Source organism: Scyliorhinus canicula, unplaced genomic scaffold (genome assembly GCF_902713615.1).
Source record: "Scyliorhinus canicula unplaced genomic scaffold, sScyCan1.1, whole genome shotgun sequence".
In the NCBI taxonomy this organism is placed as follows: domain Eukaryota; kingdom Metazoa; phylum Chordata; class Chondrichthyes; order Carcharhiniformes; family Scyliorhinidae; genus Scyliorhinus; species Scyliorhinus canicula.
In genome coordinates, this window is record NW_024055454.1 from 15,019 (window position 1) to 87,107 (window position 72,089).

Below are 72,089 nucleotides of genomic sequence, written 5' to 3' on the forward strand. Positions count from 1 at the left end.
AAGGATGACATTTAGAGACAGTTTGGTCCGGTGGGCTCGTGGAAGGGAGGGAAGCAGCAGAGGCAGCTGATCGGATTGACTCAATCTCAGTCACAAAGAAGCTCCACAAGCTCCTCACACTTCTTGTTGGAGGCGAGGATGGAAGAGACGGGGCGAGCGAGTACTTCAAAAGGAACTAACTTGTGTCAGAGATATTAGAAAGTTTCAACACACGGTATATTTAACACAAATCTAATTTATTTGACTATTACCCAGAATATTAGCCTCTGTAAATGGGCTGGAATTGTTATCAGCCGAAAGAGACCCAAATGAACATGGTTCAGTCCGGAATGTGAGGAACAGCAAAATCCAATCACTGTGGTTACTTGTGGCCTCGCTGGTGTCTCAGCAGGTGGGATGACTGAGTGAATTCCTTTGCACACTTGGTGCAGGCGAATAGCCTCTCCCCAGTGTGAATTTGCTGGTGCATTTTCAGGCTTAATGACCGAGTGAATCCCTTCCCACACTTGGGGCAGGTGAATGGCCTCTCCCCAGTGTGAATTCGCTGGTGTGTCAGCAGGTTGGATGACACAGTGAATCCCTTCCCACACTCGGAGCAGGTGAATGGCCTCTCTCCGGTGTGACCTCGCTGGTGCTTCTGCAGGTCAGATAACTGAGTGCATCGTTTCCCGCACTTGGTGCAGGCAAATGGCTTCTCCCCAGTGTGATCCCGTTGGTGTGTCAGCAGGTTGGAAGACTGAGTGAATCCCTTCCCACACTTGGGGCAGGTGAATGGTCTCTCCCCAGTGTGAACTCGCTGATGTACAGTGAGGTTAGATGATTGCCTGAACCCAGTCCCGCAGTGAAAGCACCTGAATGGTCTCTCGTCAGTGTGAACACATTGATGGCGCATCAGCTCCCCAGAACTTTTATAGCAATTCCCGCAATCTGAACATTGAAACGGTCTCTCATCAGTGTGAACTCGCTGATGTGTTTGCAGGGCAGATGAAGTGGTGAATTCCTTCCCACACCCTGAGCAGGTGAATGGTCTCTCCCCAGTGTGACTACGTCGATGAGTTTCCAGCTGGGATGGGAACGTGAATCCTTTCCCACAGTCCGCACATTTGCCCGGTTTCTCCTCAGTGTGACTGCATTTGTGGCTTGTGAGGCCTGATGATCGAGTGAATCCTCGTCCACACACACAACACGTGTCCGGTTTCTCCCCACTGTGAACAATGCTTTTTCCTTCCATGATCGATGATATTCAGTATATGATAAATTGAGGGCTCTTGTCAGATCCTAATGTGATGCTTGGTTTGAGTTTCCGGACTTTGAATCCTCCCCTTCGAACACCCTGTGAAACTGATTTAAAACAGAAAATAGGGAGTGAGAGAGAACCCACAAAAATACAAAGGCAGGTTATGAAATTGAGCTGAATGAATCTGGTCATTTCTGGGACCGGCACTAGGAAAAAGTGACCATGAAAGTTGCTAATTGTCACTAAAACGGGCAACACGGTAGCATAGTGATTAGCACAATTGCTTCACAGCTGCCGGGTCCCAGGTTCGATTCCAGCTTGGTTCACTCTCTGTGCAGAGTCTGCACGTTCTCCCCGTGTGTGCGTAGGTTTCCTCCGGGTGCTCCGGTTTCCTCCCAGAGTCCAAAGATATGCGGGTTTGGGGGATTGGCCGCGCTAAATTGCCCTTAGTGTTCAAAATTGCCCTTAGTGTTGGTGGGTTACTGGGTTATGGGGGTAGGGTGGAGGTGTGGGCTTGGGTAGGGTGCTCTTTCAAAGAGTTGGTGCAGACTTGATGGGCTGAATGGCCTCCTTCTGCACTGTAAATTTTATTTTAAAAACCCAACTGGCCTATTCGGGAGAAGAGAGAAAGGGGCGAAGAGGGATTTTGTGTATCTACAAGTCAGATTAAAGAGAGTAGTTGGCAAAGCAAATTCGATCTTCAGCTTCATAAACAGTAATATTGACACAGAAACTATGCTTTCGGTGGCAATGATTAGCACTGCTACCTCACAGCGCCAGGGACCTGGGTTCAATTCCGGCCTTGGTGACTGTGTGGAGTTTTCACTTTCTCCCCGTGTCTGCGTGGGTTTCCACCCGGTGCTCAGGTTTCCTCCAACAGTACAAAGAAGGGACAGTTAGGTGGATTGGCCTTGATAAATTGTCACTTCGTGTCCAGGGATGTGCAGGTTAGGTGGGGCTATGGGGTTACAGGGACAGGGTAGGGGTGTGGGCCCAGACAGGGTGCCCTTTCAGAGAACCAGTGCAGACTCGATGGGCCGAATGGCCTTCTGCACTGTAGGAATTCTACGGTTCTAATTCTATTCTATGAATCTTTATGAAGCTCTGGTCACCACTCTTCAGGAAGAATGGGAAGGTTCTTGGAGAAGGTGCAGAGGAGATTTACCAGAATGATTCCAGCAAAGGAGGTTGAGGGGTGATTTGATTCAGGTCCACAAGGTTATAGAACAGAAAATAGAAAATTGCTTATTGTCACGAGTAGGCTTCAATGATGTTACCGTGAAAAGCCCGTAGTCGCCACATTCCGCGCATGTCCAGGGAGGCTGGTATGGGAATCGAACCGTGCTGCCGGCCTGCCTTGAAAGCCAGTGATTTAGCCCAGTGTGCTAAACCAGCCCCTATGCCAGATTTCCATCGGGTGGACAAACAAACTCTGTTTCCATTCACTGATCGTACAAGCAGTCAGGACACAGATTTAAAGTTTTGGGTAAAACCTGGATTGAACGATACAAGATACTGAGGGGTCTTGACAGGGTGGATGTGGAGAGGATGTTTCCTCTTGTGGGAGAATCTGGAACAAGGGGGTCACTGTTGCAAAATAAGGAGTCGCCCATTTCAGATGGAGATGAGGGTTTTTTATTCTCTTGCGGGTTGTAAGATTCTGCTTCCACTGCCTTTTAAGGATGCGAGTTCCAGAGTTCTTGAATACTTTAAGGCAGAGCTGGATAGATTCTTGATGGGCAAGGGGGTTATCAGGGGTAGGCAGGAATGTGGAGTTGAGGTTAAAATGAGATCAGCCGCAATCTTATTGAATGCTGAGCAAGCTCGAGGCGCCGAGTGGCCTGTTCCTAGTTTGTATGTAAAAGGTACAGGAGATATGAGGAGATAGGGGCTGTTTAGCACAGTGGGCTAAATCGCTGCCTTTGAAAGCAGGCCAGCAGCACGGTTCGATTCCCGTAACAGACTCTCTGAACAGGCACCGGAATGTGGCGGCTAGGGGCTTTTCACAGTAACTTCATTTGAAGCCTACTCGTGACAATAAGCAATTTTCATTTCATTTCATTTCATATGGGATATTTTTTTACACAGCGAGCAGCAATGACCTGAAACCTGCTGCCGATCAGGGAGTTTGAAAATAGACACAATGAATGATTTGATTTCAAAAGGAAATTGGATAGACATCTGAGGGAAATAAACCTTTGAGGATACAGGGAACAGGAGAATGGCACTGACTGGATTGCTCCAGAGAGCTAGCACGGATTCAATGGGCCGAACGCCATTCTCTGTGTCATCATGTCCCTGACTCCTTTGTGTAATCTAGTTTTGTAATAACCCCGGGGGGGGTTCAGATATCACTCAGGTAAATCTGTGCTACACTCCCTCCGAGGCCATTCTATCCTTCCTCAGGTTTGTTGCCCAGAACTGAACACAGTTCTCCAGGTTTGGCCCAACCAGGGTTTGTGAATCTCGGGGCTTTTCCAGTCACACTGAGACCTGAAATCTTCCCTCACAGACAGAACAGACAAACCTTTTACCTTCCACATCCAGATGCTGCTGATATTCAGGTTCTGATGAATCGAGTGACTCTGTCAGATTGCGATGTGACGTTTGGTTTGAGTTTCCCGTCTGTTAAACCTCCACTTCCAGTACCCTGTAAATTTACAAAAACCTCACTGTCAGTTTAGGATAGATATTCACAACATTCTCTCCTCGCCAACTTTGATTAAATGTATTCCTGGAGGTTTGATCACATGACCTGCCCCCATCCTCCAGCCATTAATCGGTCAACACATCCATCCTTGTGACACACTGCCTTCCTCGGCCAAATGGGAAGCAAAAGGACTCATTATCTTACAGGACAGTTACTGTCCTAACGATTTTCCAGACATCCAGGTATGAATCTCACCAACACAGGAAGTGGAGTTGGAGCTTCGGAACAGTAAATATAAATAATTAACCTGGGTATTCACGGCCTAGTCGGCAGGGAGCGGAGTTCGTGCGAATCCAGGGAGGAGCAGATTCGGAACAGTAAATATAAATAACTTAGCTCGGGGATTCACGGCCTAGTCAGCAGGGAGCGGAGTTCGTGCGAATCCGGGGAGGAGCAGCTTCGGAACAGTAAATATAAATAATTAACCTGGGTATTCACGGCCTAGTCGGCAGGGAGCGGAGTTCGTGCGAATCCAGGGAGGAGCAGATTCGGAACAGTAAATATAAATAACTTAGCTCGGGGATTCACGGCCTAGTCGGCATGGAGCGGAGTTCGTGCAAATCCGGGGAGGAGCAGCTTCGGAACAGTAAGTGTAAATAATTTACCTGTTGGGTATCTGGACTGGGGGAAAAAACTGAAACGTGACATCAGAGTAATTAACTGAGTCGGGGAGTAACTAGGAAATTAGTAACTCGGAGATTGCTGTTTGTATCTATGTCAACGATTTGGATGAGAATGTACAAGGCATGATCAGTAAGTTTGCAGATGACACTAAAATAGGTGGTATTGTCGACAGTGAGGAAGGTTAGCAAAATTGCAGCAGGATCTTGATCAGCTGGGAAGTGGGCCGAGAAATGGCAAATGGAGTTCAATACAGATAAGTGTGAGGTGTTGCATTTCGGAAAGTCAAATGAAGATAGGACTTTCACAGTGAATGGTAGGGCCTTAGGGAGTATCGTGGAAAGAGGGACCTTGGTGTTCAGGTGCACGGTTCTCTAAAGGTGGACTCACAGGCAGATTGGGCAGTGAAGAAGGCTTTTGGCGTGCTGGCCTTCATCAGTCAGGGCACTGAGTAGAGAAGTTGGGAAATTATGTTGCAGTTGTACAGGACGTTGGTGAGGTCGCACCTGGGGTATTGTGTTCAGTTTTGATGATAGGAAAGATGTTATTAAACTGGAGAGAGCGCAGAAGAGATTTACAAGGATGTTGCCAGGACTCAAGGGACTGAGTTATAGGGAGAGATTGGACAGGCCAGGGCCTTTTTCTTTGGAGCGTAGGGGTCTGAGGTGTACAAGATCATGAGAGGCATGGACAGGGTGTATTTTTCTCCGGGTTTGGGGAATCGAGAACCAAAGGGCACATGTTTAAGTTAAGAGGAGAAAGAATTAATGGGAACCTAAGGAGCAATGGTTTTACACAGAGGGTGGTACGGAATGAGCTGCCGGAGGAAGGAGTTGAGGCAGGGACATTGCCAACATTGAAAAGGCATTTGGACAGATACATGGATAGGAAAGGTTCAGAGGGATATGGGCCAAATACAGGCCAATGGGATTGGCGTAGATGGGCCTTTTGGTTGGCATGGACCAGTTTGGGCTGAAGGGCCTGTCTCCATGCTGTAGATTCTATGAACCCCAAGTCTCTTTGGACCACCCACTGTACTGAACCTGTTTCCATTTAGAAAGTACTCAGTTCTATCCTTTTTCGGTTCAAAACAAATAACCTCACACATGTTTACATTGCCACAGTGTTGCCCGTTCACCTCGTCTGTCAACATCTCCTTACAATTTTATCCTATCATCTAGGCTGTCTACGATGCCACCGAACTTTGTATCATCAGCAACACTGCAGAAGAGGCCCTTCGGTCCATCGAGTTTGCACCGACACATGATAAACCTGGCCCACCGACCTAATCCCGTTTGCCAGCACTTGGCTCATAGCCTTCAATGTTATGATGTTATGATCTTCATCCGGGTACTTTTTAAAGGATGTGACACAACCCGTCTCTCCCACCCTCCCAGGCAATGCATTCCAGACCACCACCACCCTCTGGGTAAAAATGTTTTTCCTCGAATCCCCACTAAACCTCCTGCCCCTCATCTTGAACTTGTGTCTCCTTGTGACTGATCTTTCAACCAAGAGGAACAGCTGCTCCCTATCCACCCTGTCCAGGCCCCTCATGTCCACCTCGATCAGGTCACCTCTCAGCCTTTTGCTTCAACAAAAACAACACACGCCTGTCCAACTTCTCTTCATAACTAAATGTTCCAACCCAGGCAACATCCTGGTGAATCGCCTCTGCACCCCCTCCAGAGCAATCGCATCCTTCCTATAATGTGGCGACCAGAACTGCACACAGTACTCCAGCTGTGCCCTCACCAAAGTTCAATACAGCTCCAACATGACCACCCTGCTTTTGTCATCTATGTGACTGGAGAAGTGTCTCGTATGCCTTTACGCCACACTATTAACCTGCCCTTCTGCCTTCAGAGATCTATGGACAAACACACCAAGATCCCTTTGTCAGACTTCCCAGTGTCAGGCCATTCATTCAATGCTTCCCTTTGCAGGCAGCACAGTAGCATTGTGGATAGCCCAATTGCTTCACAGCTCCAGGGTCCCTGGTTCGATTCCAGCTTGGGTCACTATCTGTGTGGAGTCTGCACATCCTCCCCGTGTGTGCGTGGGTTTCCTCCGGGTGCTCCGGTTTCCTCCCACAGTCCAGAGATGAGCAGGTTAGGTGGATTGGCCATGCTAAATTGCCCTTAGTGTCCAAAATTGCCCTTAGTGTTGGGTGGGGTTACTGGGTTATGGGGATCGGGTGGAGGTGTTGACCTTGGGTAGGGTGTTCTTTCCAGGAGCCGATGCAGACTCGATGGGCTGAATGGACTGCACTGTAAATTCTATGATAATTGTCAAATTACTCCTTCCAAAGCATATCACCTCACACTTCTCAGAGTTAAATTCCATTTGTGACTTTTCTGCCCATTTGACTATCCCGTCTGTATCTTCCTGTAACCCAAGACACTCAACCTCACTGTTAACCACCAGGCCAAGCTGTGTGTTATCCACAAAGCATTGATCCTACCCCCCACATGGTCATCTATGTTGTTTATATAAATGATGAATAATCGGGGACCCAGCACAGATCCCTGTGGTACAACACTGGTCACTGGCTTCCAGTCACTGAAACAGCCGTCTGTCATCACCCTCTGTCTCCTACAGCTATGCCAATTTTCAATTCAGCTTATCAAATTACCCCGTATCCCATGTGCATTTGCCTTGTTTTTCTGAGTCTGTCCTCGTTGGAGTTCAGAAGGATGAGGAGGGATCTTATTGAAACTCACAGAATACTGAGAGGCCTGGAGAGAGTGGACGCGGAGAGGATGGTTCCACTAGTGGGAAAAACTAGAACCCGAGGGAACAGCCTCAGACTGAAGGGAAGATCCTTTAAAACTGAGATGAGGAAGAATTTCTTCTGCCAAAGGGTGGTGAATCTGTGGAACTGATTGCCACAGAAGGCCGTGGAGACCAAATCAGAGTGTCTTTAAGACAGACATAGATAGCTTCTTGATTAATAAGAGGATCCTTATTAAGTAAGGATAAGGATCTTATTTTGTAAGGGGAGAGGGTAGGAGAATTAAGAAGAGAAACATATCAGCCATGATTGAATGGCAGAGCAGACTTGATGGGCCGAATGGTCTAATGGTTAAAAAAAAAAATTAGAGTACCGAATTCATTTTTTCCAATTAAGGGGTGATTTAGCATGTTCAATCCACCTACCTTGCGCATCTTTGGGTTGTGGGGACGAAACCCACGCAAACACAGGGAGAATGTGCAAACTCCACACGGACAGTAACCCAGGGCTGGGATCGAACCTCGGACATCGGCGCCGTGAGACTGCAGTGCTACCACTGCACCACTGTGCTGCCCAGCCTAACTCGGCTCCTATGTCTTATGGTCTTAAAAGTCTCCCATTGGGATCTTGTCAAAGGCTTGCTGAAGTCCCTGTAAACTGCATCAACTGCACTACCTTCATCTACACAGCTCGTCACGTGCTCAAAAATGCAACCAAATTTGGTCGGCATGACTTCCCTCTGACAAAGCCATGCTGGTTATTCCTGATCAAATCCTGTCTCTGCAAGTAGAGATAGAGCCTCTCCAATAGTTTCCCTACCACTGAAATGAGACTCGCTGGTCTGCAGTTCCCTGGCTTATCTCGAGTGCCTTTCTTAAACAGTGGGACCACATTAGCTGATCTCCAGTCCTCTGGCAATTCCCCCGTGGCCAGAGAGGAATACAAAATTTGTGTCAGAGCCCCTTCAATCTCCTCCCTCGCCTCCCATTGCAGTCTAGGGCACAACTCATCCGGACCTGCAGATTTGTCCACTTTTAAACCTGCCAACACCTCCAATCCCAGGTCACTCCCGATGTTAATTTGCTCAGGAACCTCAGTCTCTGCCCAAGTTCCATATCTGCCTCCTCATTCTCTTGGGTGAAGATAAATGTGGTGTTCGTTCAACAACCTACGTCAGACTGCTGTTCCTAGACTACAGCTCCACCGTCAGCTCCATTATCCCAACAAAACTAATAACCAAACTGTGCAACCTTGGACTTGACACCTCCCTGTGCAGCTGGATCCTTGACTCGCTCACCAACAGACTGCAATCTGTCAGGATAGGCAACAGCATCTCCCCCACAATAGTCCTCAACACCAGGGCCCCGCGAGGATGTGTGCTCAGTCCTCTACTGTACTCCCTACACACACACAAGACTGGGTGGCAAGCTTTAACTCCAATTCTATCTATAAGTTGCGAATGATACGAATGTGGTGGATCGTATCTCAAACAACGACGAGTCAGACTACAGAAGGGAGAAAGATCACTTGGTGTACCGAAAACAACCTCTCTCTAAATGCCAGCAAAACCAAGGAACTGATCATCGACTTCAGGAAGTGTAGTATGACACACACCCCCGTCTACATCAAGGCTCTGAAGTGGGGATGGTCGATAGCTTAAAGTTGCTGGGGGGGTCACCATTACCTACCATTTGCCCTCGTCCACTCACATTGATGCAACAGTGAAGAAAGCCCAACAGTGTCTCTACGTCCAACGGAAACTAAAGAAATTAGGCATGTCCGCATCGACTCTCACAAACTTCCACAGATGTGCGATAGAGAGCATCCTGTCCGGCTACATCACAGCCTGGTACGGCAACTGCTCGGCCCAAAATCGCAAGAAACTTGAATTAAAAAATCACAGCAGCCCAGGTGGTGTCTAACCAGGATTTTATATATCTCAGTGCTTCTCCAGTCACACAGATTCCAGAAATCTTTACCGACAAACAGAACAGAGCAGAAGAAATAGGAACAGGAGTCAGTCATTCAGCCCTTTGAGCTGCTCCAGCATTTAATCAGATCACGACTGATCTAACTCTCACTCAGTCCACTTTCCTACCTTCCCTCACTAACTCTTAATTCCCCAACCGATTAAAAATATCAATCTCAGCCTTGCAACTGATCAAGGACTCGGCCTCCACATTTCCTGTTGTAAATAATTCCAAGATTCACCAGTTTGGGAGAAGAAATTCTTTCCTCATTTGGCAGTCCCTCCAAACACAGCATCACACGAGTGAACCTCCTTTGTGCTACGTCCAATGATAATATATCTTTCCTTAAATAAGACTGTACACATTATTCTAAATGTAGCCTCACTGGTAGCTTGTACAGTTGCAGCAACACAACTTGTGTGTAGACTCCAGCCCCCTTGAAATAAAACATGGAGGACTAGGCTAAAACTATGGCCTCTCCTTCTAGGCTGTCTAACAAGGGGAAACATCCGCCCTATGTCTACCCCATCAATCCCCTTTAGCATCTTATATACCTCAATTAGATCTCCTCTCATTCTTCTAAACTCTACTGAGTATTGGCCTAAACTTCTCAAATCCCTCTTCACAAGACAATCAATCTAGTGAACCTTCTCTGAACTGCCTCTAATGCATTTATGTCATTGTCCAAGTAAGGTACCAAAACTGCAGCATTCCAGATGTGGTCTCACCAACACCCTGTACAGTTACAACAGCACTGCCCTACTTTATACTCTATTCCATTAGCAATGAAGCCAAAATTCCATTTGCCTTCCTTATTACCTGCTGCACCTGCAGACTGTCTGCGATCCATGCACAAGGGCACCAAGATACCTTTGTACAAAAGCATTTTGAACTTTCTCTCCATTTAGATAATAAGGTGCCTCTTTATTCCTCTCACCAAAATGGATAACCACCACTTATGCACGTTAAATTCCATCTGCCACATTTTTGCCCACTCACCTATTTCTCATTTCAGCTTGCTTTCCCACCCATTTCAGTGTTAGCTGCAAATTTGGCTATTGTAAGACCATAAGATATAGAAGCAGAATTAGGCCACTCGGCCCATCGGGTCTGCTCCGCCAATCAATCATGGCTGATATTTTCTCATCCCCATTCTCTTGCCTTCTCCCCATAATCCCTAATCCCCTTATTAATCAAGAACCTATTTATGTCTTAAAGACACTCAGTAATTTGGCCTCCACAGCCTTCTGCGGCAAAGAGCTCCGCAGATTCACCACCCTCAGGCTGAAGAAACTCCTCCTCATCTCTGTTTTAAAGGATCGGCCCTTTAGTCTGAGATGGTGTCCTCTGGTTCTAGATTTTCCTACAAGTGGAAACATCCTCTCCATGTCCACTCTATCCAGGCCTCGCAGTATCCTGTAAGTTTCAATAAGGTCCCCCCTAATCCTTCTAAACTCCAACAGACCCAGAGTCCTCAACCGTTCCTCATACGACAAGCTCATCATTCCAGGAATCATTCTTGGGGAAACTCCTCTGGACCCTTTCCAAGGCCAGCACATCCTTCCTTAAATATGGAGCCCCAAACCACTCACAATACTCCAAATGGGGTCTGTCCAGAGCCATATACAACCTCAGAAGCACATCCCTGGTCTTGTATTCAAGCCCTCTTGACGTGAATGCTAGCATTGCATTTGCCTTCTTAACTGCCGACTGAACCTGCACATTAATCTTCAGAGAATTGTGAACAAGGACTCCCAAGTCCCTTTGTGCTTCTGATTTCCTCATCATTTCCCCATTTAGAAAATAGCCGATGCCTAAATGTCTCCTTCCAAAGTGTATAACCTCACACTTTTCCACGTTGTATTTAATTTGCCACTTTATTGCCCACTCTCCAAGCTTGTCCAAGTCCTTCTGCAGCCCCCTTGCTTCCTCAATACTACCTGTCCCTCTACAGATCTTTGGATCATCTGCAAACTTAGCAACAGTGCCTTCAGTACCTTCTTCCAGATCATGAATCATACAGTCTATCTCTCCCATAATCATGAATATAGACTGTAAATAGTTGGGGGCCAAGGACCGAACCCTGTGCCACACCACTAGTTACAGCTTGCCAACCAGAAAAAGACAGAAGAGTATAATCATGGACCCCTCACAATTGTGGTATTTTCTCTTCCATCGGGCAGAAGATACTAAAGTCTGAGAACACACACCAAAAGATTCAAAAACTGTTTCTTCCATGCTGTTACCAGACTCCTGAATGACCCTCTTATGGATTGAACTGATCTCTCCACAGCATCTTCTCCACGGAGTAGTACTACACTCCTAATGCTTCATCCCATATCTATGAATTTACATTGTGTTTTTATTGTATGTCCGATGTTTTTCATGCATGGAACAATCTGCCTGGACTGTACCCAGAACAATAATTTTCACTGTACCTCGGTACATGTGTGAATAAATGTAATTCTAATCTAAATCTAATATAATCTAATCCCCACTCTCTGCTGTTGGTTAGCCAATCCTCTATCCAAGCTCATATATTACCTCTCGGCCCCATGGGATCTTATCTTGTTTATTACAAAGAAAAGTACAGCACAGGAACAGGCCCTTCAGCCCTCCAAGCCTGTGCTGACCATGCTGCCTGTCTAAACTAAAATCTTCTACACTTCCGGGGCCCGTATACCTCTATTTCCATCCGATCATGTATTTGTCAAGATGCCCCTTAACATCACTATCGTCCCTGCTTCCACCACCTTCTACGACGTTGCCAGTTCTATATCCATCTTGCCAGCTCATCTCTAATCCGGTGTGACTTCACCTTTTGTGCCAGTCTGCCTTCAGGGACCTTGTCAAATGGCTTACTGAAGTCCACATAGACCACATCCACTGTCCTACCTGCATCAATCATCTTTATGACCTCCTCAAAAAACTCTATCAAGTTAGTGAGACACGACCTCCCCTTCACAAAACCATGCTGCCTCTCACTAATACGTCCACTTGCTTCCAAATGGGAGTAGATCCTGTCTCGAAGAATTCTCTCCAGTAATTTCCCTACCACTGACGTAATGCTCACCGGCCTGTAGTTCCCTGGATTATCCTTGCAACCCTTCTTAAACAAAGGAACAACATTGGCTACTCTCCAGTCCTCCGGGACATCACCTGAAGAGAGTGAGGATTCAAAGATTTCTGTCAAGGCCTCAGCAATTTCCTCTCTGGCCTCCTTTAGTATTCTAGGATAGATCCCATCAGGCTCTGGGGACTTATCCACCTTCATATTTTTCAAGACGCCCAACATCTCGCCTTTTTGGATCTCAATGTGACCCAGGCTATCTACACACCCTTCTCCAGACTCCACATCCACCAATTCCTTTTCTTTGGTGAATACTTTAAAAAAAAATTTAGAGTACCCAATTAATATTTTCCAATTAAGGGCAATTTAGCATGGCCAATCCACCTACTCTGCACATCTTTGGGTTGTGGGGGTGAAACCCACGCAAACACGGGGAGAATGTGCAAACTCCACATGGACAGTGACCCATAGCCAGGATCGAACCTGGGACCTCAGCGCCTTGAGGCTGCAGGGCGAACCCACTGCGCCACCGTGCTGCTCGTTCTTTGGTGAATACTGATGCAAAGTATTCATTTCATACTTCGCCCATTTCCTCTGGCTCCACAAATAGATTCCCTCCCCTGTTCTTCAATGGGCCAACCCTTTCCCTGGCAACCCTCTTGCTTTTTATGTACATGTAAAAAGCTGTGGGATTTTCCTTAACCCTATTTGCCAATGACTTTTTGTGACCCTTTTGAGCCCTCCTGACTCCTTGCTTAAGTTCTTTCCTACTTTCCTTATGTTCCACACAGGCTTTGTCTGTTACCAGCCTTCTAGCCCTGACAAATGCCTCCTTCCTCTTGTGTGACGCCTTATCAAATGTATTCTGGGAGTCCAAATACGCCAACAGGATCCCATTATCCACTTAGCTTGCTACATCTTCCAAGAACCCCAACAAATGATTCAAAGATGATCTACCCTTCACAAAACCATGCTGACTCGGATGGATTGCAGTTTGACTTTCCAAATGTCCAGTTGCTACTTCCTCAACATGGATTCCAACAGTTTACCAACAACAGGTTTTAAAGTAACTAGTTACCTACTTTCTGCCTTTTTGAACAGAGGGGTTACATTACACTTTTCCACTAATGCAGTGACATTGTCACGGGGTCGGTCAGTGCCCCCCCGATGAGGTTGTTTGTGGAGAGAAGCCAAAAGTGACGGACAGTGAGAGTGTAGAATGTTCATTGTTTCACATTCGGCTCTGGGGTTTGTAACCCCCCCGCCCCCGCCGACCTCTCACCTGGCACCTCACAATGCGCGGAGTGATTGACGGCAGCACCGAGCCAATAGGCAAAGAGTGGGCGGGTCCGGGGAGTGGGCGGGTCCGGGGGACTGGTCGGGAGTGTCTGGTCCTCCAACCAATCAGCGTGAATGAGGAGGCGGGACTGGGCTGAGTGAAGTATGCGCAGTGTGATTAATGGCGATGGAGAAAATGTTCTTTCTCGGATTCACAATCCGTGAAGGTGGGAATGGCGGGACGGGGGGAGAGCTCGATCAGGCGGGTCATTAGAACGCATCGTGTTATATAAACCGAAAATCCGTAAAAATAACCAACCGGCACCTGGAGATCTGAGCGGGAGCTGCAGCTTTCTCACAGACATGATTAAGCAAACGCCATCTTTATTTGGCTCTGGCAGACGTGCGCATGCGCCGTCTCAATATTGGGTTACTCGCAGCAGTGGGCATGCGCCATCGTCATCCTTCTTTGGCTCACTGGCGGCAGTGCCAGCGCATCCACCATCTTTATTGGGGCGCGTACATCAGAGCGCATGCTCAGTCGCCATCATTGTTGGGGGCAACATTTTTGAAACGTTCGTTCATGACAGAATGTTCAGCAAACTGCTTCACTCTGAGTTACAAATTCCTATTTATGGGGCAGAATATATGTCCAGGGTAGTGACAATAATTCTAATTTATATTGTGAACAGAATAAAACGTTTTAGACTTTCAGAGAAACGTTACAAAGTGACAATTGACACTGAGCCACATGAGGAGATTAGATTTTAAGGACAATCTTAACGGAGGAAAGTGTGTCGGAGAGTTTTAAGGAGGAAATTGCGGCCTTGGCAACACAGTAATGGTGGAGAGATTAAAATTGGGAATGCTGAAGTGGCTCGAATTAAATAAGTGCAGATATCTCAAAGGTTTTGACTCATATTTATAAACGTTATAAGGGATAATATTCTGGATAAAAGTCAATTATTTAACACAATTGTGTTGAATCTTTTAACATTCCATCACAAGTTTGTTCCATTTGAAGATCTCTCCCTCTCCCCGTCTCCTCCATCCTCACCTCACATGTGTGGAGTTCATGAAGCTTCATTCTCATTAAAATTGAGACAATCTGATCAGCTGCCTCTGCTGCTTTCCTCTAATCCACTGGGCCAAACTGTCTCGATAATTCCACCTGGCCTGAGCTCTGAACTCATCTTTCTCCAGTTTCTCTCTGACCCTCTATCTTCCTCAGAGCTCATCTTGTCCATTAGACCTGCCTCCTGCCCCCGGGACCTGGGTTTGGTTCCGGCTTGGGTCAGTGTCTGTGCGGAGTCTGCACGTTCTCCCCGTGTCTGTGTGGGTTTCTTCTGGGTGCTCCGGTTTCCTCCCACAAACCGTGTTTATTGGGTGAATTGGACATTCTGAATTCTCCCTCTGTGTACCCGAACTGGCACTGGAATGTGGTGACTAGGGGGTTTTCACAGTAACTTCATTGCAGTGTTAATGTAAACCTACTTGTGACAATAATAAAGATTGTTTGATTATTATTATTTAACCAGATTCTCACAAACTGCTGACCATTCAACTTCTCCATGTTGTGTGATATTGTGAATAGCTCTGTCTCTCGGTCCTGTTGCTTGTCTTTAAATGCACCATCATCACCCATCCTAAAACAATATTTAACTCCACCATCATTGCAAACCACCGCATCAAAACCTCCCTTTCCTCTCCAAAGTCCATGTACTTGGTGTTCCCAAGGATCTATCCTCGGCCCCTCCTATTTCCCATCTACAAGCTGCCACTCGGTGACATCATTCCAAAGCACCGTGTTAGTTTTCACATGTACACTGACAACACCCAGCTCTACCTCACCCCAATCCCTCTCCATTTCTCCACTGTTACTAAATTATCAAACTGCTTATCCCACATCCGGTACTGGATGAGCAGAAATTTCCTCCAATTAAATATTGGGAAGACCAAAGCCATTGTCTTCAGTCACCATTCGAAATTCCCTTTCCTAACTCCCGAGTCCATCCCTCTCCCTGGGAACTGTCTGAGGCTGAACCACACTCTGCACAATCTCTGTGTCAGATCTGACCCCAAGATGAGTTTCTGACTATATATCCAAACCATCACTAATAACAGATACTTCAATCTCCATAATGTCGCCGGTCTCCACCCCACACCCCAGCTCATCTGCTGCTGAAACCCTCATCCATGTCCCTGTTACCTTTAGACTTGATTCCAATACATTCCTACCCTGCCTCTCACATTCACCCCACACGGAAACGTGAGATCATCCAAACCTCTGCTGGCCATGTATTTTCTCACACAAAGTCCTGTTCACCATCGCCCCTATCCTCACTGACCTACATTGGCTCAGATTAAACAATGTCTCCATTATAAAATTTGCATTCATGTTGTCAAATCTCTCCATGGCCATGAACATCATCAGTCTTTAAGCATGGAAGCAAAGAGCCCTGTTCAATGTGGGAGAAACAGTTCACGTGTTCTGAATGTGGATGATATTTTAGCCGATGGTCTGACCTTTCGAACGATATGTAGTCACGCTGGAAGAAACCTTGGAAATCTGGGGGCTGTGGAATAGATTTAATCAGACCGGGAGATTCATCGAACTGTTCACACTGAGGAGCGACCGTTAATGTTCTCCGTGTGTGGAGGAAGAGATTCACTCAGTTCACCAGCCTCACTTCATCATGGTCAATCTGTACTGGACTGGTACCAAGTCCAATGTATCTTTCCTGAAATTTGGTGGCCAGTACGGAACACAGTTCATGCAGGAAAAGACAGCAGGAATTTCTCTAATCTGTGATTTACAAGGACACATTCTTGGTTCCCAGCAGTTATGTTTCTGCAGTAATTTCCTCATTTTCCCTAAACTACCCTGCCTGTTAATTCTATTATTTCTGATAATTCCATTGCTGTAGCTATAAACATCACACGTTAGAATTTAATTTGTTCCATTATTCACTCTGGTTTAAGTTTATGTTGAGGTTAACAACAGGCAAACTCTGTCCTCTCCCCAATCCGATTACAGTTTCCAATGAGTCGATGCTGTGGAATGGAATGTCTGATCAGCGTTTCCACGGTGACCTGTTTGCAGAGAAAGAATGTCTTATCAGCGTTTCCACGGTGACCTGTCTGCAGTGCAGGAATGTCTGATCAGAGTTTCCATGGTGACCTGTCTGCAATGAAGCGCCTGTTTGATTTTCTAACTTCTCTCCCATAACACACATTATATCAGACATTGGATGTCAATATATTTCAGCCATGTTTTGTTAATGTTTCCAAAACCCTAAAAGGAGTTCAGATACACAAACTTTTCAATGTGGGAGGACAAGTTGATAAAGCGTTTAAAAAACACATGGGATCCAAGGTTTTATAATTCTGGGTGTGGAGTACAAAAGGACAGAGGTCATGTAAACCTGTACAGATCATTGGTTAGGCTGCAGTTGGAATATTAGATCAGGTTTTGGGGATCTTGCACCAGGAAGGATGTCAAGGCCTTGGAGAGGGTGTAGAAAAGATTCACTGAGATGATCCCAGGGAAGAGAGGCTTTAGTTACCAGGAGGGATTAGAGAAACTGGGGCTCTTTTCATTCGAACAACGGCTGACTGGAGATCAGAGGGAGGGGTTTTGATTCCGGCCTTGGGTGACTCTGTAGGGTTTGCACTTCCTCCCCGTGTCTGCGTGAGTTCCTTCCGGGTGCTCCAATTTCCTCCCTCAGTCCAAAGATTGTAGCGCTAACAAGATACACAGGTTAGGTGGATTGGCCATAATAAGAGATTTCCCCTGAGTGTCCAAAGGTTAGGTGGGGTTCTGGGAATAGGGTGGAGGAGTGGTCCTGAGTGAGGTGCCATATTGGAGGGTCAGTGCAGACCTGATGGGCTGAATGGCCTCCTTCTGCATTGTAGAGATTCTATGGAACAGAAAAAGACACATATGAAATATCAAGCAGACTGTACAACAATGTTCAGGACTCTCACTGTACCTTTGGGCCTGCGTGGTGGTGGGGGGGGGGGGGGGGGGGGGGGGGGGGGGGGGAGAGAGACAGTGGGGGGACCGGTGATGGTTTCTATTATGTCTGACTGAAATGTAATTTTTAAAGTGAAGGGTGTCTGTACTGGAAAATCTGAGTACCAAGTGCCAGCTTGAACCATTCTCCAATCAGTTACAGCACAGCTCCCTCTACGTTGCCCCATGAAACATTCCCAAGACTGATACAAAATGGTGTTAGATGCAGAGTAAATCTCCCTCGATGCTGTCCCCATCAAACACTTCCATGATCGGTATAGCACAAGGTTGGGTACAATGTAAATGGTCCTCTGCACTGTCCCCATCAAACAGTCAAAGGACAGGTACAGCATACCTTCTGGAAATCCAGATAAAGCACATCTACAGGTTCCCCTTTATTGACATCCCTTGTTACTTCCTCAGAGAACCTTGATAAATTAGTCAATCACGATGACTCCCTGAACCCATTTTGAAACACTGTCAAAAGAAAATTTAAATCTCCTCTACCCCTCTGGCTCCTTTGCCAATTACCTTAGAGGGACTCTGTATCTGTTAAAGAGCCTGTCAACCCCTCTCACCCACTTTCTCAAAAGTGAACAAATTTAATCTGGAACAGTCCAACAAATTCAAATATTTTCTTTTTAAAAGTTTATTGATGAAATGGAACATGGTTAAAAAAACTAACGGAAAATTACTTGAGGATCAAAGACAACCAGAGTAACAGGATGTTCATAACGTTCTGGTCCAAATGATTTCCCTTCAGCTCCTCTGTACCCTGTTCCCATGACTCCCCGCTTTGGACACTGTGGCACTGAACCCTGGGGGTCACATCACCATCTGCCTGGTCACCCCCCCTCGCCCCTGAACCCTGATTGGTTGGATGTCCAGTTCCCAGTCAGGCCTCCAGCACCTTCCTGTCTCTATTAGCGACGCCCATGGCAGTTTCCCAATTGGGGAACAGGCCCCGTTATTCTCAGCTAAATTCAGCCCTCAGCTCCATCACCTCGCTGTCAGTGACATGAGCAATAGAGACAGAAAGGTGCCCGAGGCTCAAATAGGAAATCAAAACTTGTGGATTTAGACTTCAATAAAGGTCAGCAACTTCTTCGAAAAAATCAAATTCCCAGTCAACAAATTATAGGATCACACGGCGGGACTTCAAGTTTTATGATTTTCATTCAACAAACAAACTAGAAGCTACTTTAACTCGGAAACCTACACATTAAACTATAAACTAGAACTTTGCCCTTTTGCACAATCTAAAATCACACTCCACGATTATAGTTACTCTGCCCTATAGGTCGAAACTTAATTGTCTCAGAACCTGTCAAAAGTGATGATTCATTCCTGAGGATTTATGTCCTTTCTTTGACCAAGACACCGAGAAACAAAGGGAGAATAGAATAGAATGTGAATGAGCAAAATACATAAAAATGGACTGCAAAAGTTTCTATGGCTACGTAAAAAGGAAACGCTTGGCTCAGACAAAGGTTTGTCCATTCCAGATAGAGTCAGGAGAATTTAGAATGAGGAATAGAGATCTCTACAGCCACCTCGTTCAACACTCTGGGATGTAGATCATCAGCTTTTGGGGATTTATTAACTTTCAAGCCCATTAATTTCTCCAGTACTACTTTTTCACCAATACTAATCTCTGCCAGTCCCTTGGTTCTCTGTTGTTTTGGGGACAATTTCTGTATCTTCCTCTGTGGAGTCAGACACACATTGTTTAGTTTCTCTGCCATTTCCTTACTCCCCATTATAAACTCTCCTGTCTCTGTCTGGAATGGACCTACATTGGTCTTTGCTAATCTTTTCCTTTTCACATTCCTGTAGAAGCTTTTCCAGTTGGTTTTTATGTTTCTCGCCAGTTTGCTCTCATCAGTTTCTTGGTCCTCTTTGCTGAATTCTAATGGATCTAATGGAATCTTTTAACTTTTCTTGTTAGCCACGGTTACATCACTTTTCCTGTTGGATTTTTGTTCCTTAAAGGAATCTATATTTGTTGTATGTGAAATAAAAGTCCAAAAATCCCAGAGGACCATAGATTGCTCTCCCCTTTGACAGAGAGAGAGCTGACTGGAGGTGATTTAACCCGAGGGTCAGCACACCTCAGGCAAGGTGCCTGGTTGAGAAGGTGCCTGAATAAACTCAGCCAGAATGGGAGTTGAAGCCCCACTGTTGGCCTTGAACCAGCCGTCCAGCCAACTGAGCTGACCGACCCCTGTTAAATATGTAATAATTCCTTAACCATTAGCTAGTCCCTGTACCAATCAGTTTCCCAGTTCATCTCAGACAACTTGCCCCTCATACCCGGATAGTTTTCTTCTGTGAGGGACATCCAGATAAATTAAACAAAGGAACCATGTAACCACGAGGGCCCATCTCCATGGCAATATGGTTTTTTTGGGGAGGGGGGGAGGGTTCCAAACAGAAATGGAAACGAAATATCTTCAAACTTCCAAACCCCCTTTCACTCTGTGATCCTTGTGCAATTTGAAGCCAGGTATCAGCAACAAGGCTCAAAGAGAATCAGCCCACTGGAGGCAAAGTGGTGAGACCGGCCAGTCCAGCAGAAAGAAACCCTCCGACCATCCCCACTGACCACCTGTCAGAATGAACTAAATGCAGTCCTGGCTGTAGAGCAGAAACAATAACAGCAGAATCCAACCCCTGTAATCAATTGTGAAATTGTTGGTGTCACAGCAGGTGCGATGAAACAGGCAATCCCGTCTCACATTGAGGGGTGGACGGCGTCTCCCCAGTGTGAACTCGTTGGTGTGTCTGCAGGTGAGATAACTGAGTGAATCCCTTCCCACACTGGGAACAGGTGAATGGCCTCTCCCCAGTGTGAACTCGCTGGTGTGTCTGCAGGTGAGATAACTGAGTGAATCCCTTCCCACACGGAGAGCAGGTGAAAGGCCTCTCCCCAGAGTGAACTCGCTGATGTCTCCGCAGGGTGGATAAACGAGTAAATCCTTTCCCACACTGGGAGCAGGTGAACGGTCTCTCCCCAGTGTGAACTCGCTGGTGTGTCTGCAGGTGAGATAACTGAGTGAATCCCTTCCCACACTGGGAACAGGTGAATGGCCTCTCCCCAGTGTGAACTCGCTGGTGTGTCTGCAGGTGAGATAACTGAGTGAATCCCTTCCCACACGGAGAGCAGGTGAAAGGCCTCTCCCCAGAGTGAACTCGCTGATGTCTCCGCAGGGTGGATAACTGAGTGAATCCCTTCCCACACTGAGAGCAGGTGAATGGCCTCTCCCCAGTGTGAACTCGTTGGTGTATCTGCAGGTTGAATAAATGACTGAATCCCTTCCCACACTGAGAGCAGGTGAACGGTCTCTCCCCAGTGTGAACTTGCTGGTGTGACTGCAGGTTGGATAACTGAGTGAATCCCTTCCCACACTGAGAGCAGGTGAATGGCTTCTTCCCAGCGTGAACTCGCTGATGCTTCCACAGGCCGGATGAATCACCGAATCTCTTCCCACACTGAGAGCAAGTGAACGGCCTCTCCCCAGTGTGAACTCGCTGGTGTGTCTGCAGGTTGAATAAATTACTGAATCCCTTCCCACACTGAGAGCAGGTGAACGGTCTCTCCCCAGTGTGAACTCGCTGGTGTGACTGCAGGTTGGATAACTGACTGAATCCCTTCCCACACTGGGAGCAGGTGAATGCCCTCTCCCCAGTGTGAACTCGCTGATGTTTCCACAGGCCGGATGAATCACTGAATCCCTTCCCACACTGAGAGCAGGTGAACGGCCTCTCCCCAGTGTGAACTCGCTGGTGTGTCTGCAGGCTAGATAACTGAGTGAATCCCTTCCCACACCGAGAGCAGGTGAACGGCCTCTCCCCAGTGTGACTGCGTATATGGATCTCCACCTGAGATGGGGCTTGGAATCCCTTCCCACAGTCCTCACATTTCCACGGTTTCTTCATGTTTTGGGTCTCCTCGTGTCTCTCCAGGCCGGATGATCAGTTGAAGCCTCATCCACACACACAACACAGGTACGGTCTCTCCCCGCTGTGAATGGTGTGATGTTTTTTCAGGCTGTGTAACTGGTTAAAGCTCTTTCCACAGTCAGTTCACTGGAACACTCTCACTCGGGTGTGTGTTGTGTGGGTCCTTTTCCAGTCACACTGATGTTTAAAATCTTTAGCTGACAGTTCCGGTAAACATTTCACCTTCTTGATTCAAATGCCAATGATATTCAGGTTCTAAGGAATCGAGTGACTATCAGATCGAGACGTGACTTTTGAGATTTCTGTCTGTAATTCCTCCTTGTCCAATATCCTGTAAAAACAATTTACAAAATTCATCACTGTCAGTACAGGGTAGAAACAGACAATTCTAGTTTCTATGTCACATATTTTCCTTTCTCTTATTCCCCGAAAGCTGCAAATTTTCATCCCACACAGTCTCCCTCCATTCTCACTCTGCTGTATCTAATATTCACCCTCCCAATTCTCCTGAAGGTGCTGATTAATGTTGATTGATAGATCCAAACTCACAGCTTCCTGCCCAGGAGATCATAACAAATATGAGCTGCAGTCAGCCATTCGGCCCATCAAGCCTGAACCATTCAATGAGATCATTGGCCGATCTACCTCAGCACCATTTCCCCACACTATCCCCATGTCCCTTGACCTCTTGAATATCTAGAAACCTATCAGTCTGCGTCTTGAAAATACTTGATGACTAAATCTCCAGAATCCTCGGAGGTAGAGAATTCCAAACCTTCACCACATCCTCAAACAAAGAAATCCCTTCTCATCTCAGCTTTCTCTCCATTTACCTGCCAGTTCCCCATAACCCTCAACACCCTCAATCAGAAATCTGCCTGTGGCTGTGGGTGGGGGGGGGGGGGGGGGGGGGGTCAGGCATGTGATATGGGTGGGGGAGTAGCTGCCTTACCACAGGTTCTGGTGCCACTCGCCTATAATCTGACAGTTATCCTGATTGCCTGGCACTCATCTCCCTAATCCTTGAATTAATATTTGTTATCGTGTCCCTGGAAGACTCAGAGTCGGATTGGTAGGATTATGCCGGAAAAAGTGAAGAAATCATCGATAAACAGCGCAGGTGGATTCAGCGGGAATGGAGCCACCTTTTCAACATGGCGGCCTGACCCTCGGGAGGTCTCGACCCCCCGCTCTCCAGGGCTCTCTGGGAGGCGGCGAAAATGATAACTGCCAACATTATCCATGGTTTTGACCAGAGGCTGAGTGTGCTGACTCAATATCTGTGAGCTCATGTGGCCCAGTTGCAAAACCCCATGAAGAGGCTTGATGATCCGGAGGAGAAAATCCTGAACATTCAGCAAGATGCCTCAAATCTAATCCTTTGAAAACCAGCTGAGTGGCTGGCGGAGGTCCTGGAGGACCGAGGGTCAGAGAAAGAACATCTGAGCCGTTGGCCTGTCTGATGGTCATAACAGAATGTACAGCGCAGGAGGCCACTCGGCCCATTGAGTCTGAGCCTTGGAAACAGCACCCCACCCAAGCCCAAATCCCATCCCCGTAACACAGTAACCCCACCTAACCTTTTATTTGGGCACTAAGGGAAATTTATCATGGCCAATTCACCTAACCTGCACATCTTAGGACTCTGGGAGGAAACCTACGCAGACATGGGGAGAACGTGCAGATTCCAGACAGACAGTGACCCAAGCCAGGAATCAAACCTGGGACCTTGGAGCATTGGAGCAACTGTGCTAACCACTGTGCTACCGTGCTGCCCAAAAATGCTGTTATTTTTTGTCCATTTAGTGTGGAGGGTAAGACTCCCGTTAGGTTCTTCAAGGACCGACTGCCACGTTTTCTCAAGCTGGATGTAAAGCCTGGGCGTTTCAAATTAGAAACGGTGCATCGGTCTGTGAGTCCGAGGGATAGTTTTCATCCAGGCCAGTAATAATTCGCTTCCACAACTTGAAAGAAGGTCCTGGAGAGGGAACGACGAGGTAGCACCTGGCTCCAGGAAGGAGTGAGGATTTACGTGTTCCAGGACTTTTCGGCAGCAACACAAACGAATCGTCGAGGCTTCGATGAAGTTCAAAGGCAGCTCAAGGCTGTGGGGAGTGAATTACGACAGGCTTTATCCTGAGACCCGAAAAATGGTATCCAACAACTCTGTCAAGTCTTTCAATAATCCAACTATTGCCTTGGTCTTCATTAAATCCATGAAGGGCAACGATCTCGAGGGATGGTTTGCAGCTCGGGCTAACTCAGGTTCTAATCCAGACTCTTTCCCTGTCATGGTATTGTCTGAATTTCAGAATCACAGAAATACACACAGGGACAGGAGTAGACCATTCAGCCCTTCATAGAACATAGAACAGTACAGCACAGAACAGGCCCTTCGGCCCTCAATGTTGTGCCGAGCCATGATCACCCTACTCAAACCCACGTATCCACCCTATACCCGTAACCCAACAACCCCCCCCCCCCCCCGCTTAACCTTACTTTTATTAGGACACTACGGGAATTTAGCATGGCCAATCCACCTAACCCGCACATCTTTGGACTGTGGGAGGAAACCGGAGCACCCGGAGGAAACCCACGCACACAGGGGGAGGACGTGCAGACTCCACACAGACAGTGACCCAGCCGGGAATCGAACCTGGGATCCTGGAGCTGTGAAGCATTTATGCTAACCACCATGCTACCCTGCTGCCCCCTTCGAGTCTGTCCTGCCATTTAGTGGGATCAGACTGATCAGTGACCTAACCCCATATCCATTAATATCTTTGCTCAACAAAACTCAGATTTAAACTTAACAACTGTTCCAGCTTCACCTGCTGTTTGTGGGAAAGAGTTCCAAACCTCTCCCACCCCGTGTGTGAAGATGTTCTTCCTAACATCTCTCCTGAACGGTCCAGCCCTGATTTTTAGACAATGATCCCTAGTTTTAGCATCTCCAACCAGTGGAAATAGTTGATCTTTATCTACCCTGTCTTTCCCTGATAATATCTTAAATATTTCAATTAGATCACACCTTAAATGTCCAAATTCTAGCGAAAACAGGACTAATTTGTGGTTAAAACTTTGGGTCAGAGCCGCTGCGATCTCTCCCTCGCCTCCCACAGCATCCTGTGACACAATTCATCCAGAATTAGTAATCTAATAATCTTATGGGTGGTATGGTAGGTTAGCACCAGGGACCTGGATTTGATTCCGCAGTTGGTTCACTGTCTGTGGGGAGTCTGTATGTTCTCTCTGTGTTTGCATGGGGTTTTTCCGGGTGCTCCAGTTTCCTCCCACAAGATGAGCTTGTTAGGTGAATTGGACATTCTGAATTCTCACTCTGTGTACCCGAACAGGCTCCAGAGTGTGGCGACTGGGGGATTTTCAGTGTAACTTCATTGCTGTGTTAATGTAAACCTACTTGTGGCAATAATAAAGATTATTATGAATGGGCCAAAGGGCCTCTATCCGTGCTGTAAAGAGAGGGAATGAAAAGAGAGGGAATGAATGAGAAGGACTTTACAGAGAAACTGCCAAAGCCACAACATTCACCAGCTCTAAGGACACACCTTAGCTCCCTTTCCAATCTGAAAGCAGCCTGAGCTGGATTTACATTCCCCTTAATTCATCATTGCTGGGTGATAATCCTGTACTTCCTTACCTCACACCACTGTGACAGCACCTTCACTACACAGACTGCAGCAACTGACCAAACATCACCTTCCCAGTTATTCCTGAATAACCTGGGCCTTCCCAACCTGGCCCCTTGCCTGAGGTGTGGTGATCCTCAGGTCACATCACTGCCGGTCAGCTCTCTCTCCTGGGACCAGGCCCTGCTTCACAGCCGCCATCTTGGGGAACCAGAGCGCATGCGCTGGCATCTTGGTGACGCAACAGCTGGTGGGCGGGACCTGAAGGTTTCTGTTCCCAACCGGGTCCTAGTGCCCTGAGGTCGACAAAATTGCAACAGGTTTTTTAAATGTTTCACCCACTCCCAGGCTGAAGCTGATGTTTGCAGGCTGGAGGTGTCTCTGTATCGCGGATACATTCAGTGCGAGAGGCTACAGCCTCTATATAGCTACCTGAAGGGGGTTATACAACGGGTGATTACATTTCGTGGTCGCTTCCTGTCCATTATCAGGATGTTTGTGTGATTTTTCTGACCTCAGCGTGATATTTCTTTATTTAAAATACATTTCAGCAGCAAACTTACTGGTGATTTTTAAAGGAATAAAGGTTATTTATTTTCACAACCTTTCCCTGGATGTTTGCGCATCTAAGTATCACGGTACTTGCGCATAGGGTATCACGGTAGCATGGTGGTTAGCATAAATGCTTCACAGCTCCAGGGTCCCAGGTTCGATTCCCGGCTGGGTCACTGTCTGTGTGGAGTCTGCACGTCCTCCCCGTGTGTGCATGGGTTTCCTCCGGGTGCTCCGGTTTCCTCCCACAGTCCAAAGATGTGCGGGTTAGGTGGATTGGCCATGCTAAATTGCCCGTAGTGTCCTAATGTTAAGGGGGGGAGTTGTTGGGTTACGGGTATAGGGTGGGTTTGAGTAGGGTGATCATTGCTCAGCACAACATCGAGGGCCGAAGGGCCTGTTCTGTGCTGTACTGTTCTATGTTCTAAGTCTCTTGGCTCTTTCACTCACTGACATAAACAGAAATTAGGTACAGGTCAAGTTGAAGCTGTGATGATAAACATGGAATGTAGACTGCAATCTTTATATCGCTGCAGGTCTGTTATCCTCTTATTGAGGTGATCCTTTAGTTGGAGTGAAGGTTTTTAGACACAAATAATTCTCATGAGTCTCTGAAGCTTCTCATATGAAGACATAGGAGCAGAATTAGGCCATTTGGTCCATCGAGTCTGCTCCGCCATTCAATCATGGCTGATAAGCCTACTTGTGACAGTAAATATTATTATTATTATAGGCGGGGGGGGGGGGGGGGGGGGGGTTACTCTGGCAGCCGACTTCTGTTCCGTGGACTTGTCTATTCCCAGTGGCGCTGCAGAGGGAGCAGGTGATATCCAACGGAATGCTTGACACCTTCCACACCCAGTGGATTCCTCAGCGGACAGTGTTTCAGAGACACTGGGAACAATATTCTGGTTCAGTTAGGAAGGTTCCCTACACTTTTGTTGGGACTTCTAGCTGATTTTGGTCTTATATTTTGACTCGACCACATGCTTGGGGAAAGCAAGAGAGGAAAGAAGGTTCGATATAAACTAGAATGATATGTTGTGAATTTCTATCCCATTCTTAGTGAGCACAGTGATCATTTTGTAAACTTATTTTTCAGGCATTAGAACGGGAGGATTGGCAGCTGGGCAACTCGAACCAAATATAACATCAAGATCTGACAGTCACTCAATTCATTAGGATCTAAATATCACAAACTGTCAATGTGCTTGTCTGTTCGGACTGTGGGAAGAGATTTCAAACATCAGTGTGACTGGAAAAGCCCCGAGACTCACACACACCTGAGTGGGAGTGTTCCAGTGAACTGACTGTGGAAAGAGCTTTAACCATGTACACAGCCTGAAAAATCATCTTGTTTCGTCTTGTGGGACAGTCTGAGGGCATAATCTCAGAGTAAGGAGTCTCAAATTTAGGACAGAGACGAGGAAGCATTCTTCCATCGGAGGGCAGTGAATCTGTGGAATTCTTCAGCTGTGCAATCATTCTGTCTCTGGAATTTACCATAAAAAGGCAAAGGTGAAGGTGTCTTATCCCGGATGGGCCGCTTGGTGGCGCAGTCGCTCTTTCACTGAGGGGCCTTGAGTTCAGACACATCCCAGACAGGCCTGGTGAGAAATATCTGTCTGGGAAAGGGGAGAAAACTGTATAATCGGGGAAAAGGATCAGTGCCGATGGACCTGAGAGAAAGGAGTTCAGATTAGTCTTATTTTTTCATTTTTGATTCAATATTTATTAAAATTTCAGCGAAAATATTACACAAAAGTTTATTTTGATGTTTATAAAAGGGAACATAGCGATTGAGGGTCACAGTGAGAACAGAACACACGCCCTCTGAGCTGCCAAATGTATGTACAACTGTAACAGACACAAGAGAGAACAGGAGCTCAACATAAAGGGAAGAAAACTGTTGTGAATAAGGTACGATGTAAGTTACTTATTTAGACATGACATTGAGAGAAATTATTAGCTACAATTACATTACAGCCAAAATTATCTCGTACATTTTAAACTGAAAAGCAGAAATACTGTCCATGATTGTCTCAGTTACAGATGCAGAATAATAAACTGAGAGAATTTTACTGTTAGAGTCACCAAGAGGAGATATTGTATTTCTGTCACACACAGATCATAATAAACAGCTGAGGGAAATCTACAGCATCCGAACGTCAACCGATCACTTGATCTGTAAAAGAGAGAGAAAATGATGAAGCAGATGTTTATGATCTGGGACATTGATGTTAGAGTTTTTAATCAATCAAACATTTAGAGATGTTTTAAACGGCTTCTGTCAGTTTGAAGTGTGAGTGGATTGAATCTTCTCACCTTCACCAGAGTGACTGCAGCGCTGTAGGAAATGCTCAGGAAGAACAGGGTGATGAATGTGGAAGCGGTTGTCCAGATGTTGCCGTTATCATCCTCATTGTCTTCAGTCCAGGTGTGGTCTGTGGTATCTACGGGAATAGAGCCGAATAAATATAATCAGATTGTTTATTAATCCAGGATATGTTTTTAATATTCTCGTTTCATTTTCTCCCGCTGCTAATTCATTCTTTAATATATTTGTCATTGCATATCTACTGTTGAGTTCGTGACACTCAGAAATCGATCTCTGTAACTTAATTTTTCCAATTAAGGGGCAAGTTAGCATGGTCAATCCACCTAGCCTGCGCATCTTTGGGTTGTCGGGGTGAGACCCACGGGTCATGGAGAAACTCCACAGGGACACAGACCCAGGAGCAGGATCGTGAGGCAGCAGTGCTAACCATTGCGTCACCGTGCCGCCCTTGCCTGACGTTTGTGTTTGTTCTTTAGCTTTTGTGTCTGTGTAGATGCGAAATTCGTGTTTCTTTACTCTTCGTTTGTGTGTCCCGATGTCTTTATAAGTGTCATTGTACGGCAGCACGGTGACACAGTGGTTAGCAACGCTGCCTACGTCGCTGAGGACCTGGGATCGAATCCCGGCCCTGGGTCACTGTCCGCGTGGAGTTTGCACATTCTCCCCGTGTCTGCGTGCGTTTCACCCCCACAACCCAAAGACGTGCAGGTTAGGTGGATTGGCCATGCTAATTTGCCCCTTAATTGGAAAAAATAATTGGCTACCCTAAATTTTAAAAAAATAAGTGTCATTGTGTGTGTTCATGTGTCAATGAGTATTGATTTGTGTGTCAGCACCTGTGTGTAAATTTATCTTAAATCAATGTGTATTTATGAGTGTTTTATTGTGTGTTTGTGTGTTGAAGTCTATGTTTATATATTAATGCCTGTGTTAATATAAGTTTATACTTCCCTGCCCAGTAATAAAAGTGTTAATGTGTCTTTATACGTTCAACATGCATGTCATTGTCTTAATGTTTGTGTCTGGATAAGTACGTTTGTGTGTGTGTGTGTTTGTTGATGCGTATATTTCATCATAGAATCATCATCGGATAATCGCGACTGTGCCGAACGAGGCCATTCTGCAAGAGTCTGCACCGACCCTCGGAAAGAGCACCCTCCCTGGACTAATGCCCCTGCCCTTTCCGCAGAACCTGGTAACCCCACCTAACATTGTGGGCACTAAGGGGTAATACAGCATGGCCAATCCACCGAACCTGCACATCTTTGGACTGTGGGAGGAAACCGGAGCACCCGTAGGAAACAGGAACAGACACGGGAGAACGTGGGAACACCACACAGTCACCCAAGGCTGGAATTGAACCCGGGTTTATGGCGCTGTGAGGCAGTAGTGCTATTTATGCATTGATGGTTGTTTATAACCATCTATTGATGTGTATTGATGATTCTATGTGTATTCATATGTGTTCGTGTCAGCATGTGTACAAGTCTGTTAATATGTGTCGGCGTGAGCCCATTAGTGTGTTAATGTGGATTATTGTCTCTGAATGGAAATATTTCTGTCATCGTGAAATTCTGCTAATGTATATGTTATTGGTTACATTTGTGTTTAATATTCTTCTGTCAGCCTGCTTGTCTGGTTTTATATGTTTGTGTATCTGTGTGGACATGTGGCTGTATGTGGCTGTTTGTGTACATTTGTGTAGCCACTTGTGTGTGTGGATTTGTGTGTCTATGTGTGGATGTGCACGTGTGCCTGTATCTGTATAAATGTGTGCTTGTTTGTGTTTATGTGCATGTTTGTGATTTTTTTGCGCACATTTGCGTGTGTTTTGTGTCAAAATATGTGTGGTTCGTTGTGCCTGGGTGTATGTTTATGCATGTGTTTCTATGTGTGTGTCCATGTGTGTGTTTGTGTCTACGTGTGAGCGTGTGTGTGTTTGTGGGTCTGTGTGCATGTGTGTGTAGTGTCTGTGTCTGTTTATCTGTCTGTGTATTTGTATCAGCTGCCTGTAGCTTTGCCAGTTGTGGGTATTATTGGTACCGATGTAGAATATGTTGAACTTTCTGCTTATAAACGTGTTTTGTGTGAGCTGCAAGCTGACATCAGGTGACCGAATGCAAAAATACAAGGAGGTGCCTCAGGAGAGAACAGTGAAAATCCAGCGAGAATTCAATCACCAGTCTGGATTTGGATTATGGGGAGTCGGTCTCAGCATACGGATAAGAGGGACAAGGGTGCTAAAAAATTCTGTTGCATAAATAGATACTTTAAGAACATCTTTATCATGATGGTCTTTTAAACCCTTCAGCCAGTAAGCTACATGCCGTCTTGACATTTCAGTAACTGATTTCGTCGTCTAGTGAACGGTTTACTTCCAAACTCCCTGCTTGGGGACTGTGAAGATATTGAGTTAATAATCTCCCTCTCTTTGGTCAGCTCAGCAAATTCCCTTTGGGTTCTCCCTGCTGGAGGTGGAGATACAGAGAGTTCACTCGTCACCTTCCTCCTCTTTATGTCGGGTAAGTGGAGGTAAAATGGGTCAGCATTGCCCCTTTGCTCTCTTTGTTGGGGATGTGTGGGTACAATGGATTAAATAATGCCGCTCCACTCATTGTTGGAAGCAGGGGTTATAGTGGTATTTACTCAGGCCCCACCGTCTCTTTGTTGGGGAAGGAGGGTACAGTGTGTTAACTAATGCCCTCCCTCTCTTTGCGGGGAAATTGAGGTACAGTGTGTTAACTAATGCCCCCCCCCCCCCTCGCTTTGCTGGGGAAGTTGAGGTACAGTGTGTTAACTAATGCCCCTCGCCTCTCTTTGCTGTTGAAGTGGAGGTAGTGTGTTAACTAATGCCCCTACCCATCTCTTTGCTGTGGAAGGTGGAGGTACAATGTGTAAACTAATGCCCCTCCCCCTCTCTTTGCTGGGAAAATGAGGTTACAGTGTGTTAACTAATGCCCTACCCCTCTCTTTGCCGGGAAGTGCCGGTACAATTGAATTAAGTTTAATGCTCCTCTCCTCTCTTTGCTGTGGAATAGGGTTACAGTGGATTAACTAATGCCCCTCCCACCTCTCTCTTTTTGGGGAAGTGGGGGTACAGTGGATTAACTAATGCCCCTCCCCATCCTCTGTTGAGGAAGTGGGGGTACAGTGGATTAATTAATGCCCCTCCCCCTCCCTCTGTTGAGGTGGGGGTACAGTGCATTAACTAATGCCCCTCCCCTCTCTCTATTGGGGAAGTGGGGGTACAGCGGATTAACTAATGCCCCTCCCCCTCCCTCGGTTGAGGAAGTGGGGGTACAGTGGAATAACTAATGCCCCTCCCCCTCTTTGTTGGTGAAGTGGGGGTACAGTGGAATAACTAATGCCCCTCCCCCTCTTTGTTGGGAAGTGGGGGTACAGTGGATAACTAATACCCCTCCCCATCTTGTTGGGGAAAGCGGGGGTAAAGTGGATTAACTAATGCCCCTCCCCTTCTTCTTGTTGGTGAAGTGCGGGTACAGTGGATTAACAATTTTCAACTTTGCCCTCTCATGACAGGGGATTGTCGGTCCTGTTTCTGTGTGGCCCTCAATTCAGATTGCAGTGCGTGTGATACAGCAACTTAAAGCTGACATCAATTTAAAGGGATGGACAATGAGAGCAGCAGGAACACCGAGATTTAAATGTGATGGGTTTGTTTGTCTGAAATGGGAAAGTGCCCGACTTCTCCTCAGCGGGAGGAAAGTCAATGAAGATATTTTGCTGAATCCTGGAATGAATGAGTTTTACTCTGTCTCTAACCCAGGGTGTATCTGAGCTGGGAGCTCTGGTTGTATCAGACTTGGAGACCTGTAGAAATCCGGGTCTCATTGAACAGATCTAATATCAGCAAAGTGGAAGCACCATTAATTAAACGGCTGTACATTTAAATCACAATTGGAGGAAAAAAACTTTATTATTTTTATTTTAGTTCGAAATATAACCAATCGATTCTCATTGACATGAATTAACGGTGTCCATCAGAGCGAGGGAAATGTTCACAAAACTGGGTTTACCGCTGGATTTATCAACCGTTCTGTTGATGATCTTCAAGGGGATGGCTTCATGTCCCACCACACAGGAGTAAGAAGCGCCGCTGGCCCACTCCTCCGCTGCAATGGATAATAGGCTGTACATGAAGAAGGAGCTATTGCCGTTCTCCGCCATCACCTCGGTGTTCTTGTAGTTGCCGGGATTCACCGGCTTGTCATTGACGGTCCACTTGACGAAGATCTCTCGGGGGGAGAAACCTCTCACTAAGCAGCTGAGGGAGACGAATCTCTGAGCGGAGACATCTTCAGCCGAGGGCAGGAGGACAGAGACGGACGGTTCCCGCGGATTGGGATCTGCAGAAAATGTACAATAAATGTCAATAAAATGGGGAATTCCGGAGACAATGGAACCGCGGGTTAGATGTGGGAGAAATGTGTTTTGTGTTGGATTTAAAGGTTTCCATTTCCCACTTTGGGATCTGTACGGTTTCCCAGCTCGGAGCAGAGGTGGGCACAATCCTTTTCCCTGAGAATTTACGGATATTGGATTCGAAAGTTTCAGAAAGTGTACAGCAGGGGAACAGGCCATTCGGCCCAACTATTCTGTGCTGGTGTAAACTCCCACCAGGCTCCTCCCACCTTACTCCCAGAGGATTGGGAAACTGCCAATGTCACACCCTTATTCAAAAGGGAGGGAGACAAAAACAGATAACTACAGTATAGGCCAGTGACCTTAACATTGTCAGTGGGAAACGGTTTGAGTCCATTATAAACGGATCCAATAGCTGAGCATTTAGAAATACACAATATAATCAAACAGAGTCAGCCGGCTTCGTGAAGGTGAAATCATGCCTGACAAATTTATTGCCCTTATTTGAGGTGATAAGGAGAAAGCTAGAAAAGGGGGGCAGTAGATGTAATATACATAAATTTCAAAACTGTGTTAATAAATGAATGTACTATTCCCACGGCTGCAGATGACAAAAATATAAAGGCAAGTGGTGAGGTTACAGAAAATCTAGAGAGGGACAGAGACAGCTTAAGTTACTGAGTAAAAACTTGGCAGATGGAACATAATGTTGAGAAATGTGAGGTGAGACACTTTGGTAGGAGGAGGAACATAACGGAATGTTATTTAGATGGAGAAACACTTAGAAAGCTGAAGTAACGGGGGAATTGGGGGTCCTCGCGCAGAAACCACAAAACGCAAGTTCTGCAGGTAATATGGAGACAATTGAATGTTGACATTTATTTCAAAGGGAATAGAATATAAACATGGGAAGTCTGGCTAAAACTATACAAGGCATTAGTTAGACTACACCTGATATACTTTGAATAGTTTTGGTGCCCTTATCTAAGGAAGACAGATTGGTTTTGAGGGCAGTCCAGAGATGGATCACGATGTTGATCCCGAGTATGGAGGGATTTTCTTATGGGGAGAGGTTAAGTAGGCTGGGCCTGGACTGATTGGAGTTTAGAAGAATGAAGGCGGCTAATTGAGACATGAAAGATTCTCAGGGAGCTTCGGAGTGTAGCTGTGAGATTGTTTTCCCTTGTGGGAGCATCTCGGACCAGAGTGCAGGATCACATAGTCAATGTTCGCCCATTTCAGACAGAGATGAGAAGGAATTTCCTCTCTCAGAGCGTCCGGGAGCTGTAGAATTATTTAACCCAGGGGGCTGTAGATTCTGGGTTGTTCAGTATGTTCAAGGTTGAGAGAGACATATTTTAAACCAATGAGAGATATGGGATTGGATTTTGTTTATTGTCACGTGTACCGAGGTACAGTGAAAAGTATTTTTCTGCAAGCAGCTCAACAGATCATTAAGTACATGAAAAGAAAGGGAAATAAAATAAAATACATAACAGGGCAACATAAGGTACACAATGTAACTACTTAACACCGGCATCGGGTGAAGCATACAGAGGTGTAGTGTTAATGAGGTCAGTCCGTAAGAGGGTCGTTTAGGTGTCTGGTAACAGCGGGAGAAGGCGGGAAAGAGGAGTTGAAGATCATCACATCAGATCAGTTATGATCTCATTGAAGGCTGGATCAGTGTTGTTGGGCTGAATGGCCTACGTCTGCTCCTAAGTCTTGTGGTCTATGGTCTCGCTTCATCTTAACCCACTATCACTGGGTTTAATTCATTGTTTCATTCATCTACATATCAATTTCCCACCCTGAAACTCTAAACGCCCAGAGTATTTAGTTAGTGGAATTACCAATTAGAATGGACCATAAATACACTGAATGCTAAATACTGACCGCTGCACTGACACTGGAAATAGACACAATCATTCACTTATTGCTTCAGTCTCACCACTCACCTATTTTTTTGTGAATTGAAATTCTTAAAGGAGTTGGCAGGTCCTGATGGCTCGCCACACAGTCAAACACAGCCCCACTCAGCCAGGCTTGTGTCGAGATGTTAATTTGCTGACCCGCTCTCAGTATCTGCCCCAGGCTCGTCGGCAATCTCTGATTTCAGCGGCTTCTTCGCTTCACTCCCGGACACGTTGACTCCCTAAGGAGCATTCGAAATGACGCAGGTTAAGGTTACAGTCGCCTCCAGTAAGACCTGTTCTATTGGTGGTGGCAGTATTGTTACTGAGGCGGTAATACAATCAGAAGGATCTGTGAATGAAAACATGAAAATCAACACAAGTTTCATCTTCAGAATCAGGACAGAAGGATTCAGCCTTCACTCACTCAATGGGAATAAATCAACTTCGAAACTTCTAATGATCGCCATTAATCTTCTGTACACAATGGAAAACCAGTTTGGTCATCTTAAACGATTCTCATTGTGAAATACAGTCAGCACCAATGGCATTCTAATGAACGAGTATTGCAGCATTCCCAATACAAATATTCCAATCCTGATCTCGGAAACCTAATACGGAAGGCTGATTTTAATAGGTTGAATGAACTTTCCAACAATTTTCCTTGGAGCTGTTATCAATAAAGGGGTTCAGACACCCACTGCCTCTCAAATATAATCAGCTGTCTCAGGATAAGGCTGATATCAAATCCACCTCACTCACTAAATGACTTCAAATTAGAGGGAAACATTTATTTCTCTGCTGATCAAATCCTGAATGGTGAGCAATCCAAATGCAGCTCTTACATCAGAATGAAACACAAACTACATGGCAGTAAATTAGAAGTTATTCTGTGCTTTGTCCTGATTTTAATAAATTCCTGATTTGGATTAACATCAGAGTGCAGGATGATTTATTGTTTCCTCTGTTTGTGTCTCTTACCAGACGGGTGATGTTGTGACTTTGGGTGACCTCTTGATGAGTGACCTGGCAGGTATAGACCGCTTTGCTGAACCATTCCCCCGGAGACTGTCAGCCGACTGCTCGCCGAGAAGTTCCCGTTCACTTCACAGGCGGGAGAGGTGACAATTCCTGAAGCCATGGGTTGTCCATTCTTCAGCCACTTTACCGTGATTGAATTTGTCTGGAAATCGTTAATTGAACAGACGATGGTTGCAAATTTCTGTCTTGTGATTTCTTCACTGGAACTCACGGTGAGGATAACATTGGAGGGACACCAGGGGGCCTTCAAGAAACACAATTTAGACATTTCTTGCAGAAGATGGTGTGACAAATAAAATGATTTATATTTTAACTGTTTTCTGCGGCCAATATTTTCCTCAGGAATCAGAACGGCACACTTTATCATAAATATGTTATAGCCAAAGGTGTAAATAAAGTAATCACAGCGGTTCTGCTTCGCACAGTTTCCATAACACTTACATGTCATTCCAATGCTCTTGTCTGAGCCGCTGTGTCGAACCTCACAGCTGATTTTGCTGCATCCCCCTCTGACTCGGTGATGGTTAACTGGCTGCTCAGGGTGTAGGTTCCCTTCTTGTTTCTCTGACGGGTATTCCTTAACTCCAGTGCTGATCAGCTGCCCATCTTTCTTCCAGGTAAGGCTGGTGATTTCTGGGGAGTAGTCCATCGCCAAACAGCCGTAGGTGACGGAGCCGTCGGTGTTGTGTTGCTGACAGGAGACCAGGCTGTAGAGAGTGGCGGAGACGGTGTCGCTGGGAGAGAATGGCCAATTGAACAAGTTAGACTCTGGGATTTGTCATTAAGTATCATACAACTTAGAATTTGGATAAAGTTACAAATTTATCATAAACCGTTCGCATTAAAACTGCATCCATACTTGAGCTTCTGTTACTTCTAACTTTTGAGAATCACCATTTGTTTATTCCCTCTTTAGAAACTCACATCTCTTTCTCCATTTCTAACACCTTGCAGAAATTAGCATTATGGTGCCATCTGAAAATGTACCATTCATTCCTTTCAATGAGCAGAGCGGAGGGTTTCCCCATTATTTATGACACCAATGTTTTTTCCACCAACAGCACTTGTGATAAAGAAGTTGTCTCTTCATTTCGGTCATTGCTGTTTGGAAATTGCCTGTGTTCAAACTGACTGATGTCCCCCATCTCTCCACCTCACTACCCCCACTCCCCAAAACAGGGAGTCGTGACTTTGCTTCAGAAAAATCATTCAGGTATTTAAATAATGACTATAAAATTCTACGTTTGAGCACATGTGCAAGTAACTCCAAATTCTCCAATTACAGGACCCTGGACATTAAAAGCGGGATGCGGCCATTCGTCCCTCAGGTCTCCTGCACCATTCAATATGATTATGGCGGAGCAGATTGTGGGATGGACTCCGCATTCCATGTATCCGTATAACCAGCTTCCTGTCCTTTTCCCAGCTCTCTGCGCTTTTCCCAGCTCTCTGATCTTTCCTCCACTTCTGTAATTTGCCCAGCTGCATCTTTCCAGGTTGTTTGCTCTTTGCCTCAGCTTCTGGAACTTTCCACTTGCTCTTTGTGCTTTTCCCCAGAACATGGCACTTTGCCCCCTGATTATTGGCTTTGGCCCAGCAATTACCACTTTTCCCCGTGTTCCTGCAGATTCTCTCCCCTGTCTGCGCTCAGCTCTCTGCCATCTCACCTGCTCACTACTCAGCTCTCGTATTTCCCAGGCTCCCTATACTTTACCCAGCTTTATACATTTCCCAGGCTCCGTGTCCCCACCCCCCCCCCCCCCCCCCCCCCCCCGCCCCCCGCCCCACCCTCCGGCCCGCTCGCTACCCATTCCGAGGCTCCCTGTGCTTTTCCCAGCTCTCTGCATTTTCCAGGCTCCCTGTGCTTTTCCCCAGCTCTCTGCCTTTTCTCAGGCTCCCTGTGCTTTTCCCCAGCTCTCTGCCTTTTCCCAGGCTCCCTGTACTTTAACCCAGCTTATACCATTTCCCAGGCTCCATGTGTTCCCCCCCCCCCCATCCCAGCTCGCTGCCGTACCGAGGCTCCCTGTGCTTTCCCCAGCACTCTGCCTTTCCCAGTCTCCCTGCGCTTTTCCCCAGCTCCATCTTTTCCCAGGCTCCCTGCGCTTTCCCCCCAGCTCTCACCCTTTCCCAGGCTCCCTGTGCTTTTCCCCATCTCTCTACCTTTTACCAATCTCCCTGCGCTTTTCCCCAGCTCCTTCTTTTCCCAGGCTCCCTGCACTTTTCCCCAGCTCTATCTTTTCCCAGTCTCCCTGCGCTTTTCCCAGATCTTCTTTTCCCAGGCTCCCTGCACTTTTCCCCAGCTCTATACCTTTTCCCAGTCTCTCTGCGCTTTTCCCAGCTCTATCTTTTTCCCAGGTTCCCTGTGCTTGCCCCATCTCCATATCGTCTCCCAGGCTTCCTGGCTTTTTCCCAGCTCTCTACCATTTCGCAGTCTCCCTGTGCTTTTCCCCAGCTCTCAGCCTTTTCCCAGTCTCCCTGCGCTTTCCCCAGCTCTCAGCCTTTTCCCAGGCTCCCTGTGCTTTCCCCCAGCTCTCAGCCTTTTCCCAGGGCTCCCTATGCTTTTCCCCAGCTCTCAGCCTTTCCCAGGCTCCTGTGCTTTCCCAGCTCTCTACCTTTTCCCAGGCTCCCTGTGCTTTCCCCCAACTCTCTGCCCTTTCCCAGACCCCTGCGCTTTCCCCCAACTCTCTCCTTTCCCAGACTCCCTGTGCTTTTCCCCAACTCTCGCCTTTTCCCAGCCTCCCTGTGCTTTTCCCCAGCTCCATCCTTTCCAAGGCTCCCTGCGCTTTCCCCCCAGCTCTCTACCTTTTCCCAGGCTCCCTGCACTTTACCCCAGCTCTCTGCATTTCCCAGTCTCCCTGCGCTTTTCCCCAGCTCCTTCTTTTCCCAGGCTCCCTGCACTTTTCCCAGCTCTCTACCTTTTCCCAGTCTCCCTGCGCTTTTCCCCAGCTCTATTTTTTCCCAGTCTCCCTGCGCTTTTCCCCAGCTCCTTTCCCAGGCTCCCTGCACTTTACCCAGCTCTATACCTTTCCCAGTCTCCCTGCGCTTTCCCCAGCTCTATCTTTTCCCAGGCTCCCTGTGCTTTCCCCAGCTCATATCGTCTCCCAGGCTTCCTGTGATTTTCCCCAGCTCTCTACCTTTTCCCAGGCATCCTGTGCTTTTTCCCAGCTCTCTACCTTTTCCCAGGCATCCTGTGCTTTTTCCCAGCTCTCTACCTTTTCCCAGGCTCCCTGTCCTATTCCCCAGCTCTATACTTTTTCCCAGTCTCCCTGCGCTTTTCCCCAGCTCTATCTTTTCCCAGTCTCCCTGCGCTTTTCCCCAGCTCCTTATTTTCCCAGGCTCCTGCACTTTCCCCAGCTCTATACTTTTTCCCAGGTCCTGCGCTTTTCCCCAGCTCTATCTTTTCCCAGGCTCCCTGTGCTTTCCCCATCTCCATGTCATCTCCAGGCTTCCTGTCATTCCCAGCTCTATACCTTTTCCCAGGCTTCCTGTGATTTTCCCATCTCTCTACCTTTTCCCAGGCATCCTGCTTTTTCCCAGCTCTCTACCTTTTCCCGGGCATCCTACGCTTTTTCCCAGCTGTCTACCTTTTCCCAGTCTCCTGTGCTTTTCCCCAGCTCTCAGCCTTTCCCAGTCTCCCTACGCTTTTCCCCAGCTCTCAGCCTTTTCCCAGGCTCCCTGCGCTTTTCCCCAGCTCTCAGCCTTTCCAGTCTCCCTGAGCTTTCGCCCCGCTTCCTGAATTTTCCGGACTCCTTTTGCTTTCCTCCAGCTCTCAAACGTTTCCCAGGCTCCCTGTCCTATTCCCCCAGCTCATACTTTTTCCCAGTCCCTGCGCTTTTCCCCAGCTCTATCTTTTCCCAGTCTCCTGCGCTTTTCCCCAGCTCCTTCTTTTCCCAGGCTCCCTGCACTTTTCCCCAGCTCTATACTTTTTCCCAGTCTCCCTGCGCTTTTCCCCAGCTCTATCTTTTCCCAGGCTCCCTGTGCTTTCCCCCAACTCTCTGCCCTTTCCCAGACCCCCTGCGTTTTCCCCCAACTCTCTGCCCTTTCCCAGACTCCCTGTGCTTTTCCCCAACTCTCTGCCTTTTCCCAGCCTCCCTGTGCTTTCCCCCAGCTCCATCCTTTCCAAGGCTCCCTGCGCTTTCCCCCCAGCTCTCTACCTTTTCCCAGGCTCCCTGCACTTTTCTCCAGCTCTGCATTTTCCCAGTCTCCTGCGCTTTTCCCCAGCTCCTTCTTGTCCAGGCTCCCTGCACTTTTCCCCAGCTCTATACCTTTTCCCAGTCTCCCTGCGCTTTTCCCCAGCTCTATTTGTTCCCAGTCTCACTGCGCTTTTCCCAGCTCCTTCTTTTCCCAGGCTCCCTGCACTTTACCCCAGCTCTATAACTTTTCCCAGTCTCCCTGCGCTTTTCCCCAGCTCTATCTTTTCCCAGGCTCCCTGTGCTTTTCCCGAGCTCCATATCGTCTCCCAGGCTTCCTGTGATTTTCCCCAGCTCTCTACCTTTTCCAGGCATCCTGTGCTTTTTCACAGCTCTCTACCTTTTCCCAGGCATCCTGTGCTTTTTCCCAGCTCTTTACTTTCCCAGGCTTCCTGTGCTTTTCCCCAGCTCTCTACCGTTTCCCAGTCTCCCTGCTCTTCCCCAGCTCTCTACCTTTTCCCAGGCTCCCTGCGCTTTCCCCCCAGCTCTCTACATTTCCCAGGCTCCCTGTGCTTTTCCCCGTCTCTTACCTTTTCCCAGGGTCCCTGCACTTTTCCCCAGCTCTCTGCATTTTCCCAGTCTCCTGTGCTTTTCCCCAGCTCCTCTTTTCCCAGGCTTCTTTGCCTTTTCCCCAGCTCTATACTTTTTCCCAGTCTCCCTGCGCTTTTCCCCAGCTCTATCCTTTCCCAGGCTCCCTGTGCTTTCCCCCATCTCCATGTCGTCTCCCAGGCTTCCTGTCATTTCCCCAGCTCTCTACCTTTTCCCAGGCTTCCTGTGATTTTCCCCAGCTCTCTACCTTTTCCCAGGCATCCTGTGCTTTTTCCCAGCTCTCTACCTTTCCCAGGCATCCTGCGCTTTTTCCCAGCTGTCTACCTTTTCCCAGTCTCCCTGTGCTTTTCCCAGCTCTCAGCCTTCCCAGTCTCCCTACGCTTTTCCCCAGCTCTCAGCCTTTTCCCAGGCTCCCTGCGCTTTTCCCCAGCTCTCAGCCTTTCCCAGTCTCCCTGAGCTTTCGCCCCGCTTCCTGAATTTTCCGGACTCCTTTTGCTTTCCTCCAGCTCTCAAACGTTTCCCAGGCTCCCTGTCCTATTCCCCCAGCTCTATACTTTTTCCCAGTCTCCCTGCGCTTTTCCCCAGCTCTATCTTTTCCCAGTCTCCCTGCGCTTTTCCCCAGCTCCTTATTTTCCCAGGCTCCCTGCCACTTTTCCCCAGCTCTATAGTTTTCCCAGGTCCCTGCGCTTTTCCCAGCTCTATCTTTTCCCAGGCTCCCTGTGCTTTCCCCCATCTCCATGTCATCTCCCAGGCTTCCTGTTTTCCCCAGCTCTCTACCTTTTCCCAGGCTTCCTGTGATTTTCCCCATCTCTCTACCTTTTCCCAGGCATCCTGTGCTTTTTCCCAGCTCTCTACCTTTTCCCGGGCATCCTACGCTTTTTCCCAGCTGTCTACCTTTTCCCAGTCTCCCTGTGCTTTTCCCCAGCTCTCAGCCTTTCCCAGTCTCCCTACGCTTTTCCCCAGCTCTCAGCTTTTCCCAGGCTCCCTGCGTTTTCCCCAGCTCTCAGCCTTTTCCCAGTCTCCCTGAGCTTTCGCCCCGCTTCCTGCATTTCCGGACTCCTTTTGCTTTCTTCCAGCTCTCAAACGTTTCCCAGGCCCCTGTCCTATTCCCCCAGCTCTATACTTTTTCCCAGTCTCCCTGCGCTTTTCCCCAGCTCTATCTTTCCCAGGCTCCCTGTGCTTTCCCCCATTTCCATATCGTCTCCCAGGCTTCCTGTGCTTTTCCCCAGCTCTCTACCTTTTCCCAGGCTCCCCGCACTTTTCCCCAGCTTTCTACCCTTTCCCAGGCTCCCTGCGCTTTCCCAAGCTCTATACATTTCCCAGGCTCCTGTGCTCTTCCCCAGCTCTCTGTCTGTTCCCAGCTCCCTGTGCTTTCCCCCGCTCTCTGCCCTTTCCCAGACTCCCTGCGCTTTTCCCCAGCTCTCTGCCTTTCCCAGACTCCCCGCACTTTTCCCCTGCTCTCTACCTTTTCCAGGCTTCCTGTGCTTTCCCCCAGCTCTCTACCTTTTCCCAGTCTCCCTGCGCTTTTCCCCAGCTCTCGCTTTTCCCAGGCTCCCCGCACGTTTCACACCAGCTTTCTACTCTTTCCCAGGCTCCCTGCACGTTTTCCCAGCTTTCTACCTTTTCCCAGCTCATGCGCTTTCCCCCAACCTCACCTTTTCCCAGGCTCCCTGTACTTTCTCCAGATCGCTGCCTTTCCCAGTCTCCCTGTGCTTTTCCCAACTCTCTACCTTTTCCCAGCTTCCCTATGCTTTCCCCGGCTCTCTGCCTTTTCCCAGGCTCCCTGTGCTTTCCCCCGGCTCTCTGCCTTTTCCCAGGCTTCCCTGTCCTTTCCTCCCTCTATATTTTCCCAGGCTTCCTATGCTTTCCCCCAGCTCTCTATATTTTCCCAGGCTCCCTGTGCTTTCCCCAGCTCTCTATATTTTCTCAGGCTCCCCGCAGTTTTCCACAGCTCTCTGCCTTTTCCGAGGCTTCCCGCACATTTCCCCAACTCTCTACCTTTTCCAGGGCTCTCTGCTCTATTCCATGACTCTTTGACTGTTCCTCTCCCTCGATATTTTCCCACGTCCTCTTTACAATTCTCCCCGCCCCCGACCCTGACGGTTCCCTCCAGCTCTCTTCTCTTTCTCCTGGGTCTTACTGCTCCCTTGCCAGGCCACCACATTCGTGCACACTGGCTCTCACTCCTCGCTCCAATTCTCTCTTCCTCTCTCATTGCAGACTAACTAACTCCCATTTAGTGAGCAAGGGGACAAGTGAATGAGGGTGAGATAGCAGGGGTGTGAATTAGGGCGGGAGTGGAGTGAGAAGAGGGTGGCTGGGTGTGTCAGTGTGTGTGCATGAACAATCGGGGGCGTATGAGTGTGGAGCATGAGGATGGGCGTGCAATTGTAAATGAGTGAGGATGGATTGGTGAGTGAGGGAGGATGCATGGGCGACGGTGGTGGTTGAAATAAATGAGCACAGTAAGAAGTCTTACAACACCAGGTTAAAGTCTAACAGATTTGTTTCAAACACGAGCTTTTGGAGCACTGCTCCTTCCTCAGGCGAATGAAAAGATATGTTCCCGAAACATACATATAGAGTTTGTTGTCTATATATTTCTGGAACCTACCTCTTCACTCACCTGAGGAAGGAGCAGTGCTGCGAAAGCTAGTGTTTCAAACAAACCTGTTGGACTTTAACCTGGAGTTGTCAGATTTCTTACCGTGCTCACCCAATCCAACGCCAGCATGACTGTGTGTCAGGGAGGGTGGGTGATTGAAAGTGTGTCGGGGAGCGTGTGTGAGTGAGTGTCTGTCAGGGAGGATGGGTGGTGGTGAGTGTGTGTCAGGGAATGTGGGTCAGTGAGTGTGTGGCAGGGAGGGTGGGTGAGTGAGAGTGTGTCAGGGAGGGTGGGTGAGAGAGAGTTTGTCAGGTGGGTGGGTGAGTGAGAGTGAGTGAGGGAGGGTGGGTGAGTGAGAGTGTGTCAGGGAGGCTGGGTGAGCGAGTGAGTGAGGGAGGGTGGGTGAGTGAGAGTGTGTCAGGGAGGGTGGGTGAGTGAGAGTGCGTCAGGGAGGCTGGGTGAGTGTGTATGGGTGGGTGAGTGAGAGTGTGTCAGGTAGGGTGGGTGAGAGAGTGAGTGAGGGAGGGTGGGTGAGTCTGTGTGTCAGGGATGGTGGGTGAGAGAGAGTGTGTCAGGGAGGCTGGGTGAGTGTGTCTGGGTGGGTGAGTGAGAGTGTGTCAGGTAGGGTGGGTGAGAGAGTGAGTGAGGGAGGGTGGGTGAGTCTGTGTGTCAGGGAGGGTGTGTGAGTGACTGTGTGTCAGGGAGGGTGGGTGATTGAAAGTGTGTCGGGGAGCGTGTGTGAGTGAGTGTCTGTCAGGGAGGATGGGGGGGTGGCGAGTGTGTGTCAGGGAATGTGGGTCAGTGAGTGTGTGGCAGGGAGGGTGGGTGAGTGAGAGTGTGTCAGGGAGGGTGGGTGAGAGAGAGTTTGTCAGGGTGGGTGGGTGAGTGAGAGTGAGTGAGGGAGGGTGGGTGAGTGAGAGTGTGTCAGGGAGGCTGGGTGAGCGAGTGAGTGAGGGAGGGTGGGTGAGTGAGAGTGTGTCAGGGAGGGTGGGTGAGTGAGAGTGCGTCAGGGAGGCTGGGTGAGTGTGTATGGGTGGGTGAGTGAGAGTGTGTCAGGTAGGGTGGGTGAGAGAGTGAGTGAGGGAGGGTGGGTGAGTCTGTGTGTGTCAGGAAGGGTGGGTGAGTGAGAGTATGTCAGTGAGGGTAAGTGAGTGAAAATGTGTCAGGGAGGGTGGGTGAATGAGTGTCTGTCAGGGAGTGTGGGGGTGAGTGTGTGTCAGGGAGGGTGGGGTGTGTGTGCGTCAGAGAGGGAGGGTGAGTGAGTGTGTGTCAGGGAGGGTGGATGAGTGAGAGTGTGACAGGGAGGGTGGGTGACTGAGAGTTTCAGGGAGGGTGGGGGAGTGAAAGAGTATCAGTGAGGGTGGGTGAGTGAGTGTGTGTCAGGGAGAGTGGGTGAGTGTGTGTGTGTCATGGTTGGTGGGTGAGAGAGAGTGTGTCAGGGAGGGTGTGTGAGTGTGTGTGTGTCAGGTAGGGTGTGTGAGTGAGGGTGCATGAGTGAGAGTGGATCAGGGAGGTGTGTCAGTGAGGGTGGGTGAGTGAGTGTGTGTCAGGGTGGGTGGGTGAGTGTGTGTCAGGGAGGGTGGGTGAGTGAGCCTGTGTCAGGGTGGGTGGGTGAGTGTGTGTCAGGGAGGGTGGCTGAGTGAGTGTGTCAGGGAGGGTGGGTGTGTGAGAGAGTGTCAGGGAGGGTGGGTGAATGAGAGTGTCAGGGAGGGTGGCTGAGTGTCTGTGTGTCAGGGAGGGTGGCTGAGTGTCTGTGTGTCAGGGAGGGTGGGTGAGTGAGTGTGTGTCAGGGAGTGTGGGTGAGTGAAAGTGTGTCAGTGAGGGTGGGTGAGTGAGAGTGTGTCAGGGAGGGTGGTTGAGTGAGAGTGTGTCAGGGAGGGTGAGTGAATGTGTGTCAGGGAGGGTGGGTGAGTGTATCACCGAGGGTGGGTGAGTCAGAGTGTGTCAGGGAGGGTGGGGTGAGTCAGAGTGTGTCAGGGAGGGTGGGTGAGTGAGAGTGTGTCAGGGAGGGCGAGTGAGTGTGTCAGGGAGGGTGGGTGAGTGAGAGTGTGTCAGGGTGGGTGGGTGAGTGAGGGTAAGTGAGTGAGGGTGGGTGTGATTGTGGGTGTGAGGGTGGGTGTGAGGGTTGTTAAGGAAAGATGTATCATCGAGGATAGGTGAGTGAGGGCGAGTGAGCGTGGATGAGTGAGTGGCCGCGATGGTCCTTCCCAGGTGCTCCCAGCCCATTAGGACGATGTTCCTCTGGATAAGTTTCCGCTCAGGCTCAGCTTCCTGTTGACTGTTGTCCACAGTCGAGCTGGGGGCTCTTCCAATCGGCTCCACCACCCCCACCTCCTCCTCTTCCTCTCCATCGATCCTGTCCTGATTCTCCACATTGATCAGCTTTCAGTAACACCGGCTGTGTACAGTCAGACAGCAGTGTAGATCACTGGGCAGCTGCTTTAATACTTTCAGTAACACCGGCTGTGTACAGTCAGACAGCAGTGTAGATCACTGGGCAGCTGCTTTAATACTTTCAGTAACACCGGCTGTGTACAGTCAGACAGCAGTGTAGATCACTGGGCAGCTGCTTTAATGCCGATGTAATTTCATTTTGTACAAAACAATTCGGAACTTCAACAATGAACATTCCTGCAACTTGAGATTTTCATTTTACAAATGGCAATTTCAGGCCGTAAAATTGTTGTCATATTATGTCAGAGTGTTTTCTTCATTTTTGTGCTGTAGGAGTCTCTGGCTGGGCCAGCATTTATTTCCCATCCCTCAGTGCCATTGAGATGATGGTGGTGAGCTTCATTCTTCAACCACTGCAGTCCATGTGATGTTTGGGAGGCAGCTCCAAAATTTTGAATCATCGACAGTGAAGGAACAATGTGATATCTTGAGATCACGATGGAGAGAGGCTTGATGGAGAAATTCCAGTTGGTGATGTTCCCATGTGTCTGCTGTCCTTGTCCAGATGGTGCTGTTGTGAGTTTGGAAGCTGCTGTCGAAGGAGCCATGACGAGTTCCTGCAGAGCATGTTGTAGGTGTTACACACTGCTGCCAGTGTTCCTCAGTGGTGCGGGGAGGGAGTGGGTGTCGATGGTGTGCCAATCACGGGCTACTTTGTCCTGGATGATGTTGAGTTTTTGAGTGTCGTTGGAGCTGTATTCATTCAGGCAAATGGGGAGCATTCCATCACACTCCTGAATGTGCCTTGCAGATGGTGGACGTGATATGGAGCTGCCGGCGTTGGACTGGGGTGAGCACAGTAAGAAGTCTCACTCAGGTGACTCACCTGATGAAGGAGCTGCGCTCCGAAAGCTAGGGATTCCAAACAAACCTGTTGGACTTTAACCTGGTGTTGCAGATGGTGGACAGGCTTTGGGGCGTCAGGAGGTGTTTTTGTTGCAGAATTCCGAGTCTCTGACCTGTTGTCACAGCCACACTGTGTATATGGCGAGTCCAGTTCAGTTTCTGGTCAATGGTCAGCAGGGGATTCAGCGATGGTAATTCCATTGAATGACATGGGGTGATCGTTCGATCTTCGCTTGTTTGAGATGTCCATTGCGTGCACTTGTCTGGTGCGAATGTTACTTTCCCCTTGTCAGCCCAAGCCTGGATATAGTCCAGATCTTGCTGCATTTAGCAATGGACTGCTTCAGTAATTACGGAGTCGTGAATGGTGCTGAACATCGTTCAATGATCAGCCAAAATCCCCATTTCTGACTTTTGGAAGGTCATTGCTGAAGCAGCTAAAGATGGCGGGGCCGACACTGAGGAACCCCTGCAGTGATGTCCTGGAACTGAGATGATTGATCTCCAACAATCGAAACCATCTTCCGCTCGGTATGACTCAAACCAGCGGGGAATTTCCCCCCGATTCCCATAAACTTCAGTTTTGTTCGGGGTCCTTGATGCAACACTGGTTCAAATGTTGCCTTGATGTCACGAACAGTCACACTCAGCTGTCTGTGCGTTCTTGTGTGTGTGTATCCCTGTGTGCGTGTTCCTAGGTGTTCATGTGTGTGTGTGAGCGTGTGTCTGTCCCTGTGTGTGGGTGGGTGTGTCCCTCTGTATCCCCTTGTGCCTGTTACTGTGTGTCTGTGAGTGTGTGTATCTGTTCCTGTTTGTGTGCTGCTGTGTGTGTGATGAGTGTGTGTGTGCTCCTGAGTATGTGTGTGTGAACATATGTGTATGTTCCTGTGTGCCCCTATGTGTGTGTTCCTGTGTGCCCCTATGTGTGTGTTCCTGTGTGTGTGAGAGAGACAGAGTATGTGTATGTATGTGAGATAGGTGTTAGAGGGAGAATAAAATAATTTGCAAGGGAGAGTTTCTGTGTGAGTGTGTGTGAGGGGATGTGTGTGAGAGAGATTTTGTGTGTGAGTGAGAGAGGCAATGTGTGTGAGAGTGTGTAATGGGAAGATTGTGTGCGTGAGTTCGAGATTGTGTGTGTATGTGAGTGTGTGTGAGAGATTAGAGAGCACGTGGGTGTGTACCTCAGACAGAGAGAGACCACGTGTGTCAGAGAGAGACAGAATGTGGGGCACGTTTGTGTGTTTCTGAGAACATGTGATAGAGTATGCCAAAGAACGATAGAACGATACAGCGCAGTACAGGCCCTTCGGCCCACGATGTTGCACCGACATGGGAAGTCAAAAACTAAAGGCCATCTAACCTACACTATGCCATTATCATCCATATGCTTATCCAATAAACTTTTAAATGCCCTCAACATGTCTGTGTTTGGGTGAAAGAAAGTGTGTTCACGAGGTATGTATGTACCAGTGTGTGTCAGAGAGAGAAATAAGTGCTTGTGTGAGTATGTATGTGTTTGTGTATGAGAGTGTGCATGTGCGAAAGAGAGAGATTGTTTGAGAGAGGCACGTGACACAATGTGCATGAGAGCGAGCAGGTGAGAGAATGTATGTGTGTGACAGGGTGCGTGTTTGTGTCTGTGGAAGTGTGTGTGAGAGAAAGGGAGAGAGATACAGTAGTATGTTTGAGATTATGTGTGTGAAATAAGGAATGATTCTGTTTGAAGAGCGATTATGGATGTGAGACTGTGTGTGGGAGAGAGAGATCTGTGTGTCTGAGATAGTGTGTCTGCCATAGAGAGGGAGTGTGTGAGAGAAAGAATGTGCGGATGAGAGAGTGTGTGTGTCAGAGAGAGAGAGAATGTGTGAGAGTGTGAGATACTGCATGCCTGAAAGAGAGAAATAGTTTGTTTGTCAACAGAGAGAGAGAATGAGACAGTGTCCATGAGAGAGAGAGAGAGAGGGCATGTGCCAGGGTGCACGTTTGAGAGAGCGTGTAAGCGAGAGAGTGAGAGAGTAATAATGTGTTGGTGAGTTTGTGTGCGTCTGAGATATTGTATATGTATATAAGAGGGAATATGTGTGAGAGAGAGCCTGAAAGAAAAAAATGCTACGTTTGAAGAGCGATTATGCTTGTATGTGAGGGAGAGAGACGGTCTCTGTGTTTGACAGTGGGTGTGAGAGTGAGGCAAGGTGTATCAGAGATTTGGTGAAAGAGAATGCGTGTGAGATAGATCGTGTGTGAGTGAGAGCACGTGGGTGAGAGATCATCACAGTGTGTCTGAGAGTGAGATTGTGAGTGTGTGATTGTGTGTGAGGCACAGTGTGTATATTTGAAAGAAGTATTGTGATTATGCGCGTGAGAGAATTCGTTTGTGTGAGGATGTAAGAGAAATAGCGAGTGAGAGTGTGTATGTGTTTGTATCGATGTATGGGTGCACCAACACCTGCAAGTTCCCTTCCAAGACACTCACCGTCCTGATTTGGAAATATACTGCCAATCCTTCACTGTCGCCGAGTCAAAATTCTGGACCTCCCTCCCTAGCAATATTGCAGATATACCTCCGCCACATGGACTGCAGCTATTCAAGGATGCTTCACATCAAAACTTTCCCAAGGACCCTTAATGAAATGAAATGAAAATCGCTTATTGTCACGAGTAGGCTTCAATGAAGTTACTGTGTAAAAGCCCCTAGTCGCCACATTCCGGCGCCTGTCCGGGGAGGCTGGTACGGGAATCGAATCGTGCTGCTGGCCTGCTTAGTCTGTAAAAAGCCAGCGATTTAGCCGAGTGAGCTAAACCAGCCCCAGGGATATATATTAAAATCTAGCCTTGCCAGCGCCTCCAGAATCCTAGGATAGGATTAAAAATCAAATGCAAAGGGATTTCTCCGCTGCACTGACGCATTAAATAGATCAAGGACTGCCATAGCACGGAATGTAACCCAATAAATCGCTCTCTGCATTGCCGAATCGAAAATTCCCAAGACCGATATATCACTGCTTAAAAATCAACCAAATCTCCTTCTCCAGCCTGTCTGGCGTTGCTGAATTCTTTCTGACTGTCACAATCTGGGTTTGGAATCCCCTTTCTGAGTCACCTAGTCAAACATCAAGTATAATTTCCACATTCCACACATATACAAGTTTTATTGAAGAGATTGATCAAATTGTACTCCCTGAAATATTGGAAAATGAAGCAGAAGATTTACAACCAGTCAGGAAGATTCCTGGTCCCAGCACAGTGACCACACGCACAGAAACTGAACAGACGCAAATGACAACAATCGAGTTCCAGCAGATAGATCTATTCAATCTGTCAGTTTCATGAAACTGTTTGATTCTAATTTATCAATGGTCAACTTCCGACAACAATAATTTAGTAACTTATTTGAAATTAAACTGACATTAATTTCAAAACTGCATTCGGTTTTTAACTATTTCTCTCTGTCTATCTCAAAACTCGACAATTGGGCAAAAAGTAGTTTTGCTGAAAATGAGCAGATTAAATATTACAGATTCAGGCTAGATTAATGACGGAACAGAGACTCAGTGACAGGGTAATAATTAAACAAACCAGGAAATATTCACATTACCCACTGATATGATCTAAAAACACAATTAAATGTAATCAGAAAAATAATCAGGGCAAAAGAATGTAATCAGTAAAATAATTGAGCTGCACACAGCAGTATAATGAAATGTATGGTTTCCTCAATTAATTTCAGATATTATTAAAATTCTCTAAAACATTTGAGATATTGCACGACAGGATACAACTCAATTGTAGGAGATCATTTATGTTGAATTAATTCTCACTGATATTGTACTGTAAGTTATTGTTAATTGTCAGCTAATTCTTTATTCGATTATCTGTACTATAATAATAAATATAATAAAAATAGCATTCAATAATCCCCAAATTGTTTTTACCCAGAGCGTTATGAAATAATTGGGGTTTAATTAAAACAACCTGACAATCAAACAATGTTGAACAGTAAACTCCAAATTACTCGATGGAAACATCTTAACATTTAATTGACTATATTCACATTTCTTTAAACTCCAATTGCTCTATTCGACCTACAAATGTGTAAAATATGCGCCTTTCTGAAAATATTGATAAATCATAAACTCCATCTATTCTCAGAAAGTAATGAATATAACGAGAACAGCTCAGTAATGTTTATTCAAATCATTTGCAAAACGCACCCATTATGAGCAAGTGGAGTCGACAATTTGTTGTTGAATTTAGCATTTAATAAAATGTATGCCTAAAGCTAAGATATAATCATTCTTCCTTTCCAATCATCTGTTCTTCCTATAATTCTATTGTGTGTAGAGCCCAGCTATGGGAGACAGGATGTCATTATCAAATGCAAAGCTACTTTTAACCTTTTGTAAATAAATAAACCGGTTTGACATTCAAGCTTTTACTTTTCAATCTCTTGCCATATGCAATCTGAACTTTCCTACAATACAAATAAAATCATGGGAACAATTCCTTGATTGGCAGCGACTTCCACATCTCAGAAACCTATTTAAGATTAGATTAATGATAATTACCTCGCTACCCAACTACGCATTACAGTGAAGGTATAATATGGTTGCAGCACCACAGAAATAATAGAATAACTGGAATTACAAAGTATTTCCAGCCTAGAAACCTGTCCGGTAAAGTTAACCTCGTGCGGAACACAGCAGGATTGTGAAAGGTGATTAATGATGAATTAGATTAATATATAATAACCTTTGGTTAATATGGAGTTGTATCACCGCATTAGAATTGTTTGAATTATATAAATGTTACTATGTTCTGCATGGTCGTTTCAGTCACTATTTCGTTTAATCTGGAAGCATCAGTTAAAATTACAAAATGCATCAATATATCTTTATTCGATTATTTTCTTAAGCCTGGCTGTTTTCACCCGACAATCGCCCTTCAAGCATTTTCAAACGCGGAGACTGTTTGCATTCAACCAGAAAACGTGTAACCGCTCAGTGTCACCGAGTTTAAACAATGCAGAAACAATGCAGAAACGCTGAACAGTTTGACAGATCTGAATCATTTAAAGTCACCCAGATACACAATCTCCTCAGCAGAACAAAACACTAAATTACATCAATGAAGGACTGAAACCCGTTTATGGAGAAGCAGCTCAATTCTACGTCGAACAGCATCAAACTTAACTTTGCAAGAAAATATCAATATCCAGCAAACCAGCTAGTCACCAAATGTATGAATTATTAAACTAAACAGAAATGTGGAATAACAGCAATAGCATTGCGAGGTGCTCGAATATTAACAACAAATAAATGTTGAAACTTAACCATTTTTTTCATACTGAGTCATTTTTCAAACACATTTAATGCTTTTAATGTTTGCAGTTGATGGTAAAAGCTGCAACCATCAGATGCCACGGAGATTTAAATTTGCACAAACGGCAAACTGATTGCAGCAACAACTTGTGCTCGGAAAGGATTGTCGTAGAACGTGGCTTAGTTTAATCTGCAATTTTCACTTTTTTCAAGATGCAGAAACAGCCTCCCTGTTCTCTGCAGACAATCCTGCGACAAGCAGTTTCAAACACGTATACTTTGCATTCAATCACAAACCGTGTAACCGCTCAGTGTCACCGAGTTGAAACAATACAGACACACCAAACCGTTTCACAAACTTTCCTACACAAAGTCACCCAAAAACATTCCGCAGCAGGAAAACACCAAATCACATCACTGAAGGAGTGAAACATCATAGAGAAGCAGCTCAATTCTACAAAACACTTCCAAAAGAATCGAATGTAACATTGCAAGAAAATCTCAATTTAGAATGCACCAAACCCTCATGTCATCAAATGAATGAACAGTAAACTAAACAGAAAACTTGAATGATATCATCAGCACTTTCAGTAAGCAGAACATGTTCAATAAGATAATACAGAAACTTTAGCACATTTTATCAATGTTGGGATCGATATCATGCACTTGTGCGGTGGACGGTACAAACTGCAGACATTAGATAGAACCGAGATTAAACATCGTACAAACAGACGTTTTGTATTTAAAGTAACCGAACCACACAGTATCCTCAGCAAATAAACATTAGATCACAGCAAACAGCGACTGATCCCTGAGCAGTATCTTTCTGTCAAGAAATTGCGGGATTCTATATCCCCCTTTCAGCAGAATCAAATGAAACATTGCAACAACATCTCAATACATGATCCACCAAAACACATTTCAGTGAACGAATGGATTTTGAAAATGCAGAAAAATCTAAAACAAATACTCAAGTAAAACAGTTGGTAAATGACTGAATGGTTCTTACCTGCAGTCACCGTCACCATGGTGCCTTGTCCCCAGTAGTCCATGGCGTCACAGTGTCACATTCCCTGGGCTGCTCCATACAATAACCGCACTCTGCACAAATAGACAGAAATCCAGCATTATTTTAAATATTCACAAACCAACGGCAAAGAAAATTCACGATTAATTTTCAGGAAATTATATTAATATTTGTGGATACCGCTCTCTCTTCATAAATGACCGAATGTTTTACATTTCACAGATATGGAAATGTTACTGAAAACACCAACTGTGACTAACTAACGACCACCAAATTTCCATATTAATTCTTATTATTTTGTCAGTGCTGGAAATAAATAATGCTTCACTGTAAATAAAGTTGGATTGTAAAAGCGAGCACTGAGCCAGCCTCAGTGAATTAGTGCTGAGGGGCTTTTTGTATTGACAGTAACTGCTGTGCCCCAGTTATCACAGTGAGACACAGCGTGTCAAATACTGCGGCAGACTGTTAACTAAAATACAGAGATTTAATTCACTGCTCTCCCAAAAAACTAACTCTGTCTCTTCCAAGGCGAATGGGTGAGTTATTTCAGCTTGTCCTGGTCATTACATTTAGAAGAAGATCGGAACACTTTTAAAACCTCTGTGCACATTTCGCGAGTCGGTCAACAGTGATAAAGTGGAAGATTTTTATACCTTTTTGCAAACTAATATTACTTCCAAACGTTGTTTTATTTAAAACTCGTTTACTTTAACGTTCGTGCTGTGACGCTGATCACCAATTTGAACAAGCTCTATTCACTGAGGTTTTTGTATGAGGATGTCGCTGTGCACAGCACTGTGACCCACTGTAGTCACAGTGACAGACACCCGCACAAAAACTGCACTCACTCTCTGTTCAGTCCTGCCGCTCAATATTCGCTACAAATACAGTTTACTTCTGATCTAATTTACAATTTATACAGCAGTTTATCAAATCCAATGGACATAGATTTTCCCAAGAATCAGAAATAATAAACCAGGATTATAGCCAAGTCTCTAATTGCTGAAAATGTGAACAGTAAATATAAACAGACAAAAGCTCATCCTATTAGATCGATTAGTTTGTTCAGTTTTACTGTTTAATTTACTCTGTGTGAGTTATGTAAGAAGCAGCTTGTGCAATGACTCTGATCACTGACATTAATATTACATTTGAATCAAGTACTGACCTTCAGGTTAAGGTGCAAGTTGCTGAATTCCCTCTCGAGCTGTTCTTGTGCGGGTCCAGCCCTGGTTCCTCTCGCTGTGGTCTCTTGCACAGTAATAGATGGCGGTGTCTTCGGTCTTCAGGCTCCTCATGGCCAAAGAGAAGATGTTGTTTGAAGTGTCTTTGGACGCAGTGAATCGATCTTTAATGGCTGGGGCGTAGCCGTTGCTGGATGAAGTATAGTAATATACCAACCACTCCAGCCCCTGTCCGGGAACCTGGCGGACCCAGTTCATGGCGTAGCTGCCAAGATCGAAGCCGCTGGTTTTGCAGGTCAGTGTCAGGGAGCCTCCGGGACGCCCGGTCTCTGCCTCTGGCTGAGTCAACACAACATCCGACTGGACACCTGTAAAAATATATCAAAAAGCCCGAGGATTAATGCTGGTGAAATGATTGGTGACTCTGGAACATTCCAGAGAGAGACTAACACTGAGACAGTAACAGTGAGAGACTTGGACAATAAAAACTACTCACGGGATAAGAAAGTCAGCAACAAACTGAGAGAAATGGCCCACCTCATCCTTCTGGTCATTTGGGGGAAATGGTTGTGTCAGGAACTCAGTGAACAAACCAGCTCCCGGACTGTTGGATTCGGGTCCCAGTGAGCGGCATTTAAATACCCGGCAGAAGGGGGCGGCTTTCCAGGCGCCGCCTGTTGATTCCCTGGTGGAGGCGGCGACTGGATCCACGTTCCACCTTCCACACCCCCAACAGAATGGACTCAGATATTTACTATAGGTTATTATTTAAAAAACGATATTGATCGGTATCGGTATATTTGTTTGGCTGAATGGATTCATTGTAATGTCTATCCTCATCTGAATGGAAAATGATATTTGAACATCTCTAAGTAAAATCGAATTCCATTATATATTAAGTCTCTTTATTTCTGCACTCCAATATAAAGGGATGAACACAGACAGATTAATTTACACTATCAGGGAATAAATTGTCTGTCACTCAGATATGCAAAACTCCGGGACTCTATCCCATTGCAACAATAAAGTATAATTTATCAGACGAAATGTAACTAAATGAGGGAATGAATGACGTGATTACATTTGCAGTGCGGATGGCCATCACTGTACAATGTGGGTCTGTCGACAAGAAGAAACTCCTCACATTATACAATGTCTCTCTTCACATTTCTCGAACTGTCCCTGAGCCTCAGACAGTCCTGTGAACATTAGCGGTAAAAGAAGCCGCTTGCCTGATAATTCAGCAGTGAGTTGACAGAGAAACATAAAATTCCCATCAGCTTTTGACAGAGAAGTTAATGAATCAGAACACGCGGCGATCAGCAAAGTTATCCTTCAGCATCCAAACCATTGCAGCTAATTTTACTGACCACGGCTGTCTAGCATTCACTGGTGTTGGAACACAGGATATCAGGACTTTGTGGCATATTACACATATCACAGGAATAAATTGTTTATCTTCCACTGAAGCTGGTCATGAACTGGTAATTTCTCCACTCATTAGCAGCAATGAAAGGGACTTCTAACTAATGGAAATCCAGACAAATTAAACTGTACAGAACCACGGTGCTAATCGGATATAAGAGAAGACTCCGTTTAAAGGAGATCAACAACTCGGAGAATATTCCAGGATTCCCCGCGAATTCAATGCAGTATTTTAAAACTTTTAATTCATTTTATTTTATTTTTTGTAATTGGAGTCATCTTATTGAACTTGTGGATTGGGGGTCCACCAACACCACCACTCCCACTTCATTAGGTTTTTAACAAACGGACTTTAATAACTAGAGTGACCTTTACTCGGAACTTATATAAATTAAATAGCATTAGTCAATTTACCATTTTCCTATCATGTTTAATCTAAGAGTGAACAGAACATTCACTGAATATATTTATTTAGATGGAACACCATTTAAAACGTTTACTTCATGTGCGACTAAACATCTATTGTTTGAATGGATAAATCCCATTTAATCCATTCATATTCAGGTTAATCTGTCCCACACAGTATTTGGCAGCAATCCAGCCGCCTGCAGTCAGGGAGGCTCGAATGTTCAATGTTGTTTACAGGAAGCATCTGGATTTGTTTTTCAGAGATCTGTTAGCTCAGTACTGACCGCTTGGCTGCAAGCCAACTTCAAACTCTTAACATTGTCAATGAGAACTATTTATAAACAAATCTACCCAGCAACAGTACTGGAGATCATTTATGTTTTAAATTGTGAACCTATTTGTACTGTTCCCATCTCTATGGAAAGGATTTGTAGCCCCTCTTAGCAGCAATATCCCGCTGGAGGATCTCTCCCACATCTCATAACATTGTGATGACGGAAATAAATACAATCAGACTATCAGACAGAGGGTCCATTTGTAACAGACCAACACGTATATTCATGTTTTCCCCCTATATACGTCCAAGGATTGTGGGACTCAATACAAGACCCTGCCCCTAATTACTCTTGAACTGAGTGGTTTGCTTTGCCAGTTCAGAATGAATGGAAGAGTCAGACATGTTGCTGTCCGACTGGAGCCTGATGTAGGTGAAGCCAGGGAGAGATGACAGATTTCCTTCATTGGTGAAACAGAGCGGATTTCATGTAATATGTATTCCAGATTATTAAGTGGAACTCAAATTCTTCCCTCCGACTATGGTGGGATTTGTTCCCGAGCATTTGTACCCGGGCAGTTTTATTACTGGCCCAATAACATTAATGCTGCATCACCATCCACCCAAAATATAAAGGGATCACTGATTTGATGTAGAGATGAGTGTTAGTTGGATGCCTGAATATTGTGATTGAGGAATCAGTGAATGGGGTTGATGGATGGATGGATAGATGGCCCTGAAAGATGCTGTTCTACATTCTCAGTTTTGCGCTTGATGATTTCACAAATTAAAGTTGGTCCTTTATAATTTGTATCGCCTGATACATTCGGTGGCTGAAGCCTTTCTGGGTGAATTCCCTCCCCAGACTATCGGCAAATAACGAGCTAGACGTCAATAAGAGGGAACTGGAGATATTCCTGCGGTGCTGGTGATCCTTCTCTGCTGATGGCGAATCTTCATCTCAAAACAGAAAGCGGGAACGTGATTACATTGAGGAGGGACGGCTGTAATATTTGGAACATGTGGCCATTTCGTGTACAATAAGTCACTCAAGATGTCCTCACCCAAATTAATGAAGACAGCAGACTAAAAACATATTAATGTGAAAACAGAAATACTGTGAAACTCAGTGGAGAGCTGTAAATGTTGAATTACTTTCCAAAACAGTGTAATAAGAAATTGGGAAGGAAAGATTCATTAACGTCACATTAGGTAAAGGCATTTTTATTTCTACCGGCACTTTAAATATCATCTCACCCTCCAGTCTGGAGATTCTGTGTGACGATGACGAGATTACTGACCAATACAGCGCAGAGGCTGCTGGGTAGCTGCACACTCTCCTCGGTGTGGTTTAATTCCATTTCACATTGAATTCCGGTGTAGATGTGACTTCTTGGTGACAGAATGGTCAATGCTATTCAATTACGTTTAACTCTAATAAATTATGTTAAACACACAAGAAAAGAATTAGGAGCAGAAATAAGCAATTAAGCCCTTCGAGCCTGCTCCGCCATTCAATCATCGTGGCTGATCTCTTCGAGGTCTCAAAACCACCTCCATTAAATGAATTCTATTTACATTTTGTAAAAGAAAGTGCGGATCATAATTGGTGAATGGAACTTCTTATGTTGTGTTGATGATAATTGAATAATATCATTATTTAACTTTGTGACTTGTGACAATTGGTGATATTCGCCACGGAATTGCTAAACAATGACCATTTCCAACAAGATAGAATCGAACCATCGCTCCTTGACATTCACTGATATTGTCATCGCTGAATTCCCCACGATCAATACACTGGGGTTACCATTGACCAGAAACTGTACTGGACTGACCATATAAATGCTGAGGCTACAAGATCCGATCAGCGTCCAGGAAACCTGCGGTGAGCAACTCGCCTCCTGACTCCCAAAGCCTGTTCACTATCTACAAAGCAGAAACCATGGAGTGTAATTGAATACACTCCAGTTGCCTGGCTGGGTGCAGCTCCAACAAAATTCAAGAAGCTCGACACCATCCAGGCTAAAGAAGCTTTATTGTCATCCCATGTGCAAACACTCATTCCATCCACCTCCGGCGAATAATGGCAATAATGTCCCATCCACAAGATACACTGCAGGAACGCAGCAAATCTCCTTTCGAAACACCTTCGGAACCCAGGACCATATCCTTCTAGAAGGAAAAGGCAGTTGATACATGGTAAGATCACCACCTGGAAATTCCCCTCCAAATCATTCACTATCCTAACTTGCAATATATCACCGAATCTTCGCTGTCGCTGGCTCAAAAGCCTAGAACTCCCTCCCTAACATCATCGTCGGTGGACCTGCACCAGAGTGGCTGCAGAGGTTCAAACAAGCAGTTCACCTCCTCTTTGTGAAAGGCAATTAGCGATGGACAATAAGTCATGCTGCCCTCGATGCCCACACCATATAACTTCATTTAAAACAGGACTTTGTGGAACGATGGCAATTGGCTGAATCTAATCATTTATATTCATAAATTAATGAAAAGTGGTGAATATAATTGCTATGTTTCTGACCATTTATGGCCTCCGCCTTCTCTGCTGGAACAGTATAAGGCATCCCACAGGAGATTCATGATGTAAAATCATAACCAATATCGGAAACAAAGTGGACAGAGGGAAGTGCAACAACTATTGACATATCTCACTCATAGCAGCACTGGGAAGGCCTTTGCTAGCTTTACACTTTAAACACGTCATTCTGCTTGCAGGCGAAAAGTTGCTGGAAGTAAGGTGCTGTGTTTGTGTCACAAGATTTACTCTGACATGATCTGCTCTTTCTGCCACTGTCTACCTCTTCACCTTACTTTAATCAATCTCAATAAACATTCGACACTGTCGGTGGGCTGGTGTGAGCCACCAGGACCAGTGCATTTAGCAGCTTTGAAATAGACAAAAACCGAGAAAACGACAACCCAGAACGACAATTGGGAGCTTCATGTGCAACATTTGTGGAAATGTTGCTGTGTATCTATTGGAAATAGAAGGATGCCGTGGCCTTTGTTAAATTTATACGCAACATGTGTTCTCACACAAACACAGCCACACACACACACACACACACACAGTCTCCACGCACGCATTCTCTCTGTCTTACACGCACAGACACATTTCCCCTTTAAAATTAAAATCCCAGTGTTAACTTCCGAGGAAGCTTCGGACACAATGGCCCCAACCATTTTGCAGGTGGTATAATCAATCAATAAACACTCCCCAGCAGTATGTTTGTGAGATTAATGTTAAATTTCCCATGGACTCCATAGAACGCCCAGGTAAACATTCCTCTATTTAACAAAGATGAACAAAAACGCTTTACCAGGAATTGAGCCGCTTTGCTCTGGTACTGATCTCAATGTGGGAGAATCAGTCAGCCACACCTGCAATTAGTTACACTTTAAATTTTGGCACCTCCCGTAGAAGACGATGCGATATTACATTTGTGGAAATGGATTATGGATACATCAACATCATGGATTATACCTGACAGCAACATTTTCACAGCAACTGCAATTGTAAAGTTTGGCCAGCAGATGGGATTTAAATCGAGATGACTTGCATCACATGAAGCAGACATTGCCTCAATAATTACTGCTGCCTCTGCTAATTTTAAATTGGACTCCATCTGTATTTTTGTTAGGCTAGACAGTGTCTTTGTTTTTATACACGGCACTGTTTCAATTAATACTGCACCAGTACTTGTCAATGTTTATATCACACAATCAATGTGATCCTATTTTCAATATACAGTATCTGACTCTGCAGTTTTGCCACATCCAGTCCTGAATAGTAATGAATAAATAAACAAAAGGCCGGAATAGGAGCCTCAATAAAATTCCCCTCTTCAATGATGCCGGGAGCCCAGCACGTCAGTGCAAAAAAAAGAGCTGAAAGTTTCTGCAGAAGTGCCGAGATGATGATCCATCTCGGCCTCCTCCGGTGGTCTGCATCATCGTGGATGTCAGTCTTCAGCAAATTTGATTCACTCCACATGATATCAAGAAACGGCTGACGGCGATGCTAATGCATTATCCCTGGCAACATTCTAGCAGCAATACTGAAGATGTGTGGCCTGGAACTGGCTGCGCCCCAGACAAGTTGCTCCAGTGCAGGTATAGCACTGACATGTACCCAACAATGTGTAACATTGCCAAACATGACCCGTCCACATAAGGCAGGAAAAATCCAACCCGGCCAATTATTGGCCCATCAGTCCGCATTCGATCATCAGCAACTTCATGAAAAGTGTCAAGGAGCATCCTGTCACGTATAGTGTCCTAGCATAGTGTCCCCGGCCCTAGCTTCACCCTTCATCATAAGGTCAGAAGTGGGGATGTTCGCTCATGATTACCCAATGTTGTGCACCATATTCGATTCCTCAAATACTGAAGCAGTTTGTCTTCATATACAGTAAGACTTGGACAACATTCAGCTTGGGCTGACAAGTGTCAGGCAATGACCACCCCAAAACATAGAGGTGCTAACCAACTCCCCTTGATTTTAAATGACACTACATTGATTGAATCCCCCACCATCATTAGCATTGATGAAAAACTGAACTGGAAGAACCATTTAAATAATGTGGCTACAAGAGCAGGTCAGTGGCTGGAGATTTTACGGTGAGTTACTCACCTCCTGACTTCCCAACCCCTACTCATCATCTGGAAAGCAGAAGTCAGGAGTTTAACTGAATATTCTCCATTTGTCTGAAGTGCGCCCCTCAAGCAACACTCGAGAATCTCAACGCCATCCAGGAGCAAAGCGGCCGACTCGAGGAACACCCCATCCACCAGGCTGAAACATTCAGTCCCTGAATCAGGGGTGTACAATTCTAGCAGCGTGAGCGATATACAAGGATGTACTGCAGCAACTGCCTCCTTCTATACCACCTTCCAAACCCACGAACTCAGACATTTAAAAGGACCAGGCCCGACAGACGCATTGTAACAGCAGGACCTGCAAGTTCCCCGACAAGCCTCACACCATCTTCATAGATTTCATAGAATTTACAGTGCAGAAGATGGGAACTATATCTCTGTTCCTTCACTGTCACTGGTCAAATCCTGGAACTCCCTTCCTATCAGCTCTGTGGGTGGACTTGCTCAGAATGGAATGCAATGGTTCAATAAGCGGGTTCAACACCACATTCCAAGGGCAATTAGGAATTGGCATCAAATGCTGACGTTACTGGTGACACCAAGATGCCATTAAATCATTTAAACATATCTCTCAGCTTACATTCACCTAACCCCGCCTCTGTTTACATTACACTTGCCGTGTCTCTATCACATTGCAGCAGGTCCTGTCTCAGTTTCCCTGCACTCGGCTGAATATCAGTTGTTAATATACAGGCCCACGCCCTGTTTATATTACAAATCATTAATAATAACTGCACTGAATCATGTCTCGGTCAGTCTGGCACGAAACACGTCACAATGGTTCCAGCATCAGAACGTTTATCTGTGCATCGTAAACTGGAACAACATTCTGTTTGCATCACGTGGTTCGGTCTCAGCTATTACTCGACAAGATAGTTAGATTCTAATAAACTCAATGCTGCTTTAGCTTAATTCTACACCTGTCCATGTCCCTGTTTATATAACACTAGTCCCTGCCCCTGTTATTCTTGTGTTGTACGATATCCCTCTTATTGCTGCATTGATCATGTCTCAATTTGTATCAATCGGACACTCCGCTAGACCAGAACTCAGTTTATATTGCACTAGGACCCAGTCTCTGATTATGTTATCGGCGGCACGGTGGCACAGTGTTTAGCACAGCTGCCTCATAGCTCCAGGGTTCAATTCTTGACGATCGGTGTGGAGTTTGCACTTTCTCCCTGTGTCTGAGTGGCTTTCCTCCGGATGCTCCTGTTTCCTCCCATAATCCAAAAATATGTAGGTAGGTGTATTGGCCATTCTAAATTGCCCCTTAGTGTCCAGGGATGCGCAGGTCATGTTGCAAGGGCAGGGGATTGGGGAAGATGTTCTTTCAGAGGTCGGGGCAGATGCTATGGGCCGAGTGACGTTCTGCCCTGTAGGGATTCTATATTTGATCCTGAATCTGCCTATTTTTTCCGAGACCTGCTCACTTTTATTAATGCACCAGATGATGCCTCTATTTTGAATTGTGGGCGCATTATTCCACATGTCTTTGAGATGGAAAGATAATATAATAAATAGATATTTTGGACAAGAAATCAGTATAGGGAAACAGCCTGAAACGGGATGTATGGTGTATACAGTGTGTGCTATGCAACATTTGATATTCATTTTCAGTGCAGTCAGCCGAATTAGATTTCAGTTGGCATTTCTTCTTTGCCAGTGCCCAAGACCAATTCCTACCCCAGAGAGCTGTATGTGTAGGCGGATGCAGAGTATTGTGTTTCCATGTGCTTGCTGCCCTTGTGATTCTCGGAGGTCTCGGGTATGGAAGGTGCTGTTGAAGAAATCATGGCGAGTTGCTGCAGTGCATCCCGTCGATGTTACACAATGCAGCTACTGTGTGCCTGCTGTGAAGAGAATGAATGTTGCTGCAACATTAAGTTCTGTCTCAGTTATTTATCTAATGGTCCTTTGTTTATGTTTCACAATTACAACTATTCCATTCCCTTAGTTTATTGCACTAGGCCCAGGCAATAGAAGTTCAGTTGTACAAGTTGGAGTGGCTGCAAGAAGATCAGGGAGGTCTGCGCTTGTATGTAGATGCATCTAGGGTGCTGATAAGACAGACTATGTCGTTTATCTGGACATAGATCAGCATTGCTTGCTGAAGAATTTTAGACTCTCACTTTTCCCTCAGTTTTTATAAATCTTCACAATTTCCACCTCAGCCACTTTCCATATTATTGTGCGTGGTCTACCGCAGCAATTACTGAGGCTGAGTCCAATGTAATATGAACAGAGATATGGCCCAGTGCAGAACTGAAGCTGTATCTAATGTAATACAGAGACAGGTTTAAATTAATAGAAACAGAGTCAGGTTCTAGGTTATTGTAAAGAGAGACAAACTGGGTCCATAACGCCATAACATATCGGAGCAGAATTAGGCCATTCGACCCATCGAGTCTGCTCCGTCATTTATTCATGGCCAATATGTTCCTAATCTCCATTCTCCTGCCTTCTCCCAATAACTCCTGAACGCCTTATTGATCAATACATGTCCTCTAATTGGTGGCCTAGTTTAATATGAACAAAGAGAAATAGGTCCTTATTTAATATCAACTGACACAGGTACAAGGTAGTATAATATAAACAGAGACGGGCTCACGGCCTGGTGCAATTCAGAGCCCGGGACGACTGTCCCTTCAAACACTCTCAGGACTGGTGCATCACAGGTTGGTAGACAAAGAGAAACTCCCTTACACTGTCCCCATCAAACATTCTCAGAGCAGCTGCAGATTGTTTAGATGTACAATTAAATTCCCTCTACATAACTCGCTCAAACACATTAACTGCCTGGAAACCAAGAGTTCGATACCACGCAAAACCTCTCTGCACTCTTCCTTCAGAGATCCTCAAGACAGGTTGACAGTGGGGTTAGTTACTGGGTAAAGAAATCACTGCATTTTCCCATCAAACTCACCCAGGTCAGGTGCAGCACAGTTCAGATACGGAGTAAATCTCTCTGTGCACAGTCATGTCCAACACTCACAGGGCAGGTTCAGTGCAGGTTACATGCAAGTAAAGCTTGCTCTACCCTGGGCAATCAAATGCTCCAATGTCCTGGCAGCTTGATTAAGTGCAAGGAAAGATTCTTCGGCCCTGCCACGTCAAATCCTCAACCACCATGTGAATCCCAAATCAGATATAGAGGAAAATTGTCTCTACAGTTCTCATTAAACACTCCAAGGTCATTGAATGCTCCAACCTCATTTTAGCTTCCAATGAGATTCCAATTCATCGGATTCGATTCTATCCATTTAGTTGGAAGCCAACGGGGTGAGAGTGCTGGTTTAGCTCAGTGGGCTAGACAGCTGGTTAGTGATGCAGAACAAGACCAGCAGCGTGGGTACAATTCCCGTTCCAGCTTACTCGAACAGGTGCCGGAATGTGGCGACTCGGGGCTTTTCACAGTAAAATTGTTATTAGTGTTGGCCACATGTCGATTAAAGACAATGACCCTTCGTGGAGGGACATGAGATAGAACCAGTTATGAGAAAGACACAGAGAGATAGGATACAGGAAAATTTCTACTAACACACTTGGCATGTCCTTATATTTAGATATTAGAGGGAATATTTCCTAATTATGAACATGGATATCATAATGACATTTTTCTCATATAACCGATGAATAAAAAAATGTCGAAAAACAAACACTAGCTGGAATCCGTTGATCTATTTGCAATTTTGTCTCTATTTCTGTGCTGTGTTGGTGGGGAAACATTTGTTTTGCTTTTCTCAGTCCGCAATCTAATCTGGAACTTCTATTTCTGTGTTTATTTACATAAAACCCCCACTGGTCACAATGAAATGTTCATGTCAGCAAAACGAGATAAACACAGTCACTTATTGATTAGTTTCAACTGAAAATAGCGGTTTATTTTCAGAATATTGACAGTTGGTTAAATGAATAGAAACTTCCATTAGAACAGATGTTACTTAATTCAAATAAAACATACTTTAAATAAAGTATTCATTCTGAAAGTTATGATAGCCTCAATTAATAAAGCATCTTTAACCAGCTACTTTTCCACTGAATGTTAAATTGATTGAAATATTAGCCGATTTAAAGTAAATAAATTGAAACATCAGGCAGAGGATTGATCTGTTGTCACATCAATCTCAGATCTTGCGACATATTACAACCTGCATTTAAAAATGTTAACATTAGGAAAGAGCTTGATTTTGTAAAACGCTTTTCCCGACCTCAGGTCATCCCAACGCCCTTAAAACTCACTGAAATATTTTTACTGAATTTAGTCACTGCAGTAATGTTGGAAACAGAGCAGGGCATTTGTGCACAGCAAGCTCCCACAAATGGAGATGTGATAAGTGACCAGCTAATTTGTGATTTTAGGTGAAGAACGGACATTGGTCCAAGATACTGGGAAAAGCAGCTCTGCTCTTTAGAATTATATCAGTGAGGTAATCCACCCGAAATGTGACTCTGGTCCTCTCTCTGCTGATGCTCACTGACCTGCTCAGCAGCCTTTTTTGTTGATTTTGTTTTAGATTTCCAGAATCTGCAGCACTTTGCACAGTTTTGGATTCATTCTCGCTATATAGCCATCAGTGACACAGTCAGCATTAACTGTCCATCCTGAGAAGCCGGATGTGAACCACGTTTTTAATAAGGTGCACTTCGAGCGATTTTATTGACATTTGACTTTCTGTAGCATGTTCCGTTGAACTGACTTGCTTGCTCGGCAATATCAGAGATAGTTAACAGTCAACCACATCATTGCTGAACTAGAGTCACATATGGGCCAGAGTAAGGAAGGAAGCTTTCTTCTCCTGAAGGATGTTGCTGAACCTGCTGGGCGTTGCAAAAGTTCGATAGCTTCATAAGTATTATAAATGACACGTCGATTTTTTTCTGATTGATTAAGTCATTCAATTGAAAGTATCTAGAGCTGCCATAAAACCATAAGATCTAGGAGCAGAAATTGGCCATTCGGCCCATGTAATATGATCTGCCATTCAATGAGTTCGTGGCAAATCTGCTAAAATCCTCAACTCCACATTTCCACGTCATCCCCATAACCCTTGATTCCCTTACTGATGAAGAATCTGTCTGTCTCAGCCTTGAACATATTTATTGACCAGGCCAACTCTCTATGGCAAAGAATTCTAGAGAATCACTACCCTCTGAGAGAAGAAATTCCTCCTCATCCTCGTCTGAAATGAGTGGCACCTTACACTTAGATTGTGCCCTATGGTCCTAGACCCTCCCACAAGCCGAAACAACCTTTAACATCTACACTGTCAAGTGCCCTGAGAAAACTATAAATATCAGTAACTTCGCCTTTCATTCTTCTAAACTCCTATGCGTGTAGTCCTAACCTACTTTAGCCCTCCTCATGTCAGTCTCTGTGGTGCAATTGGTCAGCGTGTTTGGCTGTTTACCGCAAGGTTTGTGATTCAAGGCCGGATTCTTCTTTATTTGCTGACAGACAGAGTACCGATGGGCCGAGGAGCCTCTGTCTGTGCTGTGAAATGCTACCTGCCTTTGAAAATCCCTCCATTCTCGGGAATAACCTAAAAAGCCTTCTCAGGACTGTCCCCAAATATCTATCCTTACATAAGGAGACCAAAATCGTTCACAGCATTACAATATGCCCTGGAGGAATTTGCACTCCTGTGTCTGGAGTATTAGTTCAGACCTCCAGGTTACCAGTTTTGTAATAATCTTGCGAAACTACCCCTAAGACTGAAATCATCACATCTAAAAGATGGAACAACTGAACATAATACACTCCTCCTGCATTGGATCACAGGTCTGGATCATGGGCTCAGGTATCTGTTGTGGGAGGTGATATGGATTCCACTGAGACAAGACTGCTAACCTATCATGGTTTGTATTTTGACATTCTGACATATTGCTCAGTGTATCTAAAGTTCAAACTCTGGGTCCAGTCTTACTTGGGTCAATTTAATTTTCAGAGGCTGGTCTTTTATTAGTCTTGGTCTTATTCGGACACAATGGTAATGGTGAATGGGAAGTCCATTGGCTCCATATAAAATATCAGTTATTCCAAAAATAGCATCTAAATGCAAGCAAGGCAGAAACATATGTACAACCTGATCTTCTCACTGCATCAGCTGCACGGTCAGAGCGGTTGGAAGCTGGGATTGTTTTCCTTATAACCCAGCAGGTTATGGGAAGGCCTGGTGAAAATGGTCAAAATCGGAATGGTTTTGTTTGATTAGTTAGGAAGAAACTTAATTCACTGGAAGAAGGGTCAGAAAACAGAGAACACTGATTAATGAGATATTAATTCATTTTCCGCTCTGATTATAAACCGATCAAATTGCAACAGGACTAGACAGGGCGGATGCAGAAAGGATGGTCCCGATGGCCGGCAAAGCTAGAACAAGGTGTCACAGTCTAAGGATACGGGGTAAGCCATTTAGGACTGAGATGAGGAGCAATGTGTTCACCCTGAGATTTGTGAATCTGTGAATTCTATACAACAGAACGAAGTTGAGTCCAAAGTATTCTATGTTTTCAAGAAGGCGTTAGATAAAGCTCTTGGGGATCAAAGCTATAAAGGGACCAAATGACAGGGGGGAAAGTGGAAACAGGTTACTGATGTGGATGACCAACCATGATCAGAATGAATAGCGGAGCAGGGACAGAATGGTTTACTCCTGCTCTATTTTCTATGTCACTGTATTACGTCAAATCTGTTTCTTCTCAAGTTGAATGAGACTCTGCCTTTATTTATATTAAAGTAAATCCTGTCCCTGTCTATACTACACTGTTCTGTTTGTGCCACACTCAATTAATATTACACTAAACCATGCACATTATTATATTACATTAAGTTCCGCCTCTTTTATATTCCACTGGAATGTGTCTCTTTACATCACACCAGGGCCTGTCTCTGTTAATATTATACCGGACCATGTTCCTGTTGTCTGTCTCGATATTATAAATTATTTTATATATTTGCTTGTTGTGACTCGTGGTGTTCCGCAGGGACCAGTGGTGGGACCTTTGATGTTGGTAGTATATATAAATTATTTTGAGGAAAATGTAACTGATCTGATTAGTAAGTTTACGGACGACACAAAGGTTGGTAGGGCGAAAGAGAAAATGTTGGAAAATCTCAGCAGGTCTGGCAGCATCTGTAGGGAGAGAAAAGTGCTGACGTTTCGAGTCCAATGACTCTCTCTCACACAAAGGTTGGTGGAATTGCAGATAGCGATGAGGACTGTCAGAGGACATAGCAGGATTTAGATCGTTTGGAGACTTGGGTGGAGAGATGGCAGATGGAATTTAATCCGGACAAATGTGAGGTCATGCATTATGAAAGGTCTAATACAGGTGGAAAATATACAGTGAATGGTAGAACCCTCAAGAGTATTGACAGTCAGAGAGACCTAGGTGTACACGCCCACAGGTCACTCAAAGGGGCAATATTGGTGGAGAAGGCAGTCAAGAAGGCATACGGCATGCTTGCCTTCATTGGTCGGAGAATAGTGCTTAAAAATTGGCAAGTCATGTTGCAGCTGTATAGAACCTTAGTTAGGCCACACTTGGAGTATAGTGTTCAATTCTGGTCGCCACACTACCAGAAGGATGTGGAGGCGTTTGAGAGTGTGCAGAAGAGGTTTACCGGAATGTTGCCTGGTATGGAGGGCATTAGCTATGAGAAGAGGTTGAATAAACTTGGTTTGTTCTGACTGGAACGACGGAGGTTGAGCGGCGACCTGATAGAGGTCTACAAAATTATGAGGAGCATAGGCAGAGTGGATCGTCAGAACCTGATGCACTGGCAGTGTTAGACAGAACCGTGTCTCACAGTATCGCCAGATTGGCACCCACAGGATAAATATCTGAACAATCATAGAACTCTCATCTGGTTAAGGAGAGCAATTGAAATCACTGCAAAAACGTATTGACCGTTCGTGTCGGTGTGGAAAAAACATTGTTCAAAATGTTTGCAACTGTAATCAATCAAGACGTAATGCTATCTTCGGAATTAATTGTTTCACTTTGCCATGTCTTCATGCGTCTCGGCCCTGAGCTCTGGTACGCATTCCACACTCCTCTTTACCTCAATTCCCTTAATAAAAATCATCCCATATAACTTGCCTCGTCGACCAAGCTTTCAATCATCTGACCTAATAACTCTTTAGACATATATTAATCCAGACCCTGCAGCAGGAATGACCGAAATAGACCCTACCTCAGTTTAGACTATTCCAGACTCTGAATCAATGGTCACTGCTCGACGTCCTATATCATTTAAGGTGAATCAAACTTTGTATCAGTAATTTCTGCACTAGAACCTGTCTCGGTTTATGTTAGTGTGGACTATGTATCAGAAATCACTGCACTAGATCCAATCTCAGTGGCACTGTTGCTTCACAGTGCCGTGGTCCCAGGTTCGATTCCTGACTTGGGTCACTGTGCGGAGTCTGCACTTTCTCCCTGTGTTCTGTGTGGGTTTCCTCTGGATGCCCCGCTTTCCTCCCACGTGCCCCGAATGACGTGCTGTTAGGTAACTTTGACTTTCTGAGTTCTCCCTCTGTGTACCCGAACAGGCGCCTGAATGCTGCGACGAGTAGCTTTTGACAGTAGCTTAATTGCAGTGTTAATGTAAGCCTACTTGTGGCAATAAAGGTTTTTGGATTAGTTTAGGTTAATCTCCACCCTGTATGAGTGATAATCGTTTTAGACCTTGTCATAGAGCCATGGAGTCTTAGAGGTTTACAATACAGAATGACGCCCTTCCATCCATCGTATCGGCGATGGCAATCAAGCACCTATCTATTCTAAGATCGTCCACAGATGGTCTTCATACCATAAAACTATAAGACACAAGAGCAGAACTAGACCATTAGGCCCATCGAGTGTGCTCCTCATTCAATCATTTTAAAAATAAATTTAGAGTCAGCAATTCATTTTTTCCAATGAAGGGGCAACTTAGCGTGGCCAATCCACCTACCCTGCACATCTTTTGGGTTGTGGGGGCGAAACCCATGCAAACACGGGGAGAATGTGCAAACTCCACACGGGCAGTGACCCAGGGACAGGATCGACCTCGGCACTGTGAGGCAGCTATGCTAACCACTGCGCCACCGTGCTGCCCCTCCTCATTCAATCATGACTTATGTTTCTAATCGCCCATCTCCTGTTATCTCCCCATAACCCCTGATCCCCTTATTAATCAAGAAACTATCTATGTCTGTCAGACTGGTTAGATATAGGGAAAGATCCTATGGCACTGCCATATCAAATCCTCACCACTCTGTGCAGCTCAGGATAGATACAGAGTAAAATTTTCTCTACAGTTCTCATTAAGCACTACAAGGTAATTGAATGCTCCAACCACATTTTAGAAGAAAACGCTCTCTATGTATTCCAATTCATTGGATTAGATCCATTTAGTTGGAAGCCAATGGGGTGTGATCGGGCTGAGAGAATATATTGGGCACATGTGACTTCAATTTGTCGATTACCGACAATGACCCATCGTGGAGAGACATGAGACAGAACCAATTGGGAGAAAGACACCGATATCAGATACATGAAAACTCTACGAACACATTTGGCATGTCATAATATTCGAGATTAAAGGGAAACTTTCCTCATTCTGAACATAGATATCATGATGACATTTTTCTCATATAACTGATGAAGAAACACATGTCCAAAAACAATTACTACTTGAATCCGTTAATCTATTTACATCTTCATCTCTATTTCTGTGCTGTGTCGGCGGGGAAATAGTTGTTTTGTTTTTGTCAGTCTACAATCTAAACTGGGCCTTCTATTTCTGTGTTTATTTACATAAACATCTCACTGGCACAATGTCAGCAAAACGAGATAAACACAGCCACTTATTGATTAGTTTCAACTCAAAATAGCGGATTATTTTAAGAATATTAACAGTCTATTAAAATGTATAGAACCCTCCATTAGAACAGATGTTACTTAATTGAATTAAAGAATACAGTTGAATTAAGTATTAATTCTGAAAGTTCTGATGTCTCAATTAATAAAGCATCTTTAACCAGGCTGTTATTCCACTGAATGCTAATTTGATTGAAATATTAACCGATTTAAAGTAGATAAATTAAAACATCAGGCAGAGGAGTGACCTATAGTCACATTAATCTCAGATCTTTCAAAATCTTACAACCTGCATTTTAAAATGTTAACATTTGGAAAGAGCTTGCTTTTGTGAAACGCTTTACCCGACCTCAGGTCATCCCAACGCCCTGAAAACTCACTGATGTATTTTTGCTGAATTTAGTCACTGCTGTAATGTTGGAAACAGAGCAGGGAATTTGTGCACAGCAAGATCCCACAACCTGAAATGTGATCAGTGACCAACCAATCTGTGATTTATGTTCAAGAACGGACATTGGTCGAGGATACTGGGAAATCAGCTCTACTCTTTAGAATTATGTAAATGAGGCAATCCACTAGAAATGTGAATCTGTTTCTCTCTCTGCTGATGCTCACTGACCTGCTGAGCAGCCTTTTTTATTTTGTTTTTGTTTTAGATTTCCGGATTCTGCAGCACTTTGCACTATTTTTAACATTCATTCCCGGCCTATGACCCTCACTGACAAAGTCAGCATTAACTGTCCATCCTGTGAAGCCGGATGAGAACCACCTTTTAGATAAGGTGCACTTTGCACAGTTGAATTTACATTTGACTTTATGTAGCAGATTCTCTTCGACTGACTGGCTTGCTCGGTAATATCAGAGGTAGTTAAGCGTCAACCACATCATTGCTGAACTAGTTACATATAGGCCAGACAGGGGAAGGCGGGAAGATTTATTTTCCTGAAGGACATTGGTGAACCTGCTGAGCTTTGGGAAATTTCAAGAGCTTCATGAGTATTATGAATGACACGACGATTTTTATTGCTGATTTATTAATTCATTCAATTATAAAACCATAAGATGTAGGAGCAGAAGTTGGCCATTCGACCCATGCACCTTCTCTGGACTGCCTCCAAAATATCTATCCTTAGGTAAGGAGACCAAAACTGCTCACATCATTGCAATATGCCCTGGTGGAATGTGTACTGCCTCTGGAGTAATAGTTCAGGCCTCCAGATTACCAGTCCAGCAACAATATTGCGAAGCAGCCCTAAGGCTGTAATATAATCACATCTAAAAGATGGAACAACTGAAACATAAAATACTCCTGCATTTGATCACAGGCTGTCGTGAGAGGTGATATTGATTCTCACGAAACAAGACTATTGACCTATCATGCTTTGCATTTTGACATTACATTCTGAGATATTGCTCAGTGTATCTAAAGTTCTAATTCTGGGTGCAGCCTTACATGGGTCAATTTAATTTTAAGAGGCTAGTCTTTTATTAGTCTTGTGACTTATTCTTTTATAAATTTAGAATACCCAATTATTTTTTCCCGATTAATTGGCTTTTTAGCGTGGCCAATCCACCTACGCTGCACATCTTTGGGTTGTGGGGGCAAAACCCACGCAAACACGGGGAGAATGTGCAAACTCCACACGCCCAGGGACCCAAAGCCGGGATCGAACCTGGGACCTCGGCGCCGTGAGGCAGCAGTGCTAACAACTGCACCACCGTGCTGCTCCCGTCTTACAACTTGTTCTAACACGATGGTATTGGTGAATGGGAATTCC

General features: G+C 45.6%; 1 pseudogene; it reads right to left on the reverse strand.

Annotated features, from left to right (window-relative positions):
• Window positions 1-27,516: 27,516 nt before the first annotated feature.
• On the reverse strand, window positions 27,517-54,339 carry LOC119959541 (annotated as a pseudogene).
• Window positions 54,340-72,089: the final 17,750 nt, after the last annotated feature.